Source organism: Adiantum capillus-veneris, chromosome 13 (genome assembly GCF_014529385.1).
Source record: "Adiantum capillus-veneris isolate H3 chromosome 13, ASM1452938v2, whole genome shotgun sequence".
NCBI lineage: Eukaryota > Viridiplantae > Streptophyta > Polypodiopsida > Polypodiales > Pteridaceae > Adiantum > Adiantum capillus-veneris.
The window spans coordinates 114261498-114333586 of record NC_140943.1 but is presented as its reverse complement, the minus strand read 5'-3'; positions in this window follow the sequence as shown (position 1 = coordinate 114333586).

The following is a 72089-nucleotide window of genomic DNA, read 5'->3' as shown; positions in this document are numbered from 1 at the left end:
AATGACCGCAACGCCACGATTAAAAAAGGACTATACCCAAGAGGAAGCGTCTAACATTGGGATGCTATGCTCCCGTACTTAGTGCCTACATACATGCATAAACAGATATATATGGACACACATATATATGTTAAGGTTGTAAATGTAGCCATCATTTTGTTTGGCTGCACCTAAATTCAACATCTAAGTGATCAATAGATCGTAACATTACAATTCTAATGTAATGCAATAAGTAATTCTATTTCTCTCACTCTATCTCTCTCTCTCCATCCCAGAGTCATGTCTACGTCTCCATGTAAAGCAAGCACTCTCAGAGATGAGAAGCCAAACATGGACGACATTTTCTGCCGAGGCATGGAGGTCTCGGCTAAGGTCATGGTGGCTTTGGACTTGGGCACCACTTTTTCGGGCTTCACGTACATACATGCATAAAAAGAATGTTCACACATACATATGTTAAGGTTGTAAATGTAGCCATCATTTTGTGTTGGTTGAACCTAAATTCAACGTCTAAATAATCAATTGGTCGTAACATTACAATTCTCTCCCAAGGAATATATATATTAGCATACAAACACGTAGATACTGATAGCCATTTTTCGGCTCTCCGTAATTGCCATAGTGAGTTAACCCACCCTACCAAAATCATCCAAACACTATGGCTATCCCTACCATTTCACTATATATAGGTGTGTGTGAGTTAGGGGACTTTTTCCATATCTTCTTAAAAACCCTTAATTAGCTAGTCATTGGGCTAGTTGAGCCAAAAAAATAAAAATTATAAAAATTATAAGTATATTATGGCCCATTTATGTGTAAATATTTCATTGTATATAGGGCCTAAATAAAAGGATTTTTCATAATTATTTTGGTATTTATTTAAATATTTCTACCTATGGTGTGTTATTTATGCTATGTACATTGACTCAACATTACCATATTTTTTCTTACCATTTTGCATACTCTTTATTCCATATAAAAATAATTTCATGCAAGCTTCTCTTATTTTTGGTGTAACTCCATCCCAAAAAAAAATCCAAAAAAACTAGTTTATTTATGTGTATATTTTTTCACTATTGTCATTTTTTCATTCCTACATCTATTCTCTATTACTCTCATAAATTAGACCACCAAAAATATTCATCTTTTTATGGTAGACTTATAATGAGAGAGATTTATTTTGACCCCTTTATATTTTTTTCACCTATATTATTTATATTTGACATATACATATTTTTTTAGACCCCTCAATATTTGATTTTCTTAGTTGTACTATTCACTTATATCATGATCTCAACAATATCTTCAATTATAGACCTACCAAATAAGGTCAAGGGTATGTGGCATGCATGCATGCATCATGGGGGGCTCACTCTTGGAGGTATTCAAAAGAATCATCCAAAGAAGACCTCACAAGGACTTTGTGCAGTGGAAAAAAAAGTCGGTTTTGCTAAATTTTTAAAGATCACATGCTCCCCGAATTTGAAAAGGTGATACAAACAAAAGTTGTAGCTCGTAAGCTGAACTTTTACCTCAAATTTTTTCATATTTTTTTGAGCTACGAGCTGTGAGCTATGATTTTATTGGTGGAACCCAGTTTGCCCATGCTATGCAGCCACACTCCCTCTTCCACTTTATCATTTTCCTCTTTCACACACACTTCCCCACTCATCATCCCTACCTCTCTCACCACTCCTCTCTGCACCCTACTCAATTTCTTCTCAACCTTGAAGAATAAGAGAAACCATGGTGAACTCATGTCTCTTACACACACTTCCATTCCAAAATTGACCACCTAGTCTCATTTTTCCTCATCCATATTACCCATATCTATCAAAAAACCACAAAATTCAGCCTCTTCTCTTGAAAGAAAGCATCATGGTGATTGATTACTCATCTTCACTTACCTTGGCTCCCAAGGAAGGTCAAGAGTGGAGAAAGAGCGTACCGTCAAAGCTAGTGGACCGTCAACAAGCGTCGAAATTGACCCTACTCAAGACACTTGGAGCATCAACATTGTAAGAAATCCATGTTTTCTTACCTATTAAGAGTTTTTTCTTCCTTATTTGTATCCTACATGGATACTCCCATTGTAAATATCCAATTCCATTTGTAAATCAATAAAAATACTAACTCTACTAATTTACTAACACTAACCTACTATGAAAAGTCGTATCACGTCCACTTCTCTCCTCTCTCTCTTCTTCATCTATCCACACCAACTTCTTGATAATTCCAAGCAAAAGAAGTTAGATAAGTGCTGAAAATCTAACCCAACCATGGTTAGAGTAATAACCCTAGCCCCCAAAATTGCTATAAAAGGAGGGTGTAGCTAGCACAAAAGGGGGGAGCCATAAGCAAGAGCACTATGCTATAGCTTGAGAATCCAAGCTCAACCTCTCTAGAAGGAGCTCTTGAGTGGAAGCTCATTGTCTTATGCATTATGCATGTGTTGTATTAGGGGTGATTAGCAAGGGAACTCTATGCCATTGTAAGAGAGAGTGATCATTCAATTGAGAGTAGGAAATCTATCATTTCTCCTACTAGTGTAAGCCCAACATTTGTTGAATCAAGGAGGGTGGATTTGGAGTAAGTTTGGATACTTTGTCTCTCTTCCAACGTAAAGTAATGGACAACAATGATGTGTAAGTGTCTTGGTGTTTTTTTTTTTAAAGTTCTTCATAGCTTGTCTCTGGGTGTTGTCATCAATTTAGCCATAAATCCCACATATTGTAAGAGGGCGACAGGGTGGAGAGGACTCCCCTGGCTTTAAGACAGTGATTGGGGTGGCTTTTCTTGTGATGTGTTGTGGTGTAATTTACTCAAGCTATGTTGAACAAATACTAATCTCACTTTGATTTGTCATGACAGATTTGTAAGAAGGTATTAATGCAACAATCACCCCCTCCCCCTTCCCTCTTTTTCTTACATATATAATTGTGTTTGCTTGATCACTGTTGATACATTTCAAAGCAGCCTGAGCTCTCTCTCTCTCTCTCTCTCTCTCTCTCTCTCTCTCTCTCTCTCTCTCTCTCTCTCTCTCTCTCTCTCTCTCTCTACGCGTCCTAGTTCGCATCCAAAACTAGGTGGTGCCCCAAATTTGTGTAGGGTTAGGTTGCGGGTTTGTGTGTGTGTTTTTTGTTTTTTCCAACCCCAACCCAATTGAGCAGCACGGGAGCCTAGAAGGGTGCTTAGAGGCCACTCTTCTTGTTGCCCGCCCCGGACCGCCTCAAATTGGTGCCCCCACGGAGGACGGCTTGTGTATGTTTTGTGTAGGTTCAATCTTTAGCATAGTCAAGTAGTTTGCATGAATCACAAGAATTTGTATGATCCCTTCATTCCCATTGCAAGGCAAAAGGTGCACATAATTGTTAGTACTAAGTTGCAATTTCAACGAGTAATTCGTAGAATTTTAGGTCCTCTTAGGTTGGCCGAGATAAACGCTTCAGTAAATCCTTTTATTTTGCCTCTCATTAAGTACGACCTTAGTTTGGACGTTTATATTTTTGTTTTTTTTAAAGCATTAGGTCATGCATAGACAATGGATAATGGCCCAGGAATAGAGGTTTTCCCTTTCATTTCACTCCACACATTAGAATAAACATTGCAATTAGTAGAAAAATCCATTTTCAACAACGTACGGTGTTCATGTTTGGTGCCCAAAGAGTAGGAGAAATTCTCGCGTCACCAAACCGTGTCATCATACCTCTTATTGATTATCATAGGTCATTTGATGTGAATATTTTTATTTTGTTGTAGAATAGATTGCAATTTTGAAAATATTATTGAAAAAACAAAAACGTGCGTCACTTTGAAATCAATTCAATGGAGAGCCAACGCCAAATGTCTGGATATCCTCTTTTCTTTGGAGAGCCTGGAGAGGATGCATTATTATTTTTGGCAAATTTCAAGATGTCTTCTTGTATCAAGAGGATAGAACGTATAGAAATGTTTGAGGTGGTCCTTAGGAAAGATACTAGCACTTGGTTTGACTCTTTGCCTGAGGAAGTTAAGGGGAATTACACAGAAGTTTTGAATCGTTTCAAGAAATACTTCTTTGATCCACAAAACACTCAAAAACTATGGCAAGACATTGTTTCTCATAAGCAAACATAGTTAAATGACTACTACTTGTACAAGCAAGAGTTTCTACGTCTTTGGGCTGTATGGGTGAGAAATGTTGCTAACCCTGGTGATGGTGCAGAGTTCCTAAAGAAGGAGAGATTCATAGCCGGACTCTTTCCTAACCTTAAGGTAAAAGTTGAGGCGGGTGCACCTGCTACCTTTGATGCAACTGAAACTAGGGCTGCTGAGAAATATAGGAAACTCAAGTGCTTAAGGGGGGAGGTTCCAATAGAAGGTCTTAGACCCAAAGGTAAGTCACAAGCATCAACATCTAGGGAGCTTCCTGAGGTAACGGCGGAAGTGATTGAGAAGTTAAATGAATCTTTAAGGAGCTTGTCAATTCACCTTGCACAAGCTGTAGGTCCAAAGGGACAAGCAAAGAAGTCTGAACAGCGAGATCCACGACCTAGGAGAGTCTTGCAATGTTGGAATTGCGGAGAGTCTGGACATGGGATGTATAATTGTCCTTGGCCCCGTGGGGAGCCAGGGAGACCTAACTTGAATTACCCAGTGATGAATGCAGGTGAAGGAACTGGTCAACAACCAAGGCTTCTACAAAGGCCAAATGGAGCAAGACCACCTCCACAAGGAGTGGAAGGAGTTCCACCTTTGCCAGACCCAAATGTGCATGTGGTAGAGGTGACAAACTCAAAAGAGGTTGACATGGAAGAAAATGGCATTAAGCGTGGTCGTGGAAAAGGGAAGGAGAAAGAAGGAGTCACGTCACAAAGTGATCATGGATGAGAAAATAAGGCAAAGGAGACCAAGGAAACTAAGAGGACTCGACGTCGTATCAATCTCCAAGACTTCCCTCTTGGACATGGTATGGCTCCATACAACCTATTGGAAGACATGAGAGGTAAGGGTCCTAATATCTCATGGCCTCAGTTTCTTGCATTATGCCCACAAGTTAGGAGGGATTTAACAAAGGCAGTTAGCACTAGGAGAAAGGTAAAAGAGAGTGTGCCTGTTGTAAAAATTGCACATGCCGAAATGAATAAGGATATTACACATGTGCTAGATTGTTACATCAAAGGAAGATTGGTTAGGAAAGGTCTAGTGGATGGGGGTGCACAAATTTGCATCATGACAGAGGGACTCATGCAAAAACTAGGCATGCACATCCATGAGACACCTGAAATTAAAGTCAAGATGGCAAACAATAGCAAAGCTAGGTGCGTAGGCATTTGTAAAAATGTCTCTGTGGAGGCCTTTGGCATTAAGAAGGCAGTGGATTTCTATGTCATGTCTACCAAAGGAAATGGTTACCCATTTATCCTAGGGAGACCATGGCTAATGAAAATGCGAGCTTTGCAGGATTGGGAGAGTGGAAAGCTAATTTGCAGGAATGACAATCGTAAGAAGGTTGTCTTTGACATGAAGGAGCAACGTCAAGAGGAGCTCCATGAAGAATCATCTCAAAGTGAGACGGACCGATAGCACTTCAGAAGGATAAAGTAGCGGCAGCATTAGTGAAGAGGAGTCTTCCATCGAAGTCATGGGGGTAAGGTTTAATCCAAACAACCAAGAGACCTCTTGCCCAGGTTTGGAAGAGGTAGGTTCCCAAGAGAACCAAAATGTGCAAGATGAAGGAATGTTAGAAGGTATGTTGTCTACAACACTTACAAAGGACGAAAGAGAGGAGTTCAAATGTGTGCTAAGGAAATTTCCTAGGCTTTTTGCTAAAAACTACACCGATGTGCGTGGAGTAGATGTTGTTCAACACAAAATTGATTTGAAGCCAAAGGCCACACCTAAGGCTCAGAAGCTATGAAGGCTAGGAGTCATCAAGGAGCAGGCTTTACTCAAGGAGCTAAGAAAGCTTCTAGCAGCAGGTTTCATTTATCCAATGGAGAATTCAAAGTGGGTCTCTCCCGTTGTTGTCACTCCTAAGAAAAATGGCAAGTGGAGGGTGTGTGTGGATTACCGTCCACTCAATGAGGCAACAAAAAGAGATCACTTTCCCCTCCCATTTCAAGATAAGATACTAAATGAGGTAGCTGGTTATGAGAAGTACACTATGTGTGATGGCTACTTAGGTTACTTTCAAATAGGTATCGCATTGGAAGATCAGTTGAAAACAACGTTCATCACTCCTTGGGGTTGTTATGCTTTTAGAGTCATGCCATTTGGACTGACAAATGCTCCTGCAACTTTCCAACGCTTCATGAACATGGTGTTTCAAGCATTCTTTGGAAAGTCCATTAGGGTTTTTATTAATGATTTTTGCATTTATAGCTCAAAATCATTGCATCTACAAAGGGTAGAAGAAGGTTTAAAGAAGCTCTACGACATGGGAGGTCAACTCAACCCCGACAAGTGTCACATAGGTGAGGATGAAGTGATCTTGCTTGGTCACAAGGTTTCCTATAAAGGCATTGAGGTGGATCCTTCAAAGGCAAAGGCTCTTATTGAGCTCCCATCACCCAAGAATCTCAAAGAGGTCATCTCATTCATTCAAAAGGTGAAGTATATGTCATGCTTTATTCACTTAGCTTCGGAGTTGCTTCATCCTTTGCAAAAGTTGACACAACAAGTAGAATTTGCATGGTCTTATGATCTTGAAGAGTACTTTTGTAACATTAAAGTCATTTTGTCAGAGCTACCAATACTCATGCCTCCTTGTTGGGAGTACACATTCTTTGCTAGCTCTAGTGTTGGGAAGGAAACAATTGGTGCAGTTTTATTACAACAAGATCCCCACAGTACCAGGATGCGATCCATCTACTTTGCTAGTAGGGTCATGAATGCTTTGGAGAGAGGCTACACGGAGGCAGAACTCATGATGCTTTCTCTCATGTTTGCGATGAGAAAGTTTAGATCCTACTTGCTACCAAAAACTTTTGTAATTCTCACTGCAGAAAATTTGTTTCCTTGGGTGTCATCTCAAATGAATCTTAGCACTAGGATCTCAAAGTGGATTATGGAATTGCAAGAGTTCCAATACTCTTTCAAGGTAGAAGATAGTGTGCGTGCACAATTGGCAGGGATCCTTACTTATAGGGTACATGAGAAGGAGATTAAGGTTCCTGAAGTAAAGACCCTACCATTGCCACCACCTAAAAGTATTCCTAATGCTTTTACCTTGTTCTTTGATGGAGCTTTTCGATGAGTCATGGGAAAAGCAGGGGGAGGGCTAGTATTGCTCAACCCAAGTGGAGAGGTGGTCATGAAAGAGAAGGTCAATCTACCAGGTTCAACTAGCAACAATGAAGCAAAATATGACACACTACTTCATGGTTTAAAGATATGCATTGGCCAAGGTATACAACGTCTCATGGTAAAAGGGGATGCACTTCTCATTGTGAAGAAAATTTTAGGCATTTGGGCATGCAAGAATGAAAGCTTAAGGACAAAAGTTCATGCCATTCGTAGGATGTTTAATCAGTTTGAAGAAGTGCAACTATATCATATTCCTAGGAAACAAAATGAAGATGCCAATTTACTTGCACAATAAGCAGTTACATGTGTTGAGAAAGAAGTGCAGGTCATCATGGTGGCAGCAACTGTCAAGCAACCGAGATACCAGGGATTGGAGTCATTGACTCCCATTATTAGCTACATTTTGGAGGGTGAGTTTCCACAAGACTTCACGAAGGCTCAGAAGAGGAGACTCATGAAAAAGGCAAGCGCGTATCTCTTTCTAGAAGGATCCCTCTATCAAAGAGGGAAGGATCAAGTGTGCAGAAGAGTACCAACTATCAAGGAAATTCCAGCCATTCTAAAAGGTTTTCATGAAGAGGCATGTGGTGGTCATTTTGCCCAAGAGTTAACTGTGAAGAAGATTTTGCTTGCGGGGTATGTTTGGCCAAGTCTGCATGTGGATGTCCAACATTGGTGTAAAAGTTGTCACAATTGTCAGGTAAATGGGAATAGAAGATTGGTTTATGGTCCAAAGCAAATCGTGCTTGCAAATGGACCCTTTGAAAAGTGGGGCATTGATGCTATGGGTCCTCTCGCTATGACAAAAAATGGTAAACTCTACATTCTAGTGGCTGTAGACTAAATGACTAGGTGGGTGGAAGCACAAAGTGTGGCAAAGGTAAATGAGAGGACAGTGAGAAAATTTGTCTACACTCACATTTGTTGTAGATTTGGCACAACTTTGGAGATTGTTTCTGATAATGGTCCAGGGTTTAGAAAGGGCTTTCTCACAGAGGTCTGTGAAGAACTTCACATTCTACATCGTCATAGTACACCCTACTATCCCCAATCCAGTGGTCTGGTAGAAAAAGCTAATGGTGTCATTGCAGGCATCATTAGAAAGATGGTGAGAAACAAGACAAAGTTGTGGGATGACTTCTTGGATGGTGCCTTGTGGGCGTATCGAACCACATATAGGGAAGCCACGGAGTTTACACCAGTTCACTTGGTCTATGGTCAAGAGGCTTTACAACCAATTGAGCTCAACATTCCAACAATACGACTTCATGGCAAAGCAGCACAAGATGATCAAGAAGCATGGATGGATCGACTTCTTACCTTAACTGAGCTTGAGTGGAAAAGAGAAGCAGCATACGAGTGCTACAAGACGAAAGCTACGCAGGCGAAGGAGAAGCTTGACAAGAAACTAAAGGACAAAGGCATCAATGAAGGAGATCTTGTGCTAAGGTATGACAATCGACTCGATAATCATTTTGATGCCAAATTTGAAACTAGATGGCAGGGGCCATACATAGTTAAGAAGGCTTTCAATTCAAGTTACTATCAACTTATGGACTTGAATGGGAAAGAGCACTCCAGGAAGGTAAGCGGGTATCCCTTGAAGCCTTATTTGAGTCGCCTTCTACCAAAGGATCTACCAAAGATCTGTCAAAAGGCAGCTATCTCATGTAGGTATTGTTCCGTAAAGCATGAGTGTAACTCAAACCAAAATTCTGAGGGGCCAAACAATGAAGACCTCGTCAAGGACTCTAAAGCACTCTCTTTGGAAGAGATGCTCTATGATGGTATATGAATATACCATCATCCTGGGGGAGGGCTAATGATAGCCGTTTTTCGGCTCTTCGTAGTTGCCATAGTGAGTTAACCCACCCTACCAAAATCATCCAAACACTGTGGCTATCCCTACCATTTCACTGTATATAGGTGTGTGAGTTAGGAGACTTTTCCCATATCTTCTTAAAAACCCTTAATTAGCTAGTCACTGGGCTAGTTGAGCCAAAAAAATAAAAATAATAAAAAATATAAGTATATTATGGCCCATTTGTGTGTAAATATTTCATTGTATATAGGGCCTAAATAAAAAGATTTTTCATAATTATTTTGGTATTTATTTAAATATTTCTACCTATGGTGTGTTATTTATGCTATATACATTGACTCAACATTACCATATTTTTTCTTACCATTTTGCATACTCTTTATTCCATATAAAAATAATTTCATGCAAGCTTCTCTTATTTTTGGTGTAACTCCATCCCAACAAAAATCCAAAAAAACTAGTTCATTTATGTGTATATTTTTTCACTATTGTCATTTTTTCCTTCCTACATCTATTCTCTATTACTCTCATAAATTAGACCACCAAAAATATTCATCTTTTTATGGTAGACTTATAATGAGAGAGATTTATTTTGACCCCTTTATATTTTTTCCACCTATATTATTTATATTTGACATATACATATTTTTTTAGACCCCTCAATATTTGATTTTCTTAGTTGTACTATTCACTTATATCATGATCTCAACAATATCTTCAATTATAGACCTACCAAATAAGGTCAAGGGTATGTGGCATGCATGCATGCACCATGGGGGGCTCACTCTTGGAGGTATTCAAAAGAATCATCCAAAGAAAGACCTCACAAGGACTTTGTGTAGTGGAAAAAATAGTCGGTATTGCTGAATTTTTAAAGATCACATGCTCCCCAAATTTGAAAAGGTGATACAAACAAAAGTTGTAGCTCGTGAGCTGAACTTTTACCTCAAATTTTTTCATATTTTTTTGAGCTACGAGCTGTGAGCTATGATTTTATTGGTGGAACCCAGTTTGCCCATGCTATGCAGCCACACTCCCTCTTCCACTTTATCATTTTCCTCTTTCACACACACCTCCACTCATCATCCCTACCTCTCTCACCACTCCTCTCTGCACCCTACTCAATTTCTTCTCAACCTTGAAGAATAAGAGAAACCATGGTGAACTCATGTCTCTTACACACACTTCCATTCCAAAATTGACCACCTAGTCTCATTTTTCCTCATCCATATTACCCATATCTATAAAAAAACCACAAAATTCAGCCTCTTCTCTTGAAAGACAGCATCATGGTGATTGATTACTCATCTTTACTTACCTTGGCTCCCAAGGAAGGTCAAGAGTGGAGAAAAAGCGTACCGTCAAAGCTAGTGGACTGTCAACAAGAGTCGAAATTGACCCTACTCAAGACACTTGGAGCATCAACATTGTAAGTTTTTTCTTCCTTATTTGTATCCTACATGGATACTCCCATTGTAAATATCCAATTCCATTTGTAAATCAATAAAAATACTAACTCTACTAATTTACTAACACTAACCTACTATGAAAAGTCGTATCACCTCCACTTCTCTCCTTTCTCTCTTCTTCATCTATCCACACCAACTTCTTGATAATTCCAAGCAAAAGAAGTTAGATAAGTGCTGAAAATCTAACCCAACCATGGTTAGAGTAGTAACCCTAGCCCTCAAAATTGCTATAAAAGGAGGGTGTAGCTAGTACAAAAGAGGGGAGCCATAAGCAAGAGCACTATGCTATAGCTTGAGAATCCAAGCTCAACCTCTCTAGAAGGAGCTCTTGAGTGGAAGCTCATTGTCTTATGCATTATGCATGTGTTGTATTAGGGGTGATTAGCAAGGGAACTCTATGCCATTGTAAGAGAGAGTGATCATTCAATTGAGAGTAGGAAATCTATCATTTCTCCTACTAGTGTAAGCCCAACATTTGTTGAATCAAGGAGGGTGGATTTGGAGTAAGCTTGGATACTTTGTCTCTCTTCCAACGTAAAGTAATGGACAACAATGATGTGTAAGTGTCTTGGTGGTTTTCTTTTTTTAAGTTCTTCATAGCTTGTCTCTAGGTGTTGTCATCAATTTAGCCATAAATCCCACATACTGTAAGAGGGCGACAGGGTAGAGAGGACTCCCCTGGCTTTAAGACAGTGATTGGGGTGGTTTTTCTTGTGATGTGTTGTGGTGTAATTTACTCAAGCTATGTTGAACAAATACTAATCTCACTTTGATTTGTCATGACAGATTTGTAAGAAGGTATTAATGCAACAATCACCCCCTCCCCCTTCCCTCTTTTTTTTACATATATAATTGTGTTTGCTTGATCACTGTTGATACATTTCAAAGCAGCCCGAGCACTCTCTCTCTCTCTCTCTCTCTCTCTCTCTCTCTCTCTCTCTCTCTCTCTCTCTCTCTCTCTCTCTCTCTCTCTCTCTCTCTCTCTCTCTCTCTCTCTCTCTTAACGCGTCCTAGTTCGCATCCAAAACTAGGTGGTGCCCCAAATTTGTGTAGGGTTAGGTTGCGGGTTTGTGTGTGTGTTTGTTGTTTTTTCCAACCCCAACCCAATTGAGTAGCACGGGAGCCTAGAAGGGTGCTTAGAGGCCACTCTTCTTGTTGCCCGCCTCGGACCGCCTCAATACATACACATACTAGTATACCTAAGTAGAGGCTAGTAGTGCCAAAGGTCAACCGCACCTCTTTAGATATCATCGGAGTCTCAACCGTGGTAAAACCAAAGGTACATTGCGGTAATCCATGCATGAGTGGATCAATGACTGCAACGCCACGATTAAAAAAGGACTATACCCAAGAGGAAGCGTCTAACGTTCGGATGCTATGCTCCCGTACTTAGGGCCTACATACATGCATAAACAGATATATATGTACACACATATATATGTTAAGGTTGTAAATGTAGCCATCGTTTTGTTTGGCTGCACCTAAATTCAACATCTAAGTGATCAATTGATCGTAACATTACAATTATAATGTAATGCAATAAGTAATTCTATTTCTCTCACTCTATCTCTCTCTCTCCATCCTAGAGTCATGCCTGCGCTTCCATGTAAAGCAAGCACTCTCAGATATGAGAAGCCAAACATGGACGACATCTTCTGCCGAGGCATGGAGGTCTCGGCTAAGGTCATGGTGGCTTTGGACTTGGGCACCACTTTTTTGGGCTTTGCGTACGTCCACAAGAGCGACCCCAGGGACATCCACCATGTCATAGAATGGCCTCACAAAGTGAGGCAGCCGCTTCATCCCATTATTGCAAAACATAGATCAGCATGTTTTACAAGTGGAACCCATTGTCTTCTACCTACACCCTCCAAGCTTGGGGATGGGCTGCCCTTCACTTTCTCTCTCTTTCTCTTCCTCTTTCTCTCTCTCTTTCTTTCTCTACCTCTTTCCCTCTATCTGTCTCTTTCTTACCCTCTTTCCCTCTCTCCATCTCTTTCTCTATCTCTCTTTCTTTCTCTCCGTCTCTTTCTCTCTCTCTCTTTCCCTCTATCTCTCTCTTTCTCTCCCTCTTTCCCTCTCTTTCTCTCTCTCTCTCTCTCTTTCTTTCTCTCTATCTCTATCTCTCCCTCTCTTACCCTACCTCTTTCCCTCTATCTCTCTCTTTCTCTCCCTCTTTCCCTCTCTTTCTCTCTCCCTCTATCTCTCTCTCTTTCTTTCTCTACCTCTCTGTCTCCCTCTCTATCTCTCTCTTTCTTTCCCTCTCTCCCTCTCTATCTACTCTCTCTCTTTCCCTATCCCTATTTCCCTCTATCTCTCTCTCTCTTTCTCTCCCTCTCTCACTCTATCTCTATTCCTCTCTCACTCTATCTCTCCCTCTCTTTATCACTCTATCACTATTCCTTTCACACTCTATCTCTATTCCTCTCTAACTCTATCTCTCCCTCTCTTTATCACTCTATCACTATTCCTATCTCTATTCCTTTCTCACTCTATCTCTCCCTCTCTTTATCACTCTATCTCTCCCTCTCTCACTCTATCTCCCCCTCTATCACTCTATCTCTATTCCTCTCTTTCTTTCTCTCTATCTCTATTCCCTCTATCTCTTCCTCTTTCTATCTCTTCCTTCTCTCCCTCTATCTCTCTCTATCTCTTCCTCTCTTTCTCTATCTCTCCCTCTCTATCTACTCTCTCTCTCCCTCTATCTCTCTCTTTCTCCCTCTCTATCTTTCTCTCTCTATCTCTATTCCTCTCTTTATGTCTCTATCTCTTTCTATTCCCTCTATCTCTTCCTCTCTTTCTCTATGTCTCTTTCTATCTACTCTCTCTCTTTCCCTCTCTCACTCTATCTCTCCCTCTTTCCTTCTCTCCCTCTATCTCTCTCTATCTCTTCCTCTTTCTGTCTCTTCCTCTCTCTTTCTTTCTCTCTATCTCTATCTCTATCTCTCCCTCTTTCTTTCTCTCTATCTCTTTCTCTCTCTCTTTCTTTGTCTCCCTCTCTATCTACTCTCCCTCTTTCCCTCACTCACTCTATCCCTCCCTCTTTCCCACTACCTCTCTCTCTTTCTTTCTCTACCTCTCTTTCTCCCTCTCTATCTCTCTCTTTCTCCCTCTCTATCTTTCTCTCTCTATCTCTATTCCTCTCTTTCTCTCTCTCTCTCTCTCTCTATCTCTTTCTTTCTCTCTATCTCTATCTCTCCCTCTTTCTTTCTTTCTCTCTATCTCCATTCCTCTTTCTCTCTCTCTCTCTCTCTCTCTCTCTCTCTCTCTCTCTCTCTCTCTCTCTCTCATTAATTCTCTCTTTCTATTTATGTACCTCTTTCTCTCTCTATTTATCTCTCACTCTCTTTATCTATTTCTCTCTCTCTATCTAACATTTCTCTCCCTCTTCATCTATTTCTCTCTCTCTATTTAACATCTCCCTCCCTCCCTCTCTCTCTCTCTCTCTCTCTCTCTCTCTCTCTCTCTCTCTCTCTCCCCACCTCTCATTAATTCTCTCTCTCTATTTATCTACCTCTATCACTCTTTCTCTCTTACTCTCTTTATCTATTTCTCTCTCTCTATCTAACATTTCTCTCCTTCTTTATCTATTTCTCTCTCTCTATTTAACATTTATCTCTCTTTATCTAACATTTCTCTCCCTCTCTCACTCTCTTTATCTATATCTCTCCCTCTCTCTCAATCTCTCTCTCTCTCTCTCTCTCTCTCTCTCTCTCTCTCTCTCTCTCTCTATTCATTTATCTCTTTCAATCTCTCTCTATTTCATCTAACACTATCCAAACAATCACTGAGTGACAAATCAATTATTTCCAAACGTGCGTAACAAAGCTTGGGAGGGAAGATTGGGAGCGATGGCGGGGAGCAACGCAGGGAAGGCAGGGTATGCTGCAAAAACGCGGCATACTCTGTCTTCTTTCCTTTTTTTAGGCGCCAGTTATTACCGCGACTGTTACCGGGACTATTACCGCCCATATTACCGCGGCCAGTTATTTCAAACGGATACATGCGAATCCAAGGTTGCAGGGGGAGGGGGGGGGGGGGGTACAAACCACCCCCCCCCCTACCCTTAGCTATACATTATTTCATTTTTTAGCCTTTTGAGTTTTTTAATGAAGATTTTTATTTTTTTATGGATACTTTATCTTGTAGTACTTTTAAATGTTTAATAATTGAATTTTTAAAATCTCTTTTAGTTAAAAAATAATTTTAACACTCATTGTCATTTATTCCTTTTGACTTTAACTATATGTAATTTTTCTAATGGAATTAAGTGTTTTTTAATTATTTATTTTTTGCGACACATGATTAAATAAACAACTTTTTGTGTGTGCAGGACATCGACTGGGATGATCGTGGTCCTCCTGGAGGCCCAGAGCGAGATCGTTGGCTCAAGGAAAAACTACCTTGTCCTTGCGCCAAGTGCAAAAGGGTAATTCCTCTCTTGAGGCGCATTGCTTTGGAGCACGTGGAGAACGAAGAGCTATGGCATCCTCGAAAAAGCGCTCGGAGAGATGATAGCACGACTCACCTGTCGCTTGAGGAGGTGCCCCATTGGTCTGTGTTCGGTGGTGGTACACCGGCGCGCAAGGCCGAACGGCGAAGGCAAGAGTGACTGGGCGAATTGGGTGCACCGCATGGTGATCCTGTCGTTAGCTCTACGTCGGCAGCTCCTACGGCGTCTTCTTCACACTTTGAGGTAGAGGATGAGTACATGTTCGACATGTGTGATGAGTTACTAGCTCATGAGCGTGACGTGTGCGAAGAAGATTGTCAGCCCTGCACTAAACGAGCTGCTGAAATGGAGGATAGATTGATGACGAGTGACCAAACACCTCTTTACGACGGTGCATGGTACTCGATGCTCCGAGCATCGTTGGAAGTACTCAACTTGCAAGCAAAATTCGGTCGGAGTAATGCAAGTGTCGATACACTACTTCTGTAAGTATGGAATGTGGCTTTTATATACTCTCTCCCTCTCTCTTTATGGTGTTGTCTTCTAGGAATTATACTAATACGCATGTTTGTTGTAGTTTGATGGGCAAAATGTTGCCAGCTGATCACCACATGCCTCCAGATCGTTGACGAGCTAGATAGTATGTCACTGCACTTGGAATGGAGTATGAGCGCATCCATGCATGCGTCAACGATTGCATGCTATACCGCAATGAGCATGCACATGCTACCTCATGTACTGTGTGCGGGGAGGCATGATACAAGACAAGTGTGAGCAGGGCACACCTACCCCGCAAGATATTGAGACATTTTCCATTAATTCCTCGTATCCAACACATGTTTAAAAGCAGGTCTACTGTGGAGCTCCTCGCATGGCATGCAAATCGTCGCTCAAATGATGGAATGATGCGTGTCCCTGCCGATTCACCTGCATGGAGGCACATCGAAACTCAATGGCGAGAGTTTGGGTTGGAGCCTCGACACTTGAGGCTTGGGTTAGCAAGTGATGGTGTCAACCCCTTTGAAACTAAGTCTACTTCATGGAGCACTTGGCCTGTGGTGATCGAACTACAATATTCCACCATGGGAGACAACCAAGAAGGGCAATATACTTCTTTCCTTACTTGTGCCAGGGAAGTACAAAGTGTCAAATATTGACATTTACCTCAAAAGACCATATTAGGTAAAGTGGGAAAATCCCAATTCCCAGGTTGGACAACTTTCAATATATCATGTATAAAATATAGAGATTTTGTCAAAAATTTGAGTTTTCTTAAGGTCTCATTCCACTTTATGCACATACAATACACAATGAAAACAACTAAAATATCATGGTTTCAATCAATTGGATTATTAGGAGAGGAGTATATTGCATCCATTATCGTTGTCTATGTTCTAATGTCCTACCTACAACTTATCTCAACATGGAGAGCTTGGTTTCTAGGTCCACCACTTGTCCAAGTTAATGTAAAAGTGACTCAAGGTTCACAACTTGTGAAAGCAAGGATCCATTGAGGAATACAATCCACTTGGCTATTTTTCCTTAATTTATTGCATGTGACATTTAAGCAAGGTCCACTTCTAATCTATAACTTCTTAATTTGAGGCATGGGGCATACATAAAATATGTAGCATATGCTCTATTGCCTCATAGGAAGGTTGGTTTCAAGGTGCACTTATCCATGCTAGCCTATCTTGGAGAAATGATGGAGCTTTCTTCTCTCCTTGTTTCAATGGAGACTAGCTTGGACAAGTGGTGGACCTTTGCTTCTCTCTATGTTTCAATAGAGTTAGCTTGGACAAGTGGTGATCTTGGAACAAAACCCCCATGTAAAACATATCATGGGTATTCCAAGTGATTAGAAAGATTACCATTTAAGATATAACCTTATAGGTTGGACAACTAGATCTTGGCTTGGAGAAATGGTGGACCTTTGATTCTCTCCATGTTTCAATGGAGTCTATCTTGGAGAAATGGTGGAGCTTGCTTCTGTCCATGTTTCAATGGAGCCTAGCTTGAACAGTTGGTGGACCTTTGCTTCTCTCTATGTTTCAATAGAGTTAGCTTAGACACGTGGTGGATCTTCAAAATAAACCAACTACTATCAATGTTGCCTAGCTTGGACAAGTGGTGGAGTGTTTCTCTACTCCATGTTTCAATGGATCTTAGCTTGGACAAGTGTTGGACCTTAAAACAAAAACCCCATGTACAACATAGAATGGATTTTCTAGATTTCAATGGAGTCTAGCTTTAACAAATGGTGGAGCTTGTCTTCATCCATGTTTCAATGAAACTAGCTTGGACAAGTGGTGGACCTTGTAACAAACCCTCCCATGTACAACATATCATTGGTTTTCTAAGTGATGGGAAGGAATACCATTCAAGATATAAACTTATAGCTTGGATAAGTAGTTGACTTTAAAACCAAATTCATCATAATACAATGAAATACAGGTCAACCAATTCCTAAATCTTGAGACCAAACCTCCCATGCTATTAGAGATAATATATTGGATAAGTGGTGGACCTTCTATTATTTTCCCATGCCTAGTTTAGACAACCGGTACACTTTGCAGCTATAAAGGTTGGACGAGTTGTGGAGCCTTGTTTCTATCCATGTTTTAATGGATCCTAGCTTGGACAAGTGGTGGACCTTGGAAAAAAGCTTCCATGTACAACATATATGAGGTTTTCCATGTTTTAATGGAGCCTATCTTGGACAAATGGTGAAGCTTTCTTCTCTCCATGTTGATTTTGGAACTACCTTAGACAAGTGGTGGAGCTTTTCTTTTCTACTCTTCATAATACAATGAAGTATATGTTGGTTACATGGTGAATCTTAAGGCCAAACCTCCCATTTTACTAGAGATGATAGGTTGGACAAGTGGATCAACCTTCTATCATTTCTCCATGACTATATTGGACAATTAGTAGACATAACATCTCTCTATGTTGTCTAGAGATGAGCTTGGACAAGTGATGGACCCTGCTTCTCTCTCCCCTTGGTTTACTAGTTTGAAGACTCAGTATATATACTTTCTTAGATCTAGCTTGAACAAGTGGTGGACCTTGCATCCACAATCTTAATTCAGTATAAAAAAGTATATGAAAAAATAACATAGGAATCTTGGTTTGAAGGTCAAGCAATTAGGTTCCAAATGCACATAATAATATATTTTCCACCCATATTAAAAGAAAGTTAAATATGCAAATAATAATATATTTTCCAAATGCACATAATAATATATTTTCCACCCATATTAAAAGAAAGTTAAATATGTTATTACCAAATTGACAAAGGTAACGTCCAAGAATTATATCTTTCCATCTTGTCAGATCTAAATCTTCATCAAGGCGACATGCATGTATACATCAACTTTCAAGCCATTCAAGAATACATGCACTTAGATTCCATAGTTTTGTTTTCAAAGTCTTTTAGATTCTAAAACTCTTTCACATAAAGTATGTAATGACAAAATTCTTGAAGCAAACATTTGTGCCCAAGAAAAAGATCCCTCTCACATATTTAAAGTCCATGAATTCTCTGATCCACACTTACAAGTTTTATTTTGACATCAAACATCAATTCTTTCATAGTTCCAAATAAATGCAACCTCGATATGAATTGACAAAAAATGAATTTCTTTTACTATATGACCCAACATAGGCCCCAATCAAATAAAAAATGAGTCCCCAAAAATTTGGGTGCACTCTAGCAATACATCAGAGTCCCCTTACAATAGGATGCACTCCAATAGTACATTGAAGTCCCCTTAGAGTAGGGTGCACTCCATTCAAGTGTTCATAAAATTGACACACCTTTTATAAAAAAAAAAAGACTATATCAAATTATACAAATGTTGAAAGATACACACTAGAATAAAAAAAGCATCTTATAGCCATATTTATTCAATGCTTTCGTGTTGACAAGTACACACCAAGGACATAATTTGTCTCAGAATCACTATACTGATTTACAATTGTGTTATATGTATAGACTCTCTTATCTCTTGCATACAACCATCCTACCAACCATGGAATTATGGTTCTCTGCAAGAAGTTTTGAAGTTGCTCGGAAGTTTGCCTCCACATCTTTGGAAATATAAGATATGTCCCTGGCATGTTCCACATCACCCTATATGGAGTGTCATCAAAAATTAAGGTATTGTTTGCATCCAAATCCTCAAATATCTTCCAAATATCACTCAGATTTTTGTGATAAACCCTTGTAAATCCTAACATGATATTTGGATTTTGGCAATTTTTGTTACTCATAAACACCTTGAACTTGGTATACTGCTCAGGAAAACACTTTTGTGTGATGCGTTGCACCCTTGTTAAGTTATAGCAACTCCATATCCATAGCTCAAAGTATTCAGCACAAAAATCCAAAAAACTTTGTGCGTCTGGTCGCACCACATGATAAACTTCATCTTTGTCCTCCACAAGTCGCATGTGTTGAGCCCAAGATGGCATAGAATCTCCATGTTTCATTTCAACTGTCTTGAGAAGTAACCCCTCTAGATCCAAGATAAGTACTCTTTTGATGTCCTTGAAAGCAAGTGGTAGGTGATAAGGAGGTGATTCATTCCTTGGACAAGGTCTTGGAGGAGGTTGGATGGGTAATTCAATAGTTTTCTTCAATTTATGCCAGCATATAGCCAATCCATTTTTCTGTAATGGTTCTGAAATTAAAGAACAAGAACACTTAATGCAAACACAACAATAGACATGATTTTTACATTGTCTACCCTAAGGTTTTATTAGATACCAAAATCCATCTATGATCTACTCATTAATAGAAAGAAAGTCAAATTAAAATCCTGACTCTTTTTTATGCTACACTCTCTCTTAGTCTCAATACCATGGAGTTCAACTAGATTTAAGTCAACTAATAACTACTACTTGTTGTTAAAGGTATGCTTGAAGTGTATAAGGCTTAACCAATGCTCTAGTGTAGAATGGGTATTTAGGTCTCAAGGTCTACCACTTATCCAAGCAAAGATCCATTTAGATATGGAAACCCAATTTTTCTTAATATAATGATATAGAGTGGACAAGTGGTGAATCCTGAGACCAAGCCACTCATGCTACTAGGGATAATAGGTTGGACAAGTGGTGGACCTTGAATGTAAACCCCCCATGTACAAAGTATCAGGGGTTTTGGGTATTTCAATGGACTCTAGCATCTTGGAAACATGGTGGAGCTTACTTCTCTCCATGTTTCAATGGAGTCTATCTTGGATAAATGGTGGAGCATCATTCTCTCCATGTTTCAATGGAGCCTACCTTGGACAAGTGGTGCATGTTTGTTTCTCTCTATGTTTGAACATATCTAGCTTGGACAAGTGGTGGACCTTGGAACAAAATCCCCATGTAAAACATATCATGGACATTACAAGTGGTGAGAAAAAATACCATTCAATATATAACCTTATAGGTTGGAAAAGTGGTGGACCTTAACACCCAATTATTATTAATATAATGACATAGAGTGGACAAGTGGTGAATCTTGCGACCAAACCTACTAGGAAAAGTACGTTGGACAAGTGGTGGACCTTGAATGCAAACCCCCCATGTACAAAATATTACTCATGCTACTAGGAATAATTTGGTATTAAGGTCCATGTTTCAATGGAGCCTAGCTTGGAAAAGTGGTGGACCTTTGTTTCTCTCTATGTTTCAATAGAATTTTCTTGGACAAGTGGTGAACCTTGGAACAAAACCCCCATGTAAAGCATGTCATGGGCATTACAAGTGGTGAGAAAAAATACCTTTGAAGGTATAACCTTATAGGCTGGACAAGTGGTGGACCTTAGCACCCAATTCCTCTTATTATAATGACATATAGTGGAAAAGTGGTGAATTGTGAGACCAAACCTACTAGGGATAATAGGTTGGAGAAATGGTTGACCTTGAATGTAAATCACCCATGTACAAAATATCATGGGTTTTGCGTATTTCAATGGAGCCTAGCATCTTGGAGACATGGTGGAACTTACTTCTCTCCATGTTTTAATGGAGCCTATCTAGGAGAAATGGTGGAGGTTCCTTCTCTCCATGTTTCAATGGAGCCTAGCTTGGACAAGTCGTGGACCTTTGTTTCTCTCTATGTTTGAATATGGTTAGCTTGGACAAGTGGTGGATCTTGGAATGAAACTCCCATGTAAAACATATCATGGGCATTTCAAGTGGCGAGAAAGGATACCATTTAAGATATAACCTTATAGGTTGGACAAGTGGTGGACTTTAACACAATATAATGACATAGAGTGTACAAGTGGTGAATCTTGAAACCAAACCACTCATGCTACTAGGGATAATAGGTTAAACAAGTGGTGGGCCTTGAAATAAAACCCCCTAGAGTGTTTCAATGGATCCTAGCTTGGAAACATGGTAAAGCTTGCTTCTCTCCATGTTTCAATGCAGCCTATCTTGGATAAATGGTGCAGCATCATTCTCTCCATGTTTCAATGGAGCCTAGATTGGACAAGTGGTGGACCTTTGTTTCTCTCTATGTTTAAATAGAGTTATCTTGGAAAAGTGGTGGACCTTGGAACAAAAACCCCATGTAAAACATATCATGGGCATTACAAGTGGTGAGAAAAAATACCATTCAATATATAACCTTATAGGTTGGACAAGTGGTGGACCTTAACACCCAATTATTCTTAATATAATGACATAGAGTGGATAAGTGGTGAAATTGGGACCAAACCTACTAGGGAAATAGGTTGGACAAGTGGTGGACCTTGAATGTAAACGCCCCATGTACAAAATATCACTCATGCTACTAGAAATAATTTGGTATTAAGGTCCATGTTTCAATGCAGCTTAGCTTGGAAAAGTGGTGGACCTTTGTTTCTCTCTATGTTTCAATAGATTTATCTTGGATAAGTGGTGTACCTTGGAACAAAACCCCCATGTAAATCATGTCATGGGCATTACAAGTGGTGAGAAAAAATACCATTCAAGCTATAACATTATAGGTTAGACAAGTGGTGGACCTTAACACCTAATTCCTCTTAATATAATGACATAGAGTGGACAAGTGGTGAATCATGAGACCAAACCTACTAGGGATAATAGGTTGGACAAGTGGTGAACCTTGAATGTAAACCCCCCATGTACAAAAAATTATGGGTATTGGGTATTTCAATGGAGCCTAGCAACTTGGAGACATGGTGGAGCTTATTTCTCTCCATGTTTCAATGGAGCCTATCTAGGAGAAACAGTGGAGGTTCCTTCTCTCTATGTTTCAATGAGCCTAGCTTGGACAAGTGGTGGACCTTTCTTTCTCTATATGTTTTAATAGAGTTAGCTTGGACAAGTGGTGGACCTTGGAATGAAACCCCCATGTAAAACATATCATGGGCATTTCAAGTGGTGAGAAAGGATACTATTTAAAATATAACCTTATAGGCTGGACAAGTGGTGGACTTTAACACATATTTCTTCTTAATATAATGACATAGAGTGTACAAGTGGTGAATCTTGAGACCAAACCACTCTTGCTACTAGGGATAATAGGTTGGACAAGTGGTGGACCTTGAATGTAAACCCCTCATGTACAAAATTATGGGTTTAGGGTATTTCAATGGAGCCTAGCTTGGAGACATGGTGGAGATTGCTTCTCTCAATGTTTCAATGGAACCTATCTTGGAGAAATGGTGGATCATCCTTCTCTCCATGTTTCAATGGAGCCTATCTTGGACAAGTGGTGGATGGAGTTAGCTTGGACAAGTGGTGGGTCTTGGAACAAAACCCCTTTGTAAAACATAGCATGGACATTACAAGTGATGAGGAAAAATATCATTCAAGATATAACCTTATAGGTTGGAAAAGTGGTGATGGACCTTGATAAGTGGTGAAGGATACCATTTAAGATATACCCTTATAGGTTGGACTAGTGGTGGACCTTAACACCCAGTTATTCTTAATATAATGACATAGAGTGGATAAGTGGTGAATCTTAAGACCAAATCACTCATGCTACTAGGTATAATACGTTAGAGAAGTGGTAGACCTTGAATGCAAACACCCCATGTACAAAATATCATGGTTTTAGGGTGTTTCAATGGAGCCTAGAATCTCGGAGACATGGTAGATCTTGATTCTTTCCATGTTTGAATGGCACCTATCTTGGAAAAATGATGGAGGTTACTTCTCTCCATACTTCAACGGAGCCTAGCTTTGACAAGTGGTGAACCTTTGCTTCTCTCTATGTTTGAATAGAGTTAGCTTGGACAAGTGGTGGACCTTTGCTTCTCTCTATGTTTGAATAGAGTTAGCTTGGACAAGTGGTGGACCTTGGAATGAAACCCCCGTGTAAAACATCTCATGGGCATTTCAAGTGGTGAGAAAGGATACCATTTAAGATATAACCTTATAGGTTGGACAAGTGGTGGACCTTAATACATAGTTCTTCTTAATATAATGACATAGAGTGTACAAGTGGTGTATCTTGAGACCAAACCACTCGTGCTACTAGGGATCCTAGCTTGGACAAGTGGTGGACCTTGGAAAAAAGTCCCCCTGTACAACATAGATGAGTTTTTTCATGTTTTAATGGAAGAGAGATTCGACAAATGGTGGAGCTTGCTTATCTCCATGTGGATTTTAGAACTAGCTTGGACAAGTGGTGGAGCTTTGCTTTTTTACTCTTCATAATACAATGATGTATAGGTTGGTTACATGGTGAATCTTAAGGCCAAACCTCCCATCTTACTAGAGATGATAGGTTGGACAAGTGGTCAACCTTCTATCATTTCTCCATGCCTATAATTAGACAATTAGTAGAACTAGCATCTTTCTATGTTGTCTAGAGCTGAGCTTGGACAAGTAGTGGACCTTGCTACTCTCTTCCCTTGGACTATTAGTTTGAAGACTCATTATATATACTTGCTTAGATCTATATAATTACTCATTAGTTAGGTTACAAGTGGGTATGTAATTTGTTAGCTTCAAGGGACTTTGAATATTGAATAGTAAGACCAAGTGCTGGTTTGAAGATCTTTTGCTTATCTAAACTAGACTCTAACTCAATAATAAGTTTCATAAGTTCCACGAATTGTCCTATCTAGGCTCCAAAAGAGTCTTAATTGGTTTGTGCTAGATTATAACTTCCTTGATGGGGTAGAATCCTAGAAAAATGAGGCACTATAAGTTTTACCTTAGCTCAAATGGATTTTTCACTTAAACTCGACTGCAATTTGGCTATCTAGTCTTTGTCTCGATGGAGTTTAACACTAGATACATAGTAGTGATATTTAAGCTTCATGTCTCTTCACTTGATCGAGATATGAGACCATACTTTCAAGGTCACCACTTGTCTTACCTAAAGACCAATGTGAGACATGGGAGCAAGAAAGCCATCCGATATTGTTTTAAGGACTATTACATAGGCAATCAATAACTTAAGTAAAGAAAAAAAACTTGGATCTTTCACAATTAATAACTTAAGTAAAGCCAAAAAGACTTGGATCTTTGACAGTTTTTTTCAAACTAAAAAAGCACAATCTCATGCTAACAAAACTATAAATCACAATTGAAAGGTTTGAACAAGAAAAAGATCAACAATCTTAATAAGACGGATACTTTTCATTTCATTTGATGATTACAAACTAAAATAAAGTCTCTCAAGAAATTGATAAACAAAAAATGTAGGTGACTGCTTCATTATTTTGAGCAAAAATATCAAAATCTCTATTGATTGAGCTCCATCTAGTAGTATCCTTTGTAAGATCCTGCAAGAAGGAATAAAAAGAAAGATTTGTTAGATACCATGCACATGAGTGTTCAAGCATGTGTATCAAGAATATATGACATGTCACTAGTACCTTAGGGTTGCTTTCTATCCAGCCTTAGAAGATTGTTCTCAGCTTTCACCTTATTTATATAAGCCTTTGCTGTGGTTGCCTTCAAAACTCCTTTTGTGTTACAACCCAATTGCCTAGCTAAAGTGGTCAATTGTGACGCCTTCATGCTTTCAATGGGTGTACGCTCCTTTGCCAAGATCTCTTGTATTTGGGCTCTTCTCATTTCATTGCGGTGGCTTGTGTCACTTGCATCTTCAATGATAGTTTCATCTCTGTCACCTTTTGCAGGTGGTATTCTTCTTGTAAAGAACACCTTAGCTGACCAAACATCATTTTTCTGCTTCCAATACTCCATGATTTGTTTGTATTCACTATCATTTGTCACTATAGGTTGTCCATAACGATTAGAAGCAATTAAATCACGCACATCCCTTCTCTCATCAAGCTGAATCAAGTATGGCAGTAGCTCCTCCAAGAGCATATTGTCAACCATCTTCTCAGCATCAAATTGTGGTGGAAAAATGCAATTGTTTGCTGGTGAAATACATCCCTTGTAAGGAGAGTCATCAATAAGCACTGTTCTTTGTGGATCACATTCAAACCCCATGGCAATTTTGGCTAGAGGCTTGAACATTGCCTCAACGTTTGGATTGTCGGGTCTAAACAATTTTTGAGTTTGAGCGGTGTAGCAAACATCTTGCGACCAAATTGCAAAGAAAGGCAATGTATCCTCAGCTAAGTTGTTTAGTGCTGCAAGGATTTGATACACATTATTCCTAGTAGCTGTCGACCAAATTGCAACATTAAACCTTTGTAAAATAGTCTTCAAGAATTGGATGCAACCTGGCCTGAGTATAATATATCTTTTTGAATCCATTTGCACTGAGTTGTGGTGTGAGGATGGTTGAGGGGAACGTTTCAACAATAGACCATTTAAATCCAATATAATTGTAAGCATGGATTTCTCAACATCTACGCTACATGACGTAGTACCAATTGGCAATAGCTCGTGAGTGGACTTTTCAGTCTCTTTTGATGTATGTTGCATTTTTGAAGCATCGATTTCTTGGTTCTCATTATTGGAAGCTTGCTCAAGTTGCACAACACTAGACTCTAGTATAGAAATATCATCCATCTTGGGCACTTTAGAAACCATAGAATCTATGGATTCTATAGTTGTTGACTGAACCATAGGAGCGTTATCCATCCCAGTTTGTGAATCTAAGAAAACACACACACAAATGGTATCTCAAAACCACTAGAATTTTATTCACCATATTTATATGTAGAACTCCTAGTAAGAAATTTATTTAAGGTAAAGTCGTTGTTAGAATCCTTGCAACCATTTTCAGCATTCGTACACCAAACACCACTTGTCTAAAATACAATCTACTAACTCAACATTTTCCATCCTACACTTTATTAAAGATGAGTACTTAAAGTGAAAACTAAAAGCCACCCTTGTTGAGGAAACATGGATACAAGGTCCACCAAATGTCCAACCTAGACTACAAGAAAATAATTAGAGATTTGGCTTAGATTTGGATTCAAAGGCCACCACTTATTCAAGTAAGATAACTCCACTTGTTTAAGACAGTAATGTTTGAAGCCCCACCACTTGTCCAACCTAGACATTGATTAAATTTTGGTAAGATTTATCACAAATCTAGAGTAGAATCAAGATTCTATGGCCAAGGTAGTCAAATATGTTAGACAACACACAAAGCATAAGAGCACTCTAGATTCTCGTTGAGCATAAACTAAACAATAATCAAATGTTATATTCACTTGAGATTTCATCCATGAAAAATGAAAATGATGCATGTACTTGAGATTTCCATCCATGTACAATACTTTACAATGTCAAGTAAAGTTATAGTCAGCAAACAACTCTTCTCCTGCTTCAACTTGACAAATAGTCTCAATGCATACATGGCCATATTCTTCTGACTTGATGTGTGAAGAGGTGCATTTATGCCAAGGTGGCAAATTTGGATCAAATGTATAGCGTACGTTGGGACAGACATTTGTACTGTGAGAACTATTTATATAGCCCGACACGTTTCCTTCTTCTACACAACCAATAATGTATGATTGATCTTCCTCTTCTTCTATGTTTGGATCCTCTAGAAGAGAATATTTATAAGCTCTTGGAAATATTTTGCATATCTTTTTCCAGTCTTGAAATCTATACTTATGCCCTCCATAGTTTAGAATAGTCAAACCACTTTCCAGGGTAGTATGCACAAATAGCCCATAACCAGCTCCTTCAATACATGAAAGTCGCACTTCAAAATCCACACCGTTAATATGGAAAATTACATCTTTGGGAATAGGAAAAGTTGGTGTCCCAAAAGGATCTTCATGCCAATCATAGTGTGAAATACATCTAGATTTTATATCACTTAACTCCTTTGTGTCTGCAAAAAGAAGAAAATATTATGCATAAAATAATGACAATATCAAAGAAAGATATCATTATTTTATAGTCCAATAGGTCCATTGTATGGAAGACTTAGAGTGCCTCTTACATGGTGCCTCCAAGGTTTCCAAAAAATAAAATCATTGGAAAAAAAAGGCCACTGTGTCTCCAATCTATTGCCCATTTGAAGCATAGAGAGAACCAAGGTCCACCACTTGTCCAAGCTAGACATGGAGCATTGACACAAGATCCAACACTTATCCAAGAACCCTATAGTATATGTGGTAACATGGGATGCATTGATGCAACAAAAGTAGTCTAGCCTCCTCATCCATCTCTTTTTTCTTGTAGCCTAGAGGGATTAGTTTCAAGGTCTATCACTAGTCAAAAACTACACATAGAACATTGATACAAGGTTCCACCACATGTGAAACCTATCATCTCTAGTAGCATGGATGGTTTGATATCAAGGTTCATCGCGTGTCCTACCTATACTCTATTGTAGCATATAGATTCTGGTTTGGTGGTACTACACTTGTCCAAACTTGGCTTGTTGTTGATATCTGGAGGTAATCAAGGGTCCTCCACTTGTCCAAGTTAGGCATATAAAACAATTGCAAGGTCCACCATGTGTACAACATATGATTGATTATAGCATGCATGGTCTTATTTCATGGGCAACCATCTTCTCTCCAACATGTGTCCAACCTCGGCTCCATTGAAGCATGGAGAGAAGCAAGGTCCACCACTTATCAAAGCTATTATTTTCTCCCAGTGCTTTCAAAACCCATAATACGTTGTACATGGGGGGGGGGATTCTTGTTTCAAGGTCCACCCCTTGGCTAAGATTGGATCCATTGAAACATAAAGAGAAGCAAGCTCTACCATTTGTCCAAGCTAGGAGCCATTGAAACATGAAAACCCCATAATATGTTGTATACGAGGGGTGTTTTTCAAGGTCTACCACTTGTCTAAGCTATGGTCCATTGGAACATGGAGAGAAGCAAAGCTCCACCACTTTTCTAAGCTAGGATCCATTGAAACATGGAGAGAAGCAAGCTCCATTGTTTGTCTAAGCTAGGCTCCATTGGAACAAGGAGAAAACAAGCTCCACCACTTGCCTATTATTGCATAGAGATTCTGGTTTGAAGGTCCACCACTTGTCCAACCTTGCCTTCATGTATGGAGATAATCAAGAGTGCAATGCTTCTCTAAGCTAGGGACATAAAAGAGTTTCAAGGTCCACTACATATACGATCTATGATGGGTTGTAGCATGGGAGGTTTCATTTTAAGGTTGACCACTTCTCCAGCTCCGCTTGTCCAACCTCAGATCCATTGAAGAATGGAGAATAAAGGTGTACCAACTCTCCAAAATAGGCAGGACAATCTCTATAAAACCCATGAATTGTTAATATATGCTATGCTGTGGAGTTTTGTTTGAAGTTCCACTCCTTATCCAAGCTACAATCCATTGAAGCATGGAACTAAGTAAGATATATCTCTAGTCCAAGATAGGATCCATTGAAACATAGAGAGAATCAAGGTCCACCACTTGTCCAAGCTATGCATGGGTAATTGATATAAGGACCACTACGTTTTCACCTATACTATGCTCTATCATGGATGGTTTCATATCCTACACCAATTTTCCAACCTATTTAGTAGGTTGTATTATGGGGGTTTGGTTTCAAGGTACTTCACTTGTCTGAGGTGGGTTCCATTGAACCATGGAGAGAAACTATGTCTACCACTTGTCCGAAATATGCTCCTTTAAAACATAAAAACAAGGTCCACCACTTGTCCAAGCTAAAGTTTCTCTCCATTGAAGCATGGAGAGAAACAAGGTCTACCACCTGTCCAAAATATGCTCCATTGAAACATAAAAGCAAGGTCCACCACTTGTCCAAGCTAATATAACAAATGGGTGTTGGTTACAAGGTGTACCACACTTGTCTAAACTAGTCTTCATGCAAGGTCTACCACATGTCCAAGCTATATGAGCTTGTTTTGAAGGTCTACCACACCTCTTGAAATTAGGATCCATGTAAGGTCCACCTTTTGTCAAGCTATGCATTTAATGAGTACTAAAACTAAGTAAATTGCAGTACTTAAATACCTTTCCAAGCTCATTAAGATTTTGGTCTCTAAGGCCGGCCACCACCACATGTCTAATCTATGCTCTAATTGATTACTTATGCTATTTCTCTCAAAGTCCAAACATAAGCTCCCTTCTAGCAAGGTTAGTTTAAATTTAGGCTCCAGCACCTGTCTAAGCTAGGTTCAATTTATGAAGCATCACCATTTAACCATGCTACGATCTAATGTATCATATCAAGGGGGTATTGATAAAAGGTCCAAAACTTATTGAGTTCAAGCTCTTAAGTAATTAAGTCTTTGTGAGTATTAAATGTTTTAGTTTTAGTCTACAGATCCACCATTCAAAAACTCAAGTAATTTACTATTTACATTCAAACCTTGAATGCTTGAGATAAAAAATACAAGCTCAATCAATACTATATAAAGCAAAATCTAACATTAAGAGTATCAAATCAGTAACAAGAAACACTAACATGCACAAGAAACTCAAAACATACGTGTCTCCATTTCCAAAAAGTCCTCCATTGACAGATGATGGTGTTGTTGTTGTTCTTCTTCTCTTTGTGGAGAGCACTCCTCTGTAACAGGCACAATGTCGCCTGATTGCGAAGTGGATTGTTGAAGTCCAGCCCATTTTTCTATATCTTCATGAGACTTAACAAAGTCTAGCAGCATGGTCTCCATGCTTTTTGCCTCCTCCACACTATCAATTAAGCAGATGACTTCTTTTTTCTGTTGTATTCCTTCTTGTGCAACCAAGGAGCCATCACCAAAAACATCAACAAGCTTGCGGTCTTCAAAACAATATGTACGAATGTAGTGCTTGACCAAAGCTCTTTTTTTGGCCTCCAAATATTGCAAATCTGACATATCGTTATCTGCTACTTGAAGAAGAGAACAATCAATTGGCATGGGATGTTCCTCTGATCTTCTTCTCAGGTCTTCAAATGCATTGCCTTGTCCCAAGAAGGCAATAACTGTTAGGAATTGAATTGCTCCTTTGCAAGGAGCTGATGGAAAGTGATGCAATGCACCACAACAATGGTAGCTCAAATTATCTCCCATGGCGTGAAAGGCACATTGCAATTTTGTGAAGTTAGTGAAATCCACAAATGCAAGAAAGACAAATCCAGGATCTGTTGACCCTCCAGCAATAGCCAAGATCCCATCCAAAGCATTGTTAAATGTCTCCTCACTCCACTTCAAATTGCCTCCAACGTTTTTGTCATATCTAAAACACATAAGCCAATAGGCACTTTATTATTGAAGTGGCGCATCAAGTAGAGATTGCCTTCCATTTGTAGGCTCACCACATAGATTGACCATGGCAAATCTCTAGGCTCAGTTTTCTCCTTTTGAAGGTGAATTGCCCATTGCATGTATTTTATTGCTCCATCTGGAAAAGCCATTTTCTTTGTTCCACGCGTCAAACTAGATCTGATCCATTCCTCGCATAGCATTAAAATTGTTTTATAAACAACATCATTGATGTTATACATTTTGACCACCTCCTCCCAGTCTTTACATGGTGAAGACTCATTCAAATTGTTGAAGCCTTCAAGAAGTGCATCTTGAATCAATTTGTCTTGCTTCAACTGCTTGATTCGATCATACATGTCAGTTGCATCACCATCCTTTGCACTCTTTGACAGTAAAATCTTCTCATCTCTAATCTCTTCTTGAATAGTCTTTACCTCTGATTCCTCAAGGCCACAAAGGTATCTAAATACAGTTGTTGGGGGTTTCTTATTCTCCTCTTCTAGATTTTCAATGATTTCTATCCAGCAATCATAAACTAAATCAGAGTAGGTGACCATGTGTGCCTGTTTAGCAATCCAACTTGCTGCTGCACTCATTCTTGCCAATCGAAGAAAACCCTAAAAAGAAATAGAGAAATAATTAAACTATTGAGCAAGATTTGTTAATTAAACACTATCAAAAAGACAAAGAAAATAACTTACATCCCATCCGGCACGAGATGCATGTCCCTCTGCAATTCCACTTGCTGCCTTTGGTGGTCGTCCTGCGAAGATCCATTGACTCCGTAAATGTCTCAATATTTGGCTGTAAGGTTGCTTGACATACAATGCCTGAGCCTCCTCATTTGCAATGGCAGATATAGCAGTTGCAACAAATGGAGGAGCATTCACAACAATGCGAGCCTTTCTAAATTTATACACGCTAATCAGTCTTTCAAAGATCTCTTTGTTGTTTTGTTCATTGTGAAGCAAAACTTTTGCAGCATAGATTGAATGCTGCCCATCAAGAATCCAATAATGATAATCTTTAATTTTTTGCTCCTCTACCTCTTCTACTGCCAAAGGAGTCCCCTTCTTTGATTTTGCATTTCGAACAGGCATCAAATATGCACATGCTGCAGGCTTGGTCGTACTCCGTGAAAATCCAAATAACACACTTTCAGCGTGTTTTTTATCCATAATACGTGCATTATAGTGATCAGGAGCAAGCCAACAATTTTGAATAGGGATATCAAATTCCTATATTGGAAAGGAAAATAATTTATGTACTTATTCATTCCACCTGTATCTTTTTCTTGTCCTTTCATGGCCTCAGCTTCTAAAACATCTGGATCCACAATTCTCATCTTTGACATTGAACCCTCTGTTGATGAGGATGCCAAAGATGCCTTGTCTACATCCAAAATGGAGCTAGTTCGCTTAGCTTCTACTTTCTGCACTTTTGCTTGCTTCTTTGTGGATGGTGGTCGTGAAGCTTTCACCTTTTTTCGTTGTAGTGTGGCAATGATGGAGCTTTGAAGTTGATCTGCTGTGATATTTGGATTTGATTCTGCAAACTTCCATCCTCGAGAAAACATTGTCTCTTCTTTGTTTCTAGACATGCGCTCCAATGCATATGCTCCTGGAGATAGTTGAAATTCTAGATTCATTGGAACTAGAATGTCAATGCATTCCACCTCTGGATGACTATCAACTACAGAGACAGATGCTTCCACAACTTGTCCAACATCTTCAAACAAGCTGTCATTATCCTTTTTGGCAATAAATAGATGCACCTTATGAAATTGTGCACCCTCTATACCATGTATGTCCAAATACCATTTCCTAAGATCATTGCAAGTATAGTCAACTGAGACAGCAACCCTTGCAACCTGTTTTTTGGAGCCATCTTTCCTGAAACAAAAAAAACCAAATGTTATTTTAACATATACTTTTTGTAATGGATTAAGTTTGTGTGAATACAAGTTCCACCACTTGTTCAAGCTAGATCTAAGCAAGTATACATAGTGATCATTTAAGCTAGTAAACTAAGGGAAGGGAGAAGTAAGGTCCACCACTTGTCCAAGCTTAGCTCTAGACAACATGGAGAGATTGAGGTCTACTAATTGTCTAATATAGGCTAACTATATTGAAACATAGAGAGAAGCAAAGGTCCACCACTTGTCCAATCTAGGGTCCATTGAAACATGGAGAGAAGGATGCTCCACCATTTGTCCAAAATAGGCTCCATTGAAACATGAAGAGAAACAAGATGCACCATGTCTTTGAGATGCTAGGCTCCATTGAAATACCTTAAACCCATGATATTTTGTATATGTGGGGTTTAAATTCAAGGTCCACCACTTGTACCAACCCTATTATCCCTTAGCATGAGTGGTTTGGTCTCAAGATTCACCACTTTTCCACTCTATGTCATATATAAGAAGATCTTCTGGGTGTTAAGGTCCACCACTTTGTCCAACCTATAAGGCTATATCTAATAGGGTATTACCCACCACTTGGAATGCACATGATGGGTTTTACATAGGGGTACGGTTCCAAGGTCCACCACTTGTCCAAGCTAACTCTATGGAACATAGAGAAATCAAAGGTCCACCATTGTCCAAGCTAGGCTCCATTGAAACATGAGAGAAGGATGCTCCACCATTTGTCCAAGCCAGGTTTGATTGAAACATGAAGAGAAGCAAGCTGCACCATGTCTCCAAAATGCTAGGCTCCATTGAAATATCTTAAACCCATGATATTTCGTACATGGGGGGTTACATTCAAGGTCCACCACTTGTCCAACCTATTATCACTAGTAGCATGAGTGGTTTGATGTCAAGATTCACCACTTTTCCACTCTATGTCATTATATTAAGAGATCTGGGTGTTAAGCCACCACTTGTCCAACCTATAAGGCTATATCTTAAAGGGTATTCTTTCTCACCACTTGGAATGACCATGATAGGTTTTACATGGGGGTTTGGTTCCAAGTTCCACCACTTGTCCAAGCTAACTCTATTGAAACATAGAGAAAAACAAAGGTCCACCACTTGTCTAAGCTAGGGTCCATTGAAACATGGAGAGAAGGATGCTCCACCATTTGTCCAAGATAGCTCCATTGAAACATGAAGAGAAGCAAGCGCACCATGTCTCCAAGATGCTAAGATCCATTGAAATACCTTAAACCCATGATATTTTGTACATGGGGAGTTTACATTCAAGGTCCACCACCTGTCCAACCTATTATCTCTAGTAGCATGAGTGGTTTGGTCTCAAGATTCACCACTTTTCCACTCTATGTCATTAAATTAAGAAGATCTGGGTGTTAAGGTCGACCACTTGTCCAACCTATAAGGCTATATCTTAAAGGGTATTCTTTCTCACCACTTGAAATGTCCATGATATGTTTTACATGGGGGTTTGGCTCCAAGGTCCACCACTTGTCCAAGCTAACTCTATTGAAACATAGAGAGAGAAACAAAGGTCCACCACTTGTCCAAGCTAGGCTCCATTGAAACATGAGAGAGAAGGATCCTCTACCATTTGTCGAAGCTACTCTATTGAAACATGGGGGGTTTACATTCAAGGTCCACCACTTGTCCAACCTATTAACGCTAGTAGCATGAGTGGTTTGGTCTCAAGATTCACCACTTTTTCACTCTGTCATTATATTAAGAATATTTGGGTGTTAAGGTCCACCACTTGTCCAACCTATAAGGCTATATCTTAAGGGTTATTCTTTCTCACCACTTGGAGTGACCATGATAGGTTTTACATGGGGTTTTGTTTCAAGGTCCACCACTTGTCCAAGCTAACTCTATTGAAACATAGAGAGAACAAAGGTCCACCACTTGTCCAAGCTAGGGTCCATTGAAACATGGAGAGAAGGATGCTCCACCATTTGTCCAAGATAGGCTCCATTGAAACATGAAGAGAAGCAAGCTGCACCATGTCTCCAAGATGCTAGGCTCCATCGAAATACCTCAAACCCATGATATTTTGTACATGGGGGGTTTACATTCAAGGTCCACCACTTGTCCAACCTATTATCTCTAGTAGCATGAGTGGTTTGGTCTCAAGATTCACCACTTTTCCACTCTATGTCATTATATTAAGAATATATGGGTGTTAAGGTCCACCACTTGTCCAACCTATAAGGCTATATCTTAAAGGTTATTCTTTCTCACCACTTGGAGTGACCATGATAGGTTTTACATGGGGGTTTGGTTCCAAGGTCCACCACTTGTCCAAGCTAACTCTATTGAAACATAGAGAGAAGCAAAGGTCCACCACTTGTCCAAGCTAGGGTCCATTGAAACATGGAGAGAAGGATGCTCCACCATTTGTCCAAGATAGGCTCCATTGAAACATGAAGGAAGCAATCTGCACCATGTCTCCAAGATTCTAGGCTCCATCGAAATACCTTAAACCCACGATATTGTTTACATGAGGGGTTTACGTCAAGGTCCACCACTTGTCCAAGCTATTATTGCTAGTAGCACTGAGTGGTTGGTCTCAAGATTCACCACTTTTCCACTCTATGTCGTTATATTATGAAGATCTAGGTTTAAGGTCGACCACTTGTCCAACCTATAAGGCTAGATCTTAAAGGGTTATTCTTTCTCACCACTTGGAGTGACCATGATAGGTTTTACATGGGGGTTTGGTTTCAAGGTCCACCACTTGTCCAAGCTAACTCTATTGAAACATAGAGAGAAGCAAAGGTCCACCACTTGTCCAAGCTAGGGTCCATTGAAACATGGAGAGAAGGATGCTCCCATTTGTCCAAGATAGGCTCCATTGAAACATGAAAAGAAGCAAGTTGCACCATGTCTCCAAGATGCTAGCTCCATTGAAATACCTTAAACCCACGATATTGTTTAGATGTGGGGTTTACAGTCAAGGTCACCACTTGTCCAAGCTATTATCCCTAGTAGCCTGAGTGGTTTGGTCTCAAGATTCACCACTTTTCCACTCTATGTCATTATATTAAGAAGATCTAGGTGTTAAGGTCCACCACTTGTCCAACCTATAAGCTATATCTTAAAGGTTATTCTTTCTCACCACTTGGAGTGACCATGATATGTTTTTACATGGGGGTTTGGTTCCAAGGTCCACCACTTGTCCAAGCTAACTTTATTGAAACATAGAGAGAAGCAAAAGGTCCACCACTTGTCCAAGCTAGGGTCCATTGAAACATGGAGAGAAGGATGCTCCACCATTTGTCGAAGCTACTCTATTGAAACATGGAAGGTTTACATTCAAGGTCCACCAGTTGTCCAACCTATTAACGCTAGTAGCATGAGGGGTTTGGTCTCAAGATTCACCACTTTTCACTCTGTGTTATTATATTAAGAATATTTGGGTGTTAAGGTCCACCACTTGTCCAACCTATAAGGCTATATCTTAATGGTTATTCTTTCTTACCACTTGGAGTGACCATGATAGGTTTTACATGGGGGTTTGGTTCCAAGGTCCACCACTTGTCCAAGCTAACTCTATTGAAACATAGAGAGAAGCAAAGGTCCACCACTTGTCTAAGCTAGGGTCCATTGAAACATGGAGAGAAGGATGCTCCACCATTTGTCCAAGATAGCTCCATTGAAACATGAAGAGAAGCAAGCTGCACCATGTCTCCAAGATGCTAGGCTCCATCGAAATACATTAAACCCACGATATTTTGTACATGGGGGAGTTTACATTCAAGATCCACAACTTGTCCAACTATTATCGTAGTAGCTTGAGTGGTTTGCTCTCAAGATTCACACACTTTTCCACTCTATCATTATATTAAGAATATTTGGGTGTTAAGGTCCACCACTTGTCCAACCTATAAGGACTATTCTTAATGGTTATTCTTTCTCCACCTTGAAAGACTATTTCCTTAATGGTTATCCCAAGTATTATTGCTAGTAGCCTGAGTGGTTTGGTCTCAAGATTCACCACTTTTATTAGAATATGTGGGTGTTAAGGTCCACCACTTGTCCAACCTATAAGGCTACATCTTAAAGGTTATTCTTTCTTACTACTTGGAGTGACCATGATAGGTTTTACATGGGGGTTTGGTTCCAAGGTCCACCACTTGTCCAAGCTAACTCTATTGAAACATAGAGAGAAGCAAAGGTCCACCCCTTGTCTAAGCTAGGGTCCATTGAAACATGGAGAGAAGGACGCTCCACCATTTGTCCAAGGTAGGCTCCATTGAAACATGAGGAGAATCAAGGTGCACCATGTCTCCAAGATGCTAGGCTCCATCGAAAAACATTAAACCCACGATATGTCGTAGATGAGGGGTTTACAGTCAAGGTCCACCACTTGTCCAAGCTATTATTGCTAGTAGCCTGAGTGGTTTGGTCTCAAGATTCACCACTTTTCCACTCTATGTCATTAAATTAAGAATATGCGCGTGTTAAGGTCCACCACTTGTCCAACCTATAAGGCTATATCTTAAAGGTTATTCTTTCTCACCACTTGGAGTGACCATGATAGGTTTTAAATGGGGGTTTGGTTCCAAGGTCCACCACTTGTCCAAGCTAACTCTATTGAAACATAGAGAGAAGTAAGGTCCACCACTTGTCCAAGCTAGGGTCCATTGAAACATGGAGAGAAGGATGCTCCACCATTTGTCCAAGATAGGCTCCATTGAAACATGACGAGAAGCAAGCTGCACCATGTCTCCAAGATGCTAGGCTCCATCGAAATACATTAAACCCACGATATTTCGTAGATGAGGGGTTTACATTCAAGGTCCACCACTTGTCCAAGCTATTATTGCTAGTAGCTGAGTGGTTTGGTCTCAAGATTCACCACTTTTATTATGAATATGTGGGTGTTAAGGTCCACCACTTGTCCAACCTATAAGGCTACATCTTAAAGGTTATTCTTTCTTACCACTTGGAGTGACCATGATAGGTTTTACATGGGGGTTTGGTTCCAAGGTCCACCACTTGTCCAAGCTAACTCTATTGAAACATAGAGAGAAGCAAAGGTCCACCCCTTGTCTAAGCTAGGGTCCATTGAAACATGGAGAGAAGGACGCTCCACCATTTGTGCAAGGTAGGCTCCATTGAAACATGAGGAGAATCAAGGTGCACCATGTCTCCAAGATGCTAGGCTCCATCGAAAAACATTAAACCCACGATATGTCGTAGATGAGGGGTTTACAGTCAAGGTCCACCACTTGTCCAAGCTATTATTGCTAGTAGCCTGAGTGGTTTGGTCTCAAGATTCACCACTTTTCCACTCTATGTCATTAAATTAAGAATATGGCGTGTTAAGGTCCACCACTTGTCCAACCTATAAGGCTATATCTTAAAGGTTATTCTTTCTCACCACTTGGAGTGACCATGATAGGTTTTAAATGGGGGTTTGGTTCCAAGGTCCACCACTTGTCCAAGCTAACTCTATTGAAACATAGAGAGAAGCAAAGGTCCCCCTTGTCTAAGCTAGGGTCCATTGAAACATGGAGAGAAGGACGCTCCACCATTTGTGCAAGGTAGGCTCCATTGAAACATGAGGAGAATCAAGGTGCACCATGTCTCCAAGATGCTAGGCTCCATCGAAAAACATTAAACCCACGATATGTCGTAGATGAGGGGTTTACAGTCAAGGTCCACCACTTGTCCAAGCTATTATTGCTAGTAGCCTGAGTGGTTTGGTCTCAAGATTCACCACTTTTCCACTCTATGTCATTAAATTAAGAATATGCGCGTGTTAAGGTCCACCACTTGTCCAACCTATAAGGCTATATCTTAAAGGTTATTCTTTCTCACCACTTGGAGTGACCATGATAGGTTTTACATGGGGGTTTGGTTCCAAGGTCCACCACTTGTCCAAGCTAACTCTATTGAAACATAGAGAGAAGCAAAGGTCCACCACTTGTCCAAGCTAGGGTCCATTGAAACATGGAGAGAAGGATGCTCCACCATTTGTCCAAGATAGGCTCCATTGAAACATGACGAGAAGCAAGCTGCACCATGTCTCCAAGATGCTAGGCTCCATCGAAATACATTAAACCCACGATATTTCGTAGATGAGGGGTTTACATTCAAGGTCCACCACTTGTCCAAGCTATTATTGCTAGTAGCCTGAGTGGTTTGGTCTCAAGATTCACCACTTTTATTAAGAATATGTGGGTGTTAAGGTCCACCACTTGTCCAACCTATAAGGCTACATCTTAAAGGTTATTCTTTCTTACTACTTGGAGTGACCATGATAGGTTTTACATGGGGGTTTGGTTCCAAGGTCCACCACTTGTCCAAGCTAACTCTATTGAAACATAGAGAGAAGCAAAGGTCCACCCTTGTCTAAGCTAGGGTCCATTGAAACATGGAGAGAAGGATGCTCCACCATTTGTGCAAGGTAGGCTCCATTGAAACATGAGGAGAAGCAAGGTGCACCATGTCTCCAAGATGCTAGGCTCCATCGAAAAACATTAAACCCACGATATGTCGTAGATGAGGGGTTTACAGTCAAGGTCCACCACTTGTCCAAGCTATTATTGCTAGTAGCCTGAGTGGTTTGGTCTCAAGATTCACCACTTTTCCACTCTATGTCATTAAATTAAGAATATGCGCGTGTTAAGGTCCACCACTTGTCCAACCTATAAGGCTATATCTTAAAGGTTATTCTTTCTCACCACTTGGAGTGACCATGATAGGTTTTAAATGGGGGTTTGGTTCCAAGGTCCACCACTTGTCCAAGCTAACTCTATTGAAACATAGAGAGAAGCAAAGGTCCACCCTTGTCTAAGCTAGGGTCCATTGAAACATGGAGAGAAGGATGCTCCACCATTTGTGCAAGGTAGGCTCCATTGAAACATGAGGAGAAGCAAGGTGCACCATGTCTCCAAGATGCTAGGCTCCATCGAAAAACATTAAACCCACGATATGTCGTAGATGAGGGGTTTACAGTCAAGGTCCACCACTTGTCCAAGCTATTATTGCTAGTAGCCTGAGTGTGGTTTGGTCTCAAGATTCACCACTTTTCCACTCTATGTCATTAAATTAAGAATATGCGCGTGTTAAGGTCCACCACTTGTCCAACCTATAAGGCTATATCTTAAAGGTTATTCTTTCTCACCACTTGGAGTGACCATGATAGGTTTTACATGGGGGTTTGGTTCCAAGGTCCACCACTTGTCCAAGCTAACTCTATTGAAACATAGAGAGAAGCAAAGGTCCACCACTTGTCTAAGCTAGGGTCCATTGAAACATGGAGAGAAGGATGCTCCACCATTTGTCCAGGTAGGCTCCATTGAAACATGAGGAGAAGCAAGGTGCACCATGTCTCCAAGATGCTAGGCTCCATCGAAAAACATTAAACCCACGATATGTCGTAGATGAGGGGTTTACATTCAAGGTCCACCACTTGTCCAAGCTATTATTGCTAGTAGCCTGAGTGGTTTGGTCTCAAGATTCACCACTTTTATTAAGAATATGTGGGTGTTAAGGTCCACCACTTGTCCAACCTATAAGGCTACATCTTAAAGGTTATTCTTTCTTACCACTTGGAGTGACCATGATAGGTTTTACATGGGGGTTTGGTTCCAAGGTCCACCACTTGTCCAAGCTAACTCTATTGAAACATAGAGAGAAGCAAAGGTCCACCCCTTGTCTAAGCTAGGGTCCATTGAAACATGGAGAGAAGGATGCTCCACCATTTGTCCAAGGTAGGCTCCATTGAAACATGAGGAGAAGCAAGGTGCACCATGTCTCCAAGATGCTAGGCTCCATCGAAAAACATTAAACCCACGATATGTCGTAGATGAGGGGTTTACATTCAAGGTCCACCACTTGTCCAAGCTATTATTGCTAGTAGCCTGAGTGGTTTGGTCTCAAGATTCACCACTTTTCCACTCTATGTCATTAAATTAAGAATATGCGCGTGTTAAGGTCCACCACTTGTCCAACCTATAAGGCTATATCTTAAAGGTTATTCTTTCTTACCACTTGGAGTGACCATGATAGGTTTTACATGGGGGTTTGGTTCCAAGGTCCACCACTTGTCCAAGCTAACTCTATTGAAACATAGAGAGAAGCAAAGGTCCACCACTTGTCCAAGCTAGGGTCCATTGAAACATGGAGAGAAGGATGCTCCACCATTTGTCCAAGATAGGCTCCATTGAAACATGAGGAGAAGCAAGCTGCACCATGTCTCCAAGATGCTAGGCTCCATCGAAATACATTAAACCCACGATATTTCGTAGATGAGGGGTTTACATTCAAGGTCCACCACTTGTCCAAGCTATTATTGCTAGTAGCCTGAGTGGTTTGGTCTCAAGATTCACCACTTTTATTAAGAATATGTGGGTGTTAAGGTCCACCACTTGTCCAACCTATAAGGCTACATCTTAAAGGTTATTCTTTCTTACCACTTGGAGTGACCATGATAGGTTTTACATGGGGGTTTGGTTCCAAGGTCCACCACTTGTCCAAGCTAACTCTATTGAAACATAGAGAGAAGCAAAGGTCCACCCTTGTCTAAGCTAGGGTCCATTGAAACATGGAGAGAAGGACGCTCCACCATTTGTGCAAGGTAGGCTCCATTGAAACATGAGGAGAATCAAGGTGCACCATGTCTCCAAGATGCTAGGCTCCATCGAAAAACATTAAACCCACGATATGTCGTAGATGAGGGGTTTACAGTCAAGGTCCACCACTTGTCCAAGCTATTATTGCTAGTAGCCTGAGTGGTTTGGTCTCAAGATTCACCACTTTTCCACTCTATGTCATTAAATTAAGAATATGCGCGTGTTAAGGTCCACCACTTGTCCAACCTATAAGGCTATATCTTAAAGGTTATTCTTTCTCACCACTTGGAGTGACCATGATAGGTTTTACATGGGGGTTTGGTTCCAAGGTCCACCACTTGTCCAAGCTAACTCTATTGAAACATAGAGAGAAGCAAAGGTCCACCACTTGTCCAAGCTAGGGTCCATTGAAACATGGAGAGAAGGATGCTCCACCATTTGTCCAAGATAGGCTCCATTGAAACATGACGAGAAGCAAGCTGCACCATGTCTCCAAGATGCTAGGCTCCATCGAAATACATTAAACCCACGATATTTCGTAGATGAGGGGTTTACATTCAAGGTCCACCACTTGTCCAAGCTATTATTGCTAGTAGCCTGAGTGGTTTGGTCTCAAGATTCACCACTTTTATTAAGAATATGTGGGTGTTAAGGTCCACCACTTGTCCAACCTATAAGGCTACATCTTAAAGGTTATTCTTTCTTACTACTTGGAGTGACCATGATAGGTTTTACATGGGGGTTTGGTTCCAAGGTCCACCACTTGTCCAAGCTAACTCTATTGAAACATAGAGAGAAGCAAAGGTCCACCCTTGTCTAAGCTAGGGTCCATTGAAACATGGAGAGAAGGACGCTCCACCATTTGTGCAAGGTAGGCTCCATTGAAACATGAGGAGAAGCAAGGTGCACCATGTCTCCAAGATGCTAGGCTCCATCGAAAAACATTAAACCCACGATATGTCGTAGATGAGGGGTTTACAGTCAAGGTCCACCACTTGTCCAAGCTATTATTGCTAGTAGCCTGAGTGGTTTGGTCTCAAGATTCACCACTTTTCCACTCTATGTCATTAATTAAGAATATGCGCGTGTTAAGGTCCACCACTTGTCCAACCTATAAGGCTATATTTAAAGGTTATTCTTTCTTACCACTTGGAGTGACCATGATAGGTTTTACATGGGGGTTTGGTTCCAAGGTCCACCACTTGTCCAAGCTAACTCTATTGAAACATAGAGAGAAGCAAAGGTCCACCCCTTGTCTAAGCTAGGGTCCATTGAAACATGGAGAGAAGGACGCTCCACCATTTGTGAGGTAGGCTCCATTGAAACATGAGGAGAATCAAGGTGCACCATGTCTCCAAGATGCTAGGCTCCATCGAAAAACATTAAACCCACGATATGTCGTAGATGAGGGGTTTACAGTCAAGGTCCACCACTTGTCCAAGCTATTATTGCTAGTAGCCTGAGTGGTTTGGTCTCAAGATTCACCACTTTTCCACTCTATGTCATTAAATTAAGAATATGCGCGTGTTAAGGTCCACCACTTGTCCAACCTATAAGGCTATATCTTAAAGGTTATTCTTTCTCACCACTTGGAGTGACCATGATAGGTTTTAAATGGGGGTTTGGTTCCAAGGTCCACCACTTGTCCAAGCTAACTCTATTGAAACATAGAGAGAAGCAAAGGTCCACCACTTGTCAAGCTAGGGTCCATTGAAACATGGAGAGAAGGATGCTCCACCATTTGTCCAAGATAGGCTCCATTGAAACATGACGAGAAGCAAGCTGCACCATGTCTCCAAGATGCTAGGCTCCATCGAAATACATTAAACCCACGATATTTCGTAGATGAGGGGTTTACATTCAAGGTCCACCACTTGTCCAAGCTATTATTGCTAGTAGCCTGAGTGGTTTGGTCTCAAGATTCACCACTTTTATTAAGAATATGTGGGTGTTAAGGTCCACCACTTGTCCAACCTATAAGGCTACATCTTAAAGGTTATTCTTTCTTACTACTTGGAGTGACCATGATAGGTTTTACATGGGGGTTTGGTTCCAAGGTCCACCACTTGTCCAAGCTAACTCTATTGAAACATAGAGAGAAGCAAAGGTCCACCCCTTGTCTAAGCTAGGGTCCATTGAAACATGGAGAGAAGGACGCTCCACCATTTGTGCAAGGTAGGCTCCATTGAAACATGAGGAGAATCAAGGTGCACCATGTCTCCAAGATGCTAGGCTCCATCGAAAAACATTAAACCCACGATATGTCGTAGATGAGGGGTTTACAGTCAAGGTCCACCACTTGTCCAAGCTATTATTGCTAGTAGCCTGAGTGGTTTGGTCTCAAGATTCACCACTTTTCCACTCTATGTCATTAAATTAAGAATATGCGCGTGTTAAGGTCCACCACTTGTCCAACCTATAAGGCTATATCTTAAAGGTTATTCTTTCTCACCACTTGGAGTGACCATGATAGGTTTTAAATGGGGGTTTGGTTCCAAGGTCCACCACTTGTCCAAGCTAACTCTATTTGAAACATAGAGAGAAGCAAAGGTCCACCCCTTGTCTAAGCTAGGGTCCATTGAAACATGGAGAGAAGGATGCTCCACCATTTGTGCAAGGTAGGCTCCATTGAAACATGAGGAGAATCAAGGTGCACCATGTCTCCAAGATGCTAGGCTCCATCGAAAAACATTAAACCCACGATATGTCGTAGATGAGGGGTTTACATTCAAGGTCCACCACTTGTCCAAGCTATTATTGCTAGTAGCCTGAGTGGTTTGGTCTCAAGATTCACCACTTTTCCACTCTATGTCATTAAATTAAGAATATGCGCGTGTTAAGGTCCACCACTTGTCCAACCTATAAGGCTATATCTTAAAGGTTATTCTTTTTCACCACTTGGAGTGACCATGATAGGTTTTTAATGGGGGTTTGGTTCCAAGGTCCACCACTTGTCCAAGCTAACTCTATTGAAACATAGAGAGAAGCAAAGGTCCACCACTTGTCTAAGCTAGGGTCCATTGAAACATGGAGAGAAGGATGCTCCACCATTTGTCCAAGATAGGCTCCATTGAAACATGAGGAGAATCAAGGTGCACCATGTCTCCAAGATGCTAGGCTCCATCGAAAAACATTAAACCCACGATATGTCGTAGATGAGGGGTTTACATTCAAGGTCCACCACTTGTCCAAGCTATTATTGCTAGTAGCCTGAGTGGTTTGGTCTCAAGATTCACCACTTTTATTAAGAATATGTGGGTGTTAAGGTCCACCACTTGTCCAACCTATAAGGCTATATCTTAAAGGTTATTCTTTCTTACCACTTGGAGTGACCATGATAGGTTTTACATGGGGGTTTGGTTCCAAGGTCCACCACTTGTCCAAGCTAACTCTATTGAAACATAGAGAGAAGCAAAGGTCCACCCTTGTCTAAGCTAGGGTCCATTGAAACATGGAGAGAAGGATGCTCCACCATTTGTGCAAGGTAGGCTCCATTGAAACATGAGGAGAAGCAAGGTGCACCATGTCTCCAAGATGCTAGGCTCCATCGAAAAACATTAAACCCACGATATGTCGTAGATGAGGGGTTTACATTCAAGGTCCACCACTTGTCCAAGCTATTATTGCTAGTAGCCTGAGTGGTTTGGTCTCAAGATTCACCACTTTTCCACTCTATGTCATTAAATTAAGAATATGCGCGTGTTAAGGTCCACCACTTGTCCAACCTATAAGGCTACATCTTAAAGGTTATTCTTTCTTACCACTTGGAGTGACCATGATAGGTTTTACATGGGGGTTTGGTTCCAAGGTCCACCACTTGTCCAAGCTAACTCTATTGAAACATAGAGAGAAGCAAAGGTCCACCCCTTGTCTAAGCTAGGGTCCATTGAAACATGGAGAGAAGGACGCTCCACCATTTGTGCAAGGTAGGCTCCATTGAAACATGAGGAGAATCAAGGTGCACCATGTCTCCAAGATGCTAGGCTCCATCGAAAAACATTAAACCCACGATATGTCGTAGATGAGGGGTTTACAGTCAAGGTCCACCACTTGTCCAAGCTATTATTGCTAGTAGCCTGAGTGGTTTGGTCTCAAGATTCACCACTTTTCCACTCTATGTCATTAAATTAAGAATATGCGCGTGTTAAGGTCCACCACTTGTCCAACCTATAAGGCTATATCTTAAAGGTTATTCTTTCTCACCACTTGGAGTGACCATGATAGGTTTTAAATGGGGGTTTGGTTCCAAGGTCCACCACTTGTCCAAGCTAACTCTATTGAAAATAGAGAGAAGTAAAGGTCCACCACTTGTCCAAGCTAGGGTCCATTGAAACATGGAGAGAAGGATGCTCCACCATTTGTCCAAGATAGGCTCCATTGAAACATGACGAGAAGCAAGCTGCACCATGTCTCCAAGATGCTAGGCTCCATCGAAATACATTAAACCCACGATATTTCGTAGATGAGGGGTTTACATTCAAGGTCCACCACTTGTCCAAGCTATTGTTGCTAGTAGCCTGAGTGGTTTGGTCTCAAGATTCACCACTTTTATTAAGAATATGTGGGTGTTAAGGTCCACCACTTGTCCAACCTATAAGGCTACATCTTAAAGGTTATTCTTTCTTACTACTTGGAGTGACCATGATAGGTTTTACATGGGGGTTTGGTTCCAAGGTCCACCACTTGTCCAAGCTAACTCTATTGAAACATAGAGAGAAGCAAAGGTCCACCCTTGTCTAAGCTAGGGTCCATTGAAACATGGAGAGAAGGACGCTCCACCATTTGTGCAAGGTAGGCTCCATTGAAACATGAGGAGAATCAAGGTGCACCATGTCTCCAAGATGCTAGGCTCCATCGAAAAACATTAAACCCACGATATGTCGTAGATGAGGGGTTTACAGTCAAGGTCCACCACTTGTCCAAGCTATTATTGCTAGTAGCCTGAGTGGTTTGGTCTCAAGATTCACCACTTTTCCACTCTATGTCATTAAATTAAGAATATGCGCGTGTTAAGGTCCACCACTTGTCCAACCTATAAGGCTATATCTTAAAGGTTATTCTTTCTCACCACTTGGAGTGACCATGATAGGTTTTAAATGGGGGTTTGGTTCCAAGGTCCACCACTTGTCCAAGCTAACTCTATTGAATAATAGAGAGAAGTAAAGGTCCACCACTTGTCCAAGCTAGGGTCCATTGAAACATGGAGAGAAGGATGCTCCACCATTTGTCCAAGATAGGCTCCATTGAAACATGAAGAGAAGCAAGATGCACCATGTCTCCAAGATGCTAGGCTCCATCGAAATACCTTAAACCCACGATATTTCGTAGATGGGGGGTTTACTTTCAAGGTCCACCACTTGTCCAAGCTATTATCGCTAGTAGCATGGTTTGGTCTCAAGATTCACCAGTTTTCCACGCTATGTCATTATATGAAGAATATCTGGGTGTTAAGGTCCACCACTTGTCCAACCTATAAGGCTATATTCTAAATGATATTTTTTTTGACCACTTGGAATGTGCATGATATGTTTTACATGGGGTTTTATTCCAAGGTCCACCACTTGTCCAAGCTAGATCTATTACATATATATTATACATACAATATTCAACTAGATTCCCTACCTATCATGTCCAGTAGCATGGATGCTCTAGCTTGAAGGTCCACCACTTGTCCAACCTATACTCTCTTATGTAAGGGAGATCTCGCTATAAATTCAAAACCTTCCCGCCTAAATTTAAAATATCCCTCCCAAATCTTAAATATCCCGCCTAAATTTTAAACTATCCCGCCCAAATTTTAAAATTCAAACTTTTTTATAAAAATTTAAATTTTACTACTTAAATTTAAAATATTCTACGCAAAATTGATTTTAAATTCAAGTTTACCACAAAAAGATATCATTATACCACCTAAATTCAAATATGCAAACCTCAAATCATTATATTGTACATAAATTCAAACAAATTCAAATTAACAAGCCTAAACTGATATTAGTTTGCATAGATATGAATTTATCACACCTAAATTATGTCACCATGTTAGAGAGAGTGGTTAGAGAATTTGAACAAGGTCCACCACTTGTCCAACCTAGATACCAAGAAGGATTGAGTGTACAAGGTATTGTTTGGAGGTCCTTATAGTCCATTGGTCTTAAGGTCCACCACTTGTGGTAAGGGTCACCAAAAAGTGTATATATTCATCCAAAGAAATACACGTATTTTTGGTCTACATGTCCTAGTTTAAACCATTTATGTCCATTAGGTGTATCACTAAACAACACTACTATTTTGAGAAACAGAAGTTACAATCATATCTACAAATGGATTAGAGGAAAATCAGCTCAGCATACATCCAGAACTCGCTACAAGAATCGACTTTAACAGATCACGCAAGTAAGTCTTCCATTCAATTTTACTAGTATTACAATGTGTTAGTTATTTGTGATATTTATGTATGTATATATACTATGTGTGCATATCGTAATTAAGTGTAATTGTGTATCTGCATTATGTATGAGTATTACAATGAAATAACACAAATATACATACATACACATAGATAACACAGACGCACACATACATGAGCATGTATTTTCAAGAGAGAGATAGCAAATACAGAGATAGATAGATAGAGAGAGAGAGAGATAAATAACTGTTTTTTAGAGAGAGGAGAGAGAAAGATAACAGATTTCACTGTGTTTATGTATGTGGAAGAGAGGAAGACGATGTATGGGAATATGTGCACGTATTTTCAAGAGAGAGACAACAAGATAACAGATTTCATTGTGGTTATGTATGTGGAAGTGAGGAAGACGATGTGTGGGAATATGTGCATGTATTTTCAAGAGAGAGACAGCAAGATAACAGATTTCACTGTGGTTATGTATGTGGAAGAGAGGAAGACGATGTGTGGGAATATGTGTATGTGTGCAGGGATACGTTTAAACTATGTATCTCTGTCTTTTGACGAGAGAGTGTGTGTGCAAGAAGAGTTACAGAGAACCATCTTCTCTATATGGAGAAAGACAGAGAGTGAGAGAGAGAGAAATACCTGTTTTTTCTCTATTCGTGAGGTGTGCAATGTCTCCTGAGAAGACTGCCCGATCCTGCCCTTCTGGAAAGCGTTGTGTATGTGCTGCTGTTTCTTTGTCTTGTGCGCGAACTTTCAATCCTGTGCACTCCACCTGTGTGTTGTGTACGATGCCGAGCTTGCTCCTCTACGCGCGCGTATACTCCAGCTGTGTGCGATCCTGTGTGCGCTTTCTGTGTTTTTGCTGCTCGCCTGCTTTCTCTGTGTGCGTTTCTCGTGCGCTCTCTGTGTGCCTAATCTTGATAGGGTTTATTAGAATGCCACGTATGCTACAAGTCCATGTTTTATCATAGGATTAAAAAAAACAAAAGCAATATAAAAAATTAACCAATTCACACGGCCAAAATTAAAGAAATCATGGTGAAAATATGAAAAACATGCCGCCCCTTGACCCCGCCCGGGGCGCTGCCCCAGGACCCCGCTCAGAACAATATCCCAAAATCAACCTCCCAAGCCCCGCCATCGAGAGCGCTATATTCCACATCCCCATCAAGAGCGCTACCCCCAAACCTCACGTGGAAGCGCTGCCTTGTCACCCCATTGTGGCATTGCCCTAAGACCCCGCATCTGGAGTGCTAAATGGGAACATTCTTCATTAGTGAAATTTTGAACATAAATTATATTAGCATATACTTAAATATAATACAAATATTAACATATTAGCTATACTACTAATTTACTATAGCAGTTCTAGATTATGTCCCATACTATATTTAAGGTGCCAAAGGTTTGGCCTTATGGTCCTAGATTTAGCCAAGTGGTCAACACATATAGGACCAAGTGCACACTGTGCCACAAAACTTGGCCACCACTTCACTTGCCAAAGTTTAGGCCACATGGTCAATCCTAACTTTCCAATGTTCTTATTATGTCACCTTTTGCCTCGTGGAAAACCTAGGCTTGTTTTCACATACTCAGGCACTTCAAGCCACAATAAATTGTCATTACTCTTCAACAACCCTTTTGTTCAAGTCTTTGAAAAAACATTGTTTAAGGCCACCCTAAACCATTTTCATTTAGGGGTGTCTAAAACTAGCTTTTTGGCAATTCGAGAAGAAAATGGTCAAAGTTTTATACTTAGTTTTAACCACTTGACCAATTCAAATATTGGAAAGCAAGGTCTTGTAATACTTTTCTTTGGACATCACACATTAAAACTAGGTCCCTCACTTGTCCAAGCTATGCTCTAATACAATAAAGGGCTTTTGGTTTCAAGATGCACCACTTTCCCAACCTTGATTCCATTAAAGAAGCTAGCTCTACTTAGACATTTAATAGCAAGGTCTTGCAGCAGTTCAGATTGAACATTTTCCATGGCAGCTAGGTCCACCACTTATCTAAGCTATGCTCTAATAGAGTAAGGGGGTTTTGGTTTCAAGATCCACCACTTGTCCAAACTTGATTTGGGAAGCAAGGTCCTATAATAGTTTGCTTTGGACATTCACCATTACAACTAAGTCCACCACTTCTCCAAGCTATGTTCTAATACACTAAGGAGGTTTTGGTTTCAAGGAGAACCACTTGTACGACTCTGTTTTTGGAAGTAAGGTCTTTACATAGTTCACCTTGGACCTTGGACATTGGATACTACAACTAAGCCCACCACTTGTCTAAGATATCCTCTATATATAGCCAAAGGGTTTGGGTTTCAAGATTCACCACTTTTCCAACCTTTCTTCCATTAAAGAAAGGAGGGGCTTTATAACTAGGTCCACCACTTGTCCAAGCTATGCTCTGATATGGAAAGGGGATTTTGGTTTCAAGGTCCACCACGTGTTCAACCTTGCAAGACTCAAGGGATACTTGGACATTGGAAAGCATAGTCCTATAGTAGTTGATAGGTGGCAGTGGGTATTACAACTAGGTCCAACCTATGCTCTCATATCGCAAAGAGGCTTTGCTTTCAAGGTCCACCACTTGTCCAACCTTGCTTCCATTAAAGAAATGAGGGGCTACGTAAACATTGGCAAGCAAGGTAGCAAGGTTCTAAGGTGTTTCACCTTGGATATTGGGCATTATAACTAGGTCCACCACTTGTCCAAGCTATGCTCTGATAAAGAAAGGGGATTTTCGTTTAAAGGTCCACCATGTGTTCAACCTTTCTAATATAGAAAGGGGATTTTGGTTTCAAGGTCCACCACGTGTTCAACCTTGCAAGACTCAAGGGATACTTGGACATTGGAAAGCATAGTCCTATAGTAGTTGATAGGTGGCAGTGGGTATTACAACTAGGTCCAACCTATGCTCTCATATCGCAAAGAGGCTTTGCTTTCAAGGTCCACCACTTGTCCAACCTTGCTTCCATAAAGAAATGAGGGGCTACGTAAACATTGGCAAGCAAGGTAGCAAGGTTCTAAGGTGTTTCACCTTGGATATTGGGCATTATAACTAGGTCCACCACTTGTCCAAGCTATGCTCTGATAAAGAAAGGGGATTTTCGTTTAAAGGTCCACCATGTGTTCAACCTTTCTAATATAGAAAGGGGATTTTGGTTTCAAGGTCCACCACGTGTTCAACCTTGCAAGACTCAAGGGATACTTGGACATTGGAAAGCATAGTCCTATAGTAGTTGATAGGTGGCAGTGGGTATTACAACTAGGTCCAACCTATGCTCTCATATAGCAAAGAGGCTTTGCTTTCAAGGTCCACCACTTGTCCAACCTTGCTTCCATTAAGAAATGAGGGGCTACGTAAACATTGGCAAGCAAGGTAGCAAGGTTCTAAGGTGTTTCACCTTGGATATTGGGCATTATAACTAGGTCCACCACTTGTCCAAGCTATGCTCTGATAAAGAAAGGGGATTTTCGTTTAAAGGTCCACCATGTGTTCAACCTTTCAATATAGAAGGGGATTTTGGTTTCAAGGTCCACCACGTGTTCAACCTTGCAGACTCAAGGGATACTTGGACATTGGAAAGCATAGTCCTATAGTAGTTGATAGGTGGCAGTGGGTATTACAACTAGGTCCAACCTATGCTCTCATATCGCAAAGAGGCTTTGGTTTCAAGGTCCACCACTTGTCCAACCTTGCTTCCATTAAAGAAATGAGGGGCTACGTAAACATTGGCAAGCAAGGTAGCAAGGTTCTAAGGTGTTTCACCTTGGATATTGGGCATTATAACTAGGTCACCACTTGTCCAAGCTATGCTCTGATAAAGAAAGGGGATTTTCGTTTAAAGGTCCACCATGTGTTCAACCTTTCTAATATAGAAAGGGGATTTTGGTTTCAAGGTCCACACGTGTTCAACCTTGGAAGGACTCAAGGTACTTGGACTTGGAAAGCATAGTCCTATAGTAGTTGATAGGTGGGTGTGGGTTTACAACTGGTCCAACCTATGCTATCATATCGCAAAGAGGCTTTGCTTTCAAGGTCACACTTGTCCAACCTTGCTTCCATTTAAGAATGAGGGGCTACGTAAACATTGGCAAGCAAGTAGCAAGGTTCTTAAGGTGTTTCACCTTGGATATTGGGCATTATAACTAGGTCCACAACTTGTCCAAGCTATGCTCTGATAAAGAAAGGGGATTTTCGTTTAAAGGTCCACCATGTGTTCAACCTTTCTAATATAGAAAGGGGATTTTGGTTTCAAGGTCCCCACGTGTTCAACCTTGATGATCAAGGGATACTTGGACATTGGAAAAGCATATCTATAGTAGTTGTTAGGTGGCAGTGGGTATTAAAACTAGGCCAACCTATGCTCTTATAAGCAAAGAGGCTTTGGTTTCAAGGTCCACCACTTGTCCAACCTTACTTCCATTAAAGAAATGAGGGGCTACGTAAACATTGGCAAGCAAGGTAGCAAAGTCCTAAGGTATTTCACCTTGGATTTGGGCATTATAACTAGGTCCACCACTTGTCCAAGCTATGCTCTGATATAGAAAGGGGATTTTTGTTTCAAGGTCCACCACGTGTTCAACCTTGAAAGATCAAGGGATACTTGGACATTGGAAAGCATAGTCCTATAGTAGATGATAGGTGGCAGTGGGTATTACAACTAGGTCCACCACTTGTCCAACTATGCTCTCATATAGCAAAGAGGCTTTGGTTTCAAGGTCCACCACTTGTCCAACCTTGCTTCATTATTATAGCAAGGAGGATTTGGTCTCAAGGTTCACCACTTGTCAAACCTATGCAAACTTTTTCATGTTGTAGCATGATTTTTGGTTTGAAGAGTATTTTTCTATAACTATGGATTTAACAATGTAATCTTTTTACTTACAGATGGACTTTGAATCTGGGGAGAAAGTACATATGATACTTGACAATGAAATCGTTGGTATTGGTTGTGTGTGTGTAGAACAGATCCAGATTCCACTTGTGGTGGTACAAAGATAGGCTGGGAAATGTCTCCATACTAGTGGAGGAATGCTTGAAGGATGTGGTCCTACCTTTTCCTACAATGGATACTTCATCTCTCCAAGGCTCATTATGGAGTGCTGTTCGATGGTCAAAGCTTCTTTTGCAATCTTTTGTATTAAATGGGAACTTAATTGATCCACACGAAAGCTACAATGGTGATGAAGAACATGATCATTCTGATCCTCTAGTTACAGATGCAATACCTATGACAAGCCAGAATTTGAAGCAATGATTCGAGAGTCTTGGAGAAATCAGAGGGTCCTTTTAAAAGATGACACAATGATGCAAACCATGAATGAAGGGACCATCTTATATGTATTTCCACATGATTATGTCAACTTTCAGGAACTTGGTCCTGATTGTGTGGGTGTGGGTATTGAAAGAGAAAATGCAAGCATTCATGATGTGGTTGAAGTGGGTAGCATCACTTTGCTAAAGTGGCCCATCAAGCAGACAACAATGTTGAATGGGAGCCCATTACAACGCTTTGTTCCTGTTGATGGCATGCATGCTACATATGAGGATGTATCCAACGATGGCAATGTTGGAAAAAAACTTGATGGGAGTAATGTTGTCAGTTGTCAAGGAAGAGACGATACACTTTCATGAACAGGACTCAAAAATCAAAAGCAGCACCAGCTTCGACTTTTTACCTTTCAAACAAATCAATTCAAAGGGTATCATGCATTGATTGTTGTGCACAAAAATGCTGCCAATTTGCAGATCGTGATATGGTGACAAGGTTACGACAACAATTTTGGGAGAGAGTCTCAAAAATCACGCACTAATTATGTTTATGATGTTCTTTCTATATGTTATCAGAAAGATGAGAAGTCACGATACCCAATTCAGGCTAAATGGCTCTATTGTTTGTTGTAGAGCATGGTATGAGCTACATGGAATACCAAAGACATCATTTTATCGATACAAGGAGAACTTTGAAAATGGTGTGCGCCAATATGTACATGGGAACACATGTACATTGAGAAGGGGACTTCAACATACTAGTTTAGCAAGAGCACTACTAAACGAGTTTGTGGAAAATAACTCTGAGAAAATGCCACATAGAAGTAGAACACTGCTAGATGGCTCAAGAGAGACTCAATTGGTGATTCCATCAACATACAAACAAGTGGATATTTTATGTGAAATCAACACGACACTTGACCAAATGGGCTATGAGAAGAAGCTATCCCAATCTTCTTTTGGTAGAATTTGGAACAAAGAGTACCCACATGTCACTTTAACAAAGACGAGTGAGTTCTCTAAGTGCAATATTTGTAGCTCAATCAAGGCAAGGTTAGAAGCTAACCTTCTCTTGAAGAGAGAGCTCTTCTCTTGAGGGAGAGAGAAGTTCACATGGCACAACAAAAGAGTTGCAGAAGCCTATATTATGCATGGCGCACGTATTCAGAAACTCAACACAAAAATATGTATGCATAATCCATGATAAGATGGATCAAAAGAAGACTGCCATTCCTAGATTACGCATTGTTCCCAAGGGTGTGGATTCAGGATATAATCTGCAGGTGGCATTGATTGGCATGATCACTCATGGACATGGAGAAGGTCATTACGGACACTTTGTCTTGAATGGTTTGTGGCCAGCTGATCCAAATCTTACAATTGGCTCAATTGCTAATGTTTACATAACCTCGAGAGGATAGATAAGCATCCTCTTGGTGATCTAGTAACAAATGGACTTCCAAGGAGCAATATTTCACTACTACATGCTTTGAACTCAAGGGATGCTTTGGACTACCATAACTTGAGTGATGGAAAAGAGCCCATTGTGCAGTCGTCAGAAATTGCAGAAGAGGAATTGGGTCAACATTTCGCAGATTGCCAGAGAACTTGTTGCTACAATTGGATAATTGTGCAGGGGAAAACAAAAATCGATACTTATTTGCCTATTTGTCAATGCTTGTTGCAAGGGGTGTTTTCAAAACCATCCAGCTGGGATTTTTAATGGTTGGGCATACACATGAGGACATAGACGCCATGTTTAGTAGGTTTTCAGAGAAGTTGAGAGTTACACAAACCTATACTTTGCCACATTTGATGGATACATTACGAAACAGCTCATCTTCATCTCCAGCTCATTTTTTCTCACAAAGATCCCTGATTTCAAGCAATATTGTGATGGCTATCTTTGTGATGGACAAGACATACTTGTTGGACATTCCAAACCGCTTCAGTTCAGGTTCTTTATGCAAGATGAGACACCAATGATGCAATATAAGGCACATGTAGGTGTATCAAGTTGGAGTGGAAGTATTCGCCTTTGGAAAACAGACACAGAAGGCAAGCCAATGTTACCACATGGAGATCCACCTCTAGTACAAATGGCGGAGTATGTCAAGGCCCACGAAGAAGTCATTTTGGGGCTAAAGAACTATATAAAATTTTGGAAAAATTTAGGGAATGGTTCAAGTATTCCGCGATATTATAGACCCGTGATAGATTATTGGAGTAAGGTAATTGAAGAGATTGGAAAAGCAATCATATCAGAGGGAGTCTTGTATGAAATGTTTTGGCCAAAAACTCAAGAATATTCTCATCTACAAAGCACTACAATGAATTTGCAACAAGGAGCAGAAAGATTCCTAGGCCTTGAAGAGTTGAATGATCATTTTTGTGGGCCTCAACGAGATAGGCCAAGGGAAGAGTTTGACCCTATGTCTGATGTGCACCAAGGTGACTTTCTTATGCTTGTTCCGAGTGACACAGAAATCTATCCAGTGTGGCTTGCAATGGCTTTATCTGACATTGATAATGAGCCTACATCACCAAACTACAGAAAACTCTTGATTCAATATTGGGCACCTTGCGCGAGAAAAAGTGGGATGACAGATACTCAAGCTTACAGTAATTGTTGGAAGGGTTATTGGGCTGTCAACTATAAGGACCCACAAGTGTGGGAAACTATAGATGCAATTGTTTGGTCCTGGAGACCCAACAAAGAAGGACCATTTTCTAGAATAAAGATTCCAGAAAGACATGCTCTAAAAGCCAAAGAAGGCCTCACTCGTGCACATCAGCCACACTTGGATCAAAGTTCAGATATGGTATCAAATGTGGAGTAGAATTATGTGGAGCTTCTATTGTGACTATACTAGTCAATTTGTAAACAAAATCTTTTTTGTATCTTCCTTTGTTTTATGTAATTTATAGTTATTATTCAAATCCATGTGTTGTACATCCTCTTGACTTTTGGTGTTTATCAACACCACAATCCTATGAGATTTTCACTTTATTTACTAGCCACACACCTCAATTTTTCCCACTTTAAGTGGAAAATTCCCAAATTACATGAATTCGGTCGATTTGGAGATTCCCATAATGTGAGATTTTTACCAAAATACCTAATATGGTCTTTCAAGCCCCTCATCGAGGAGTTGGAGGAGTTATGGAGAGGCATTCTTGTTGTCGATGTCTCACTTACAAAGGGGGGGAGAGAGGCTCAAGTGAGGGGAATCCTTATGTGGACTATGCACGACTATCCTGGGGTTGGAGAGATTTTTGGTAGCCCTCTGTCCTCTCTCTCTCTTTCCCTCATTCCCTCTCTCCCTTTAGCTCCCTTTATCTCACTTTAGTTCACTCATATCTCTAACCATATGATATATATACAGGTTGTCCACATCGGGCCACAGTGCATGTCCTACTTGCGGGCCATCGTTGGTGACGGAGAGGCTAGATTCCTTGCGCAAGGTAATCTATTCAAACAACCATCATTTCTTACCCCAAGGGCATATCAAGCACAAGGCTCCAACAAGTGGGAAGGCTCCTCTAAAGCTCACAATGGCAGATTGGGCAACCATTTGGGAGGAACACCACAACAACAATCCGGCTCCGTGTCCTCCACCAAAAGGTTTGTCAAGGTATTCCATATTTTTAAGGTTTCCATATTGGAAGGACTTAAAAATACAACACCTCTTGATCCCATGCACATATTCAAGACTGTAGCCCAAACACTATGGGACCACATTATTGGCAAGAAGGACTCTTTGGGTGCGAGGGAGGATTTGAGGCTTTTAAAACGTCTCCCCACCTCTGCCACTCCACGGTGTGCCCCAAATGGAAAGATTGTGCTTCCTAAAGCATCATCGATGCTAGCAAAAGAAGAATTAGACAAGGTGAAAGGTAACATTGCCTCTATTCGCACACCAACAGGATACATGAGGTCGCTAAAGGGAGCTTTCACAAAAGCGAAGAAGGGTGGAAGCGTTCAATTGTATGGGTTGAAGTCCCACGATTGGCACAAGATGCTTCAGGTAATCTTCACTCCCTATTCTATCTATAGTTTGTGTGTATGACTATCACTCACTTTCCCTTTTCCTAGTTTACATTGTAGTTCATTCTGTCGGTGAGTATGTGTATATGTCGGGACAAGAAAGTCATGACGCTATTTTCAAATTAGGAGAGCTAGTAAGGTACACCACAAGACTCCAATCAATGAATCTATCCCGAGTGGTCGATAACTTTTGCATTCTCAATGCAAAGATTATGACCAAGTGGGTGGACTTGTGGACAGTGGCAAAGTCCAGGTGTTTTCAAGAGAGGGAAGCATGGAAACAAGCACATGGAGGAAGGAGGGCACCCCCAGTACCTAGACACCTTGCATGTTTCCCAGATCTCATTAGTGCAGAGTGGATTCATGAGAGAATGACCGAGGCAAAAGCGCGCGGAGAAGACATCACCAACAAAGAATGGGAGTATGCACGAGGCTGCGTACCAAAGGTAGAGTACTCATATACTTAAACCATATTGTCTCGCTATTTGTTGAACTTATCTTTAATATGTATTTGATAAATTAACATATTTTTCTATTTTGTAGTGCCTTTCCTTTAACTCTATGTGGTCAAAGGGTCGTCACTTTCGTATGCGCCACATTGACGAGTGTAGAACCACCATGGATTGTGCCATCATGGGCAACTTTGACACAGACGGTGATGAAGCCAGGTACTGCGGAACTATTGAAAGGATACTAAAGGTTAATTTTAGAACCTTTCATAGCTTCATCTTCAAGTGCAAGTGGTTTGCAAATGTGTCTAGACGACATGAGAATGGCCTCTACATGGTGGACCCTAGTGTGCATTACACAGGGAGGTATGAAAATTTAGTTTTACCGCGCAATTGTGAGAAGGTGAGTGACATGTACCTTTTTTATTCTTATTTACTTGTTGTAGCATTAGTTATACCAATGTTACTCACTTTGAGCTTCTATTTTATAGGTCATCTATATCCCAGCAATCCACCAACCAAAACCTTGGTTCGTAATTCCCGTAACACCTCGGGGGAGAACCATTTTTTCCACTAATGAAGTGGAGAATACCTTCGACCCTCTTCCACCTCTGACTTTGGATGAGGTGGAAACAAAGGAGAGGGAGGTCGATGAATCAAGTCCGGCGGCAGCAAGTCTTAACAAGGATGATTGTCATGATGATGAAGATGATGAGATGGAGGATGACAAACTCAAAGATGATGAAGGTGGCAATGCATTCACAAACTACAATTCCGTTTCTCTCTTTATTGATTTAGGAGCCATGGGCTTAGAATTGGATGATGCTTCATGTAGCGATCTTTTGGAAGATGATTCATAAACACTTTGCAGTTATGAAGTTTTTTGATCGTGTAATCCATTCACCTCTCTCTCCCTCCTCCTCCTCCGTTTAGATTTGAGAATATGCTCAATTATGTTAATCAATTGACAATGATTATTTTAGTTGTAAACAAGGGTAATCTTAGGCTGGGTTCAGACGAGGCTGGAGGAAGAAAGGCTTTCTACAGGTCTACCGCCGCCTCGTCTAAACGATGTTGGAGGAAGAAGAGTGAAAAACAGAGAGAGGTGGAGAGAGGCCAGCAGCTCTTCCGAGGGGGGGTGTCGGAAGAAAAATGGCGGGCCCGGAGGAAGGTGATATCTACTGCAACAAATAGGCTTTTTCCACGCAACTTAAATGCCCCTGTGGAAAGCATTTCCGCCATAGCGTCTGGACCGGGCCTTATATCCCCCGCCTCCTTCTCCCCCCTCTTTCTCTTTCTCTCTCTCTCTTTCTTTCTCTTCATTTTTATATATGAAAATTATACACAATACTCTTTAATTTTTATTGAGAGGAGGGAAACACCAAAATTTGAAAGGGGGGGAGGGAGTTAATCCAGAATTTGAAATTCTAGGCGCTAAATTTGGGCAGCGGATATAACCACGGTAATAGACGCGGTAATAACAGCGGTAACAATAGCGGTAATAACAGCGAATACAGTCGCGGTAATACTTTAAACACAAAAAACCCCCCGCCCTCTCTCTTGTTTCTCTCACACCTTCTCTCTACAAAACGCGGTAAAACAGTGAGGTAAACACTTGGAGATTTTCATAGTGACAAATACGGAGATTTTTGCTCGCATGGAAGACACTTTAGAGTGCAACGGATAGACAAACGAAGGGTCACCTTCAATAGTAGGGTTTGGGCAAGCTTCGTCCAAGAAAGTCGGAGTAGTGCTAGGGATGAGAACATAGAGACTAGCTGGCTTGAATACTTTGGCTACATCCAAGACATCTTGAAGATTAGCTTTAGGAAGTTTGATATTTTTTATCTTTGATGTCAAGTGGTTCAAAGTTATTACTAGTGTCCTAATGCAACTGTGCGCAAAGATAAGAGTGGAGCAATTCAAGTGAACTCTAGGCGCATGTGGACAGATCCAGCATATTGTGAATAAGTTAGGTTCACAATAGATCCATTATGGAATGAAAAGGATGAAAAAGATTTGTCTAAACCGCGTTGGCTCTATGTTGTTCAAGTTGCTCCACGGAGCAAACAAGTGTGTGAAGGATTGGAGGTTGAGGTCGAAGAGCTTCATGACCAAAGTGCACGGCCTACAGATTATGTAATTGAGGATTTTGAGCTAGAGAGTGGTGAGTAGATGCATGAACCTAGAGATGAGCTCTCAGATATGCAAGTTGATGTGGAGAGCGATAAAGAAGTGGAGTTTGATAAAAGAAAATTATTTCCATTCATTTATAAATGACATCCTGATCTTTTTATCGATGACATCCCATGAGAGTTACATCCTACTGTGTATGTCTATATAGACCTCTCCATCTAAGAAAATGTCCAAAGTTTCTAGGAGGTCCTCTGCATGCATCCCTCTTTTAGAAGTAGTTTCGGGCTCATTTGGTACCACATCCATGGATTCTTTTTTTATTTTCTCTCCGGTCTCCTCCACAGATGCCAAGGTAACTGGAAAATTTTAGCCCTCGTATACCCGTGCACTGCGTGGGGCTACCTCTATAACATACCATTAGCTTGGCTGTGACTTTGTAAGATGGAATATCACCTGCAAGAGAGACGTATCTACATGAGTGGTCAAGGCACACAAATTCTCTAAAGTCGGATGAGGAAAAATTTACTCACTTACTTGTTCACAATGCTTGGGTGATATGAAAGTGTCTCGAAGGTCGGCACACTTTTTGGTTGAGTCCACCTCAAGGAAACCTGACTCTCCTCTGCGCACTTGAACTCTCGCACATGCAAATGACCTCCGCAACGATTTGTTTAGCGGATGGTATAGAAACTGCATCGATCTCCTTCTAGGAGATCTATTGCACCAATGTCGCCAGTTTGTAGATTGTTTGGTGGACGTTGGGGGACAAACAACCCTCAATGGAAACTGCCAAAATAAAATGCAAAATAGATTCAACGTTGGGATCAAAGTCCACACCTCGGGGGCTGCACTGTGTAATCATGTTAATGTATAACGTGAGTTCAAAAGGAGGGGTCCAATGAGATGGTCCCACAACAGATTATCCACATTCTTGAATATGTGCATTGGATCCAGCAAGTGGTTGATCTTGAGTCTCTGCCAGTATAACAACTTATACCATAGAGAGAATATCTTCATCCTTGGGGGTAGATTGTCTTCACAGATCTCCTTCTACTCTAACCATGCTCGACTAGACATCCTTGGTGGTTCTCTTCCCAATAAACCCTCTCGTAACTTGTGATTCTCTCAAAGATAGACTGGATGACATTTGTAGATTTACTTCTTGAGTGAGGGTGTTCGACGTGCATTAAGTCTGGGGCCACATGTGACGCATGCGTTGAAACCGCTTATCTGAAGCCCTGCACCCATACAGATGACAATAAACCCACTAAATCCATGCACCCATACACATGATGCAAAAATTGGACAGAGGAGATAGAGTCTCACCTGAGCATTCTTTTAGCCGGGGGGATAGTCATGCACCATCCACATTAGAATGCCTCTAATCAAAGCATTGAGTCGACCTGCATGTCGGCTCATATCCACCACTTTTATGCATTTCCACAATTATTGTAGCTCTTCCAGTTGTGGAAGAAGATACACATCCATATTCTTCACTCTCTACCCCCCTGCACAATCAAGCTTAAAAATAGGTGTCCCTTCTTAGTCGTCAACCATGGGGAAATGTTGCAGTTGACAATGACAACTGGCCATACACTATAAGATGTTGACCTCATACCAAATGGATTTACACTATCCATAGCCAGGATGAGGTGCAATTTTGAGCTTCCCTAGAAAAATCCGGCCACATGTTGTCAATATGTTTCCATGCCGCACAATCTGCAGGGATCCATAGCACACCATCCAAAGATCTGTTCTCCTCATGCCATGTTGCTAGAGTGGCCATAGACTTGCATTCAAAGAAATTCTTGATGTGAGATAGCATACAAAAATGTCGTAGCACCTTCTACGGCACTTTTTGTCCATGGAGTTCCGTTTCATATCTCTTGGAATCACATTTTGGATACTTCTGCATGTCCACATATTCCCCCCTAAAAAGAATGCAGTCATTAGGACTAGCATGAATGGAATTGTAATTCATCCCCCAGGGTTTGCAGGATCTTTCTTGCATCCTCTCTAGAATCTGGTATCACATTATCAACTGGAAATATGTGCTCTTTTAGCAATCTACACAGAGAAAAACAATAACATTGCTTCTAATTTGGTACATTTTACATGTATAGTTTTAGCAATCTAAACACTCATGCTCCATCATACAAGGGTGTGTCAACCTCAAGTTTCATGTCATCGTAGATGAGACATTCTAAATCCATGATCGTCTCGATCATTTTGTCAATCTTGGGCTCAAACATAGCCTGGTGGGGATGTGCTCCACATGGTGACCCTCCAAGATTGAAGAGGCTGCATTTTGCACCCTCACGTACGTATGATGTTTGAGTATAGCGTCTGCGAACACGTCTATTAGGTTGCAGGATTGCTGCTTGTTGGTCAAGTCCGACGAATTGTAATTGGCAACAACTTGATCTATAATAGATGGGTTGAACTCGCCAAACTTGCGACCATGTTGCAAAGAAACGCAACTTGTCCATCACACATTATGTTTGTATTGATTACAAGGACATAAGATCCTTGTTGCAAGATAGGCGTCTCGGTCAGACAGACCCACATCATTGTCACTACTCATAATGACTGTGAATATCTTGAACCCTAAATTAAACAAAAATTTACTCTCTCTCTCTCTCTCTCTCTCTCTCTCTCTCTCTCTCTCTCTCTCTCTCTCTCTCTCTCTCTCTCTCTCTCTCTCTCTCTCTCTCTCTCTCTCTCTCCGGTAGCAATCGAGAAAACATAAATCACATTGTAAACTATCTCACATTCTCTAGCCATACCAGATCCCTGCACACCTCGATCTAGAGGTGCATGGAGATTAGGACCATCGGGTTATAATCTCATCTTTATTGGTCAATGCCTATATTTGTTGGTGCGACAAATCTCCCATCCACATCTACATGACAATCCATGTGTCAGGTAAAACCCCTTTGCCTCTTGTTCAGCTCTAGCCTTGCCCTAGCTAGTGTAAACTACCTCATATTTTCTAGCCATGCCTGATCCCCGTACACCTCGGTCTAGAGGTGCATGGAGATCAAGACCAATGGTCATAATCTCTTCTTTATTGGTCACATACATAACCTAGATATACATATAGATAAATCGCACACATTTTCTAACACATACTCTTTTCCTGAGCACCGCACACATTTCACTCGAGCGACTGCATCCTCACATTTATCGCAAATTCTGAAAGGCTTCACACGGTAGTGGCGGCGAGCTCTCTTATTGTGAAGAGATGCTGAGCAAGGAGCACAATAAAAAAGCTCCTCTTCAAAGCACTCTACACTGGATGCACTTGTATCCATACTTTCACAACATCAGACTACATATCTTTCTCGCGAGTCGTTTGCGCATGTGAGCTTGCAAACAACTACATACATAAACCCATGGAAGCTACATGCAAGCTATTTGCAAGTTCACATGCACAAACGGCTCGTTGAAAAAGTGTTTTCAAAGTTCGCAACGTTTTTGAGACGCAAAAATGCAACGGGCTTCAAAAATGACTTTCCCGCAATCATTTGCGCATATGAGATACCTAATCATCCCTCTCTCTCTACCTACCTAAACCCATGGAAGCTACATGCAAGATATTTGCAAGCTCACATGCATGAACGGCTCACGGACATCATAGCCCGGTTAGATTCTACTATAAGGCAAATGTTGAAGTGGGAGCTTCTCGACTCTCAGCCTCTGAATGCAAGAGGAAAGTCCACCTCAAAGTCCACTTCAGCAAATTAAAAGCCAAAAAAAATCCCTTGGGTCCATGTTCACACATGTCTGCCCCAAAGTGTGCATATGAGATGACAAAAAGCCACTGGTGAGCTAAGGTCTCTATATATCTACCCCTCTTTGGAGGGAGGTAGATAACTAATCATCCCTCTCTCTACCTATACCTTATTATCTCTCTCTCTATAGAGAGGAAGAGAGGGGTAAGTTGAGCGCAATATGATAGAGATAGAGGGTAGAGACTAGAGAGATAGTGTAGAGAGAGCAATAGGAGATTTATCTATTATTAATCTCTATATCCTCTCTATCTTCTATCTCTACATTCTATCTAATTTTAAAGCCTAAACATCACCCTAAATCTAAACCCTAATTCTAACCTCAGATTTAACCATAATCCTAAAGCTAAGCTTAAATATAAAAATAAATCCTAAACATAAACCCTAATCATAATCCTAAATTTAAACCCTAATCCAAAATCTTTATATATCTTAAATCCTAATCCTAACGTAATTCTAATTCTCTATCCCTCGAGCATTGATGATGATTTTACTCTTTCAATTTACTTCATTTTTATTATATTTTTGTACCCTTACATTGGATTAGATTCACCAATATTGTATCAGTTTGGTCTCGTACGTCAATTTGGCCTTTTGAAGATGTTTAATATAGCATTTCATTTCATCATCTCTCTCTCTCTCTCTCTCTCTCTCTCTCTCTCTCTCTCTTTTGTAGGCCGTCATAAATCTTTACCTTGTTATATAAAATGTCAATCAACCCTTAAATTTGAAGTGTGACTCTACTTTTTATTTATTGTATTTTATATATATATATATATATATATATATATATATATATATATATATATATATAGAGAGAGAGAGAGAGAGAGAGAGAGAGAGCTACCTAGACTCCAACGAAGTGAGAAAGTGAGAGGGCACTCCCATATACACATATTAAAATCCAAAAACGTTCAAATGCCACATGGAGAATATCCAACAAGTCAATTCAATGGTAAAGTAATTGCACCAAAAATCTTCTTTTTTCCTTATGCCCTTATGTATGAGTGTTATATCAAATGACCTCATGAAAACATAAAGCATATAAAATATTAGTGAGAGTTTAGAAATTGATCTAATCTTTGTATATATATATATATATCAATAAAAGAAATTATACAATAAAATGATGCATATTGAATGAAAGAAATCCATAATATCTTTAAGATAGCAACGAATATTGAAAATTTCTAAACCTAATTTCTAATAATAATACATGCGTTAAACTAACAAGGTGACATTTACATATCAAAACAAAAATTTGAAAAAAAAGGTCTTAGTTGTGAAAAAATTATAAAGCTAATCCATAATAATAATACATGCACTAAAGCAATAAGGTGACATTTGCATATCAAAACCAAAAGTTCTTAGTGGTGAAAATTTTCTTTCACTTAAGGACAATATATAATATTTTAGTCAGAAACTGTCTGTAAATTATTAAAAAATTACAAGACAAAAAGTATGTTTTAAATCAAAAAGTTGACAAGAAAGTCATTAGATCTTTAAATGAAGAGACCCATTTACAAACTAATAAAGATTCTAAAAAAAAAAGTAGTGAGCATTAAATAAAGGGACCAAATTACAATGATGAAAAGAGACGCTTACATTACAAAAGGAAAATATAACCTTTTTAAAACTTACAAACTAAACAAAGATTTTTTATTTTTTTTAGGGGGTTTCTAATCATCGAGCAAAAAAAACCAAGTGAAGATAAATTTGAGCAAATTGGTACAAGATCAACAATGATGTAAGCAAAAAATTATGCCATGCACATTACTTTCACTACCACAAATGTGGCACTTAATTGACAAAAAATGAGATTTTAGAAACATTATGAAAATTGAATACTTGAGACAAAAGCAATCTCTTCATACTCAAAACGTGGCATACTTTCTCTTAAATATAGACAACAAAAAATATGGCACGTAGATTTTGCAAAAAATTCAACACACAACCTTGTAAGCCTAGAATACCATCTAAGAACCTCCTAAAGCACGAAACAACTCCACCTTTGTAAGAAAGCAGAAACAAGTGCCTAAAGCATTAAAGCAAGGACAAGCTCTCTCTCTCTCTCTCTCTCTCTCTCTCTCTCTCTCTCTCTCTCAACTTTGCATCGTAGTACCCTTGAGCTGCCCTCCATTACCCCTTGCCAAATGGCACGAAAATGAGTGCAACAAGCTGTGGATGCACCCGCTATAAGTACATTGATGGTGTATGCAGTGGCAAAACAATGAAGTGATGTGCCCAATGCATGCATGATGAACTCAAGCATACCCAACTACCTCATGACCATCTCAACGAGATTCTTGAGGTTGATTTGACATATAGAACCTCAAGCACTCCTTCATTACATGGACCAATTATTAGAATGCAATTCCAGCTTATTACAATGCAGAATTTTACAAGGTTAAATATGCTAAATTAATGAAACAAAGCATGCATCTACAAATGCCCAATCCTTTCCTTCTTGGATATACAAATACTCAATCCCCTAATACCCAGTCGGCTAAATTCTCAACCCTACATTATGTATATCTTTCTATTCTGCTCGATCAATGCACCAAAATATGCCAAACAGTAGTGCAATGTGGGGAACAATGCTGGAGCTGCCCATTCTGTTAGCGGGCATTTCTGCCTCTCACCTCAAACTAAGTAAAATGTCTACTCTTAAGAAATTATAACCAGTCATCGTAAGCAATTCCCGATTAGAAATGTCTATTGAGGCAGAAGGCGGCCTTGGAGTGTTCCCTTCGACAACCGCTCCTGATCATGAGGCAATGGCAGATGCCACAACTGATATAAGCAATCGAGATTTACACATGCCTCGAAAACCCTGTACGTGATTGCGATGCTTTGATAGACTCAATTTCCTTTTGGGTGCTAGAGTTGGCATCTCTGGGAAGCCCTTCAGTTGCCCAAGAGACTTGCACCTACAGCAGATGACATCACCAAAAGAACCAATGAAGCAAAGAAAATGATTCCCAGACAACTTATTTATGTCGTGAGAGACTGTGCAGTTGATGGGCACCACGATAATGAAGGGATCGGCAGGAGAAGAGATTCGAGCTATGTGCAATTTGGAAACACAGTATCGCGAATTGCATTGAAGGATACCTACTATCGCTAGCTATAGTCAATCCATGGAGCCATACGAGGAGGGGTGTGAGAAGTTGCTCTCCCATGAGTGCGACAGTTCCTGTTGCTGAAGAAATTGCCTTATCATCTTCTCCTGCTCCTCCATTGACCCTGCTCTGGTCGTCTTCCTTTTTCTAGTTATTGGGACTCGCCATCGCCAGCTTCCCTGCTTATGAACTTAGCGAAGCTACTGTCGTATCTGTCAAAAGCATGTCACCTGAGAACAATCTATTGCATGTTTAATTTTTGTGCAATAAATTTCATCACGCTGCACCCACTATATTGGTTCCACCTACTGGTGCCATGAAGGCATACACAGAGTATTGCGCGGACGGGGAGAGGGGGCGGGGGAGAGAGAGAGAGAGAGAGTACTCTGCGCGGACGAGAGAGAGAGAGAGAGAGAGAGAGAGAGAGATTATTCATCTGCTTGATGTTTTTTTAATGAAGAAATCACCCTACCTCATGACCCTACCCCTCCTTGGTCTTCTGCTGCAACAACCAGTCCGCGCCGACACGGAATGGTTGCAGCAGAAGACCAGGGATGGGAGGGGTCATGCGGGTAGGGGGAATTTTTTAATGAAACGAGTGTGAGACCTTTAAGGCTTTAATGTATACAACAAAAAATCTGACCTATCCGCTCCATGGCACACTCGACGCTTGACAATAGATGCCACCGTCATCACGTCGTGCATGAGCTCATAGGGACAACTTCCTTGCATGAGCTCATAGGGACAACCTCCCTCGAGGGTGGATCCCCTACCCCTCCCTCGAGCACGTGCCCTTGTGGACCTCAAGCCTCGGCCCTTCACCTCGACAGTCAAACGTAGCTTGCCTGCCCAATACACCCTAAATAGTAAAAACTCCCTAAAACGTCAACCAGCACGCCAATGAAATGGAGCCCGCAACCATCTTGGTTGCAACTACTTCAACTCCCTACTAGAGACGATTTTATAAAAAAAGAAAAAACTTTCATTGTTTATTGTAAACCTGCTCGAATCGTTCCGCGCCGGCGCGGACTGGTTTCAACAAGTTTCACAAGGGCATAAGAGACAATGTGAGAGGCTAGCAAGCAGAAAAGGCTTTGGCATCATAACCTTATAATATGCACACTCTGCACAGAAGGTGCCTTCCACCTTATGATACAACATGAGCCAAAAACATGAATATGTGTACTTTTTCTAAATATACACTCACTATCAAGTGCCAAAAAGGAGGCCCAATGTGGCGAGGTCTTTAATGGCCCCACATGCTTATGTCATTGTCTCCACTTTAAACAAAACTGTGAGAACAACCCCAACAAGGGCACATGCAGTCTTTCCGATGGTGGAAAGTATGAATGCCAGAAAAACTACAAGAATCCATAATGCCAAGAAGGAAATGGAGCCGAGAACAACTCCTCAGATAGAAGCAAGACCCATGTCAATGTGCCAAAAATTTGCAGGAACGATATTTGAATGGACGTGCTCAATTAGAAAAATTGAGCACGTTAAATATTTGAGTAAACGTGTTCAATTAGAAAAATTACAGAAGTAGGGCAAGGGGTTGATTGCAAAAACAAAGGGTGTCATATGTACATGAATCAAAGCTACTTTAAAGATTCAATTGAAGATCATGTTTTGTCAAGTCTTAACGCAATACGACAAGTATGTAATACGACATGTAACTTCTTGTGCATGCTACAATGATGTTGCAATATAGGGCACCCACAAAAAGTAGCCAAAATTTTGCACTCATATTATAATCAAGGACATGCATAACATGATCATTGATAGCCAATGCATTGAAAAGGATGTGGAAGACGCAGTGCGTTTGCATGTATGATAGGTACATTAAAGTTACAATTTGCAAGCCAAGAAAGAGTTGAAGGAAGCTGATTTCTCGTCTAGGCTCCCTTGATGTCGATTGTATTGCCAACCCGCATTGACAACTCTGCTGTAACAGTCCCACACCAACACGAAATGGTTCCAAAAATTATCCGCTCACTCTTGTGGCAAGCCGGGGGCTATTTCTTTTGCTCCATGATTGAAGGGATTGGGTCTTTTTTTTTTGTTCTTATGAATAAATTGCTCTCTTTAATGTCATGAATGCAACAACTTGGCTTATTTCTTCATGAATTTGTTGATAAGTAGAGTAATTTTCTGTAAGTAATAAAGAATTTATGTAGGGACTCGCTCGATTATTTTGTTGCTCAAAAATACTTGCTCACCAATTTGTATAACCCTTTTTTTTAAAGTCAAGTAAATATTAAATAAAGGGACCAAATTACAATGATGGAAAGACCCATTTACATTATAAAAAGAAAATATAACCTTTATAAAACAAGGAAGTCAATTGAGCTTTAAAAAAAGGGACCAAATTACAATGATGGAAAGACCCATATACATTATAAAACAATCTCACCTGACATATGTCGCCAATCCGTGATTCTTAATCAACGGTCCAGAAAGTGCACCAATTCTCCACCCACTCTCCTATGGCCTTCTGAAGGCCAATAAATGAATTGTAGAGTCACACTTCAAATTTGAGGGTTGATTAACCATTTATACAATAAAATGAAAAGGAATTACATAAAGGAATCCATTGATAAATAATAAAAAAATCATGCTTTCATAAGAAAAGGGAGATCAAATAAGCATAGAAAATAATAAAACAATTCAACGAAATATACTTTTATGAGATTCTTAAATAAAACAATCTTTTTACTAATTAAATATTACAAAAAAATCAATAGTCAATACATACTTCACATCATGGATCAAACTTTGATGAAGGTCCTTAGTGTCTTGTTGATTAAGCCTTTCTTTTGTATTAGGGCTATATACTTGCTCTACAAACTTCTAGTTTGAAGTGCTAAAGGCATTGAGTGGCTGCTTCCTCGCGAAATCACGTATATCGTGCTCTCTCTCTCTCTCTCTCTCTCTCTCTCTCTCTCTCTCTCTCTCTCTCTCTCTCTCTCTCTCTCTCTCTCTCTCTAATCTCTTTTGTGTGAAAATTATCTGTCTCCATTAAGTAAACTACTCTAGTATCTACTTAGCTACGCCCTATTTCCTAACCGATTCCCCCTTCGACTTTCCCAAGCAAAGCTGGCTGGCAAAGATCCCCCCCCCCCCCTCTTGCAGCGGCCAGTTCCAACAGCGCATCGCGCCCTACCTGCCTTGCCTTGCCCGTGACAAAGAGAGATGGCCTTTGTCTTGGAGCCTCAATCAAAGAGTGTGTGTCTGTGAGTCCCCTGTGCGCGCATGAGAGAGAGAGAGAGAGAGAGAGAGAGAGAACCACTACCCTTCCTATGTCCTTTGTTGCAAATACCTTCATCGCAACTCTCCATCACCTTCATGCAAAAACCACAATAGACATACACACACACACACACACACACACACACAAAAAACAACCCTCAGCATCTCGTCATGCTCCGATAACAACTACCTCCTCACAAAAAGCACCTCATAGCAGTGTGTCACCTTCTCTTGCCACATGCTTCTCGTGAGAGGAAAGAAAAACATAGATATGAACGCATCAAAACATAGCCACCCATGAACTCATAGATATCTAATACATTTGCATGTGTCGAAAGAAAACAACAAAAAAGAAAAATATCCCCATTCTTCCTTTTACTTTTCCCCAGAGTTTCCTTTTCCTCTAGTTTGTCGAAGAGCATCTCCTCTTGATTCATTTTAAGGAATTGAATTTAAAAAAAACAAGGTAAGAAGGCACAAAGGCCTCCTAAATTAAGAGGGGAAATGAAATTTAAGGTTTAAATGAGTGCCTACAATATCCACATGAAACTTTTTTTGTGTTTTAATATAAAATTGTATTATCTATTATACATACTCACAAATGGTTTATATATTAGGAAAAGCTCCACTTAAATAATAAGGTGAACATTGCATATTGCACATTATCATTTGAAAACAAAATAAAATGATAAAAAATGAAACATAACAAGTTGAGTTCACAAGAGTTGATGACAAAAAAAATCTTATACTCTTTCTTTCACCTCTCCCGTCATTCACAAGGGATGGAGGGAGCTCTATAAAATTTATTTAGCAAGATCTTGACATCCAATGAGCTGTAGTGTAGCGGTAGTGTTATTGAGTGCGTAACTGCTAGATTCATTTCAATCACATCGATCCATGTTTTGGCTGAAAAGTGGGTGGTAGAGTCGCTCTTCTGAGGGAATGAGGAGGGGGGTCTCATCAATTGCAAGGGGTGCTCGCCAAATTTGTAATGGATCCGAAGAACTAGGATTTTCTTTTGTGCCGATGGGAAGCCTCCTTGGTGGACGCATGCTCCTTTTCAAATGTCCTCGCCAACTCTTGTGAACCTGGCCATAATCACAAATGGTTTATATATTAAGAATGGCTCCACTTGAATAACAAGGTGAAAAGTGCACATAGCAAATTATCATTTGAAAACAAAATAAAATAAAAAGACACATAAAAAAACTAAAACAAAAGAATATTTTTAAGACTTTATAAAAAAAGATAGATATAAGCATATTTCACAAATCAATGAAATGAGTCTTTGTGAAGTCCTTAAATAAAAGGACTCTTTAGAAATCAAAATACTTTAACGAAATTATTGAATCACTATTTCACATCATGGATAGAACTCCTAAGAATACTCTTTAATCTTTTGTTCCCTGACGCCCAGCCAAAACAATGAAAGCACTTTTGGGAAATAGCATAACAAAATTATTGAATCACTACTTCACATCATGGATAGAACTCCTATGAATACTCTTTAATATTTTGTTCTCTAAAGCCTGCCAAAACAATGAAAGCAGTTTTGGGAAATAAGCATGTGATAGGCATATTTCTTTCTCTTCAAGACTTTTAAAGCTTTCTTGAGGGACACTTGTAACAGGGAAAATTGAACGACCTTCACCCATATGGATACTAAGGCCTTGAGGAGGCCAAAAAGGAATTGAATTTGAACTTGTAAGCACATACTAAGGTGGAGCTTCATTGTGATATTTTAAAAGGATAGACTGCAAGAAAGGTCAAGCCATGTGAGGTGAGGTGAAGCTTCACTTTGGCATTCTAAAAGAATATAATGCAACAAAGGTCAAGGCAAGCCATCTCAGGCTATGAAATGAAAGGTGAAATAACAAAGACTAAAATTCACATCAAACACCCCATGTGTCACCAATCCTAGCAACATTGATTACGGCTCAAAGTTTGCACCTTTTCTCAACCTTCTCCTATGGCCTTCTACATGCCAAAAAGAAAGTTTATTGTTATGTGACACTAATTAGCAAGCTTTATCCAATGGTCCACAGTAGCATCCAAAATGCAACCCTTTACTAAGTCCTTTTGTAATCCAAAAAAAAAACGTTTTTGATTGTTTTCATAAAAAGTAGGTCTATCAGTATAGGAAATAATAAAATTTCAAATGTACACCTAACTATCTTCTCTTCGCTTGTTTTAAAAGAAAGTGGTTATATAAGGTGAAACGTCAACTTGGCATTATAAAAGAATAGAATGCAAGAAAGGTTAAGCCATGTGAGGCTATGAAATAATAGGTAAAATAAAAAGACCTATATATATATATATATATATATATAGAGAGAGAGAGAGAGAGAGAGAGAGAGTTTAATTGAAATTATGCAAGGTGAAGCTACGCTTTAGGATTATAAAATAATAGAATGCAAAAAAGAACAAACCATATAAGATGTAAGCTACTAATCT